General features: G+C 35.9%; 1 protein-coding gene across 4 annotated transcripts; it reads left to right on the plus strand.

The window, feature by feature from the left end:
- The first annotated feature begins 3,461 nt into the window (after window positions 1-3,461).
- LOC131050698 (uncharacterized) lies at window positions 3,462-47,027 on the plus strand. 4 transcript variants are annotated; one of them, XM_057984908.2, is made up of 4 exons: window positions 3,504-4,173; window positions 10,832-10,926; window positions 35,393-36,104; window positions 46,643-47,027. In XM_057984908.2, exons 1-3 carry the CDS (start codon window positions 3,632-3,634, stop codon window positions 36,079-36,081), a joined length of 1,326 nt encoding a protein of 441 aa, XP_057840891.2. In that variant the 5' UTR covers window positions 3,504-3,631; the 3' UTR covers window positions 36,082-36,104; window positions 46,643-47,027. The 4 variants fall into 4 exon arrangements, with proteins under 4 accessions (XP_059067070.1, XP_057840891.2, XP_057840892.2 ...); XM_057984909.2 differs by lacking the exon at window positions 46,643-47,027 and adding an exon at window positions 36,993-37,431; XM_057984910.2 differs by lacking the exon at window positions 46,643-47,027 and adding an exon at window positions 37,370-37,431.
- The last annotated feature ends 25,062 nt before the right edge of the window (window positions 47,028-72,089 follow it).

The raw sequence follows: 72,089 nt of genomic DNA on the forward strand, positions 1-72,089 counted from the left end.
CTCGCTGCTCCTCGAGCGGGAGAGATGATGCTTGGAGGAGCCGCTCGACTTCTCCTTTGCATCGTGCCTCTGCCTCAGGGTGGTCCTCTGCTACTCCCATGACTTTTGCTCCTCCCGTTGGTGATGGTTTTGGGTGGCCCTCTTCCACCACTTCCAAGTTTCCTCGCCTGGCTCTGGTGATTTCGCTTCCCAGGCAGGAGGAAGGAGAAATTGACAAAGATCCCGAAGATGGGTGGTCTGTGTCGAACCCGACTCTTGATCCCGCTGATGTATGGGGCAAGAAAGATGATCTTGATCCTCCTCCCTCGACTGCCTCTGCTTTGGCTGCTTGAGGAAGTTTTTTGATGAATAGCTTGTTTTTTTGCTTGTGGCCGCTGGCCGTGTGACTTTCGCGGGGTGATCTTGTATCCCCCAACCTTTTTTTGTGAATATGCACTTTAATATTTTTAAATTAATAGAGAAGGCCTATTCCTCAAAAAAAAAAGAAAGAGAGATGCATCTTGAATATTGTAATTGAAGTTTGTGCTCTAATATGTGGATTGCTCCCTTAGAGTGACACCATGAACTTAATATACTAGCATTCTCTTGTTCTTATTTTTTATGCATACTTCTATATTGACTTTATTTTCTTTACAAGTATCTTGTAGACAACATATGTTAAGTGTGTGTTGAATGTATTTATATACAATGTAGACTTAAAGTTTAAATAACAACATGATTTGTTTATTGATTTAATGCACAACCAAATTTATATAAGCACAATGACGAGGTTGAACTTAAACTAATATAGGTATATCAATAAATTAAAGATAAATAGACAAACGCACAGAAAACTTGAATATAGAGAAGAAATACATATAATGATAACATGGTACACAAGAAACTATTGACTTCTAAATGTGTGAGAAATATGACATGATCTTGGAATGTAAATAAGAATGGAGATGAAAAAGAAGTTATATGAGAGAAGGGATGTGTTGTTTAACTTTTGGTTAAATTAAAATCACAAATGGCATTTAATTAAGAAGTATTACCCCAATCTACACAATTGCTTGACATTTAATTATAGATGGAGATATATACATTGAATTGCCACATTGGACACCATTATTGACATTTCTTAAATTCAAAAACTAGAAATCATCTTTTTACTAAAATATATAAATATTAAAGTTTTGATGGTGTGAATAGAAACCATTTTTTATTCTATTTGGCAGGGGTTATTATGGGGGGCTAAAGTTTATGACTTCATGTAAGGATTGATAAGTGTGTGGTATCAAATCTAGAAACGTTTGGTCATCATTCAATTTGGATCAAGGAGGGGCAGGGAATGAAAACTTGCTTGCTGATCGATCTATTCTTCTGTTGTCAGGTGAAACTCTTATCCGGGGGTGAAATTAAATTCCCCCCTTGTTATATCTCCCATCCACCCCAATGGGTGAATTGATAGGAAAGGGGTTTTGGTAACGATATGACAATTCATTCCCCAATGAAGTTGTCAGAGTGGGTAAGGGGATGAAGGCCCCCCTCCCTACTCGGGCCCCATAGGGGTGGGTGGGAGGAAGGGCCCCCCCGTAACTATCATAGTTATGATAACTATAATTAGCCCTCTCCTCCCTGATTTTATATGTAACATGTCATAGGGGAAAGGACCAAATAGTCATATGTGTACAAATAACTACTATGTTCTTGCCCACCTAACTCCCCAATTACTATCTTTAAAAATAACCAATACATGATAATTAAAATCCCACTAAAATAATCCACATATACTAATAGTCACCCACTTGTACACTCAATAACTAATATTTAAATATTTAATTAGATGAGTTGTACAATTTATTGGTAACCATAGCACAAGGTTACTGGGGCACTTGTGCATAGGTATTGGTAAAATCATTTATTAAATAAATATGTATTAGATTAGTTGTGCAGTTTTTATTTATTTATTTTTTTGAAGTTGTAGCGCACAATTATCGTAGCAATTGTGAGTAAGTATTGAATGCCACTTCTAAATGATCACTTTTTGACCTTTGTGTACATACTGAATCCTTTTGGGTTTGTCATAGCTACCAAAAAACTAAAACAACACCTTTAAGCTCTCAATTCACATACAAGAAACCCCAAAAAATCATCGAAATCCAACTTATCATTTAAGAGCTTAGGATGGGTGGCTATTGGGTCCTTTCCCCTAATTGTAATACCTTTTTAATAAATACTTTGACATGCCATGTATATTTTGACAAAATTAAATTCACAAAATAAACCTTATTAAAGATGTATGCCCCAAGCACAACTTTTTTTCCCAACTTATTTATGTAGAGGATCCCTCCTCCACATCATAAAGTACGAGAGACTCTAAATTATATGAAGAATGTACAATAAATGAATAGATAAATATTATTGTAGAGCTTCTGGATTTGATGTGTTAGCGAGTTTTTTACCATCAACGTTTCGGATCACACTTTGTGATCCATCATCAGGATGTACGAGAGCCCATTTTCATATCATTGAGCTCTCATACATCCTGATGATGGATCACAGAGTGTGATCCGAAACGTTGATGGTAAAAAACTAGGTAACACATGAGCTCTTGTACATTTTGATGATGGATCCCAAAGTGTGATCCGAAACGTTGATGGTAAAAAACTCGCTAACACAATTGAATCCAGAAACTCTACAATAATTTACTATGGACTATGGAAACTGTGGAAATTTGATATCTTTAATAGATAAATATTTTCAATAACATCCATGAGACTGGATACTCTTTATAAATAAACAACAAAATTATTTTGTGTAGAAACTCTTATAAAAATATAATGGAAAATTTCAATGTCTTTTTTCTTTTTATTCTCAAATCTTCTTCTCTTAAACTTAACTCACGTGTAACTGTTTACATGCATTTTTGCTTAAATTTAAACAATTAGAGTGTTCCAATACATATTTAAAATTGTGAGAAAAAGCTAATCTGCAAATTTTCTTTATTTTAGTGAAGCAACTACTATTTAGGAACTCAAAATAGATTATAGAAAAAAAGAGGTATTGGAAATAAGCAACAACTATATATTGAGAAAAATGCTATGAAAAAAAAAAAACAACATTGAAAATGAGCAACAACTATATATTGAGAAAAATGCTATAAGAAAAAAAAGACATTAGAAATAAAAACAATTGTATATTAAGAAAAATGTCAAAATTTATTTATTTTTAAAATTTTCTTCCAAATTTTATCCACAATAAAAATGATTATACTATTCATTCATACACAAAATAACAATAGCAACAAAAATAGACATTAAGTTTTCACAATCTATGAGATAAAATTCAGCCACTTGATTGAATATAAAAATAGTTAGAAAACATAAAAAAATGAAAATAGCAACAAAATTAAATATTCATGAATTTCAGACCACCAACCCTTTAATAAAAAAACCTGCAGGAAAAGAAAGAGAAGGGAGGAAAAAACGTGTTGGTCTCTTACTCTTTTTCACTTATTCCCGGGAACTTCCATTATTCCCCACGGCTAAAACCCTATTCCGCACTGCATAAATACGAAACAAAATCACTGAAAAAAAAGGAACAAAAAAGAGAACAAATTTCGAGACAAGCAAAGCGAATTAAAGGCAATATGAATTCCAATGCGTATTGGCCAGAACCAGAATATGAGCCAGTTTCACCACAGCTCACGGGTTCGAACCCCCTCCAAGGCAATTCACCCAAGGTCCATGAATTCCTATGGCCGGAGACCCCGCAGAAGAGAATGAAATTCATGGACCAGACCCCCACCCAGACACCTTCTATTCTGCCCTCTGATCCATTCACCCTCGGTGCCACTGGCGCCCAAGCGCCCACGGGCCCCGCCAGGCCCGGCAGTGGTTTCCTGCAGAAGACCAGGCTGTGCACCAGGTTCCAGGCCGGGACATGCACGTTTAACGCCAATTGTAACTTTGCCCACGGCTTGGAGGAGCTGCGGCAGCCACCCCCGCGGGGTTTGAACCCGGGAGGATCCTTCTCGTTGGCCGGGGCGAGGCCTGGGCCGAGACCTGTGAAGGTGAAGCAGTGTAAGTTTTTGACGGAGGCGAATTGTCCTTATAAGGAGCGGTGTACTTTCTTGCACCAAGGGGAACAGGGGCAGGGTCCACCTGCAAATGGAGGCGCTCCGTTGCCGAGGTAGGGTGTCTTGAAGGAATTTAGCATAATTGTTTTTGAAAATTCAGAATTTTTGTCAAGCATTTTCTCAGATGTTGTGTTTGTTTTTTTGGTAGTACGATAAACTATGTGAATTAAATCTTAAGTATTTTTTAGGATGTTTCTTTTTTGTAATACGATAATATGTGTGGAATTTTTCTTCTTGTTTCTTAAGAGATTATGAAAGTTTCGTTTGAGAAAATTTCTGTTATCGGATTGTGCAAGTTATTTCAAGATATCCTCCTTCATATGGTGTGAATCTGTGTGTGATATTCTAAGTGTGGGGTAGCTCCCGTCAACTATATAAAATTAGAAAAAAAGTTCAGGAGATTTGAGATTTTGTAGTTATTGCACACATTTGCTACTTATTGTTATGTAGGATGAAAAGCATCCCGTCTTTCAGCTCTGTGAGACGCTCTGATTGCTGAGGGGTAATCGGCGAAGGGTAGTGTGACATAAAGCTCTTGTACTCCTTGAGATTACTTTCATTAGGTCCTTTATAAACAACTGAAAACATTCTTGCATTGCAGAATTCTCTTTCAATAGTTTTTTGTTTAAGATACCTCCCAGATTGCCAATAGCCTGAATTGTCCTCAATGTACATGGCTGCTCTTTAACTTCTTTAGCCCCCCATGAGAACGATGAGGACATTCTCTGTCGGAAGGATAACTACATTGAATAGTCCATTGATTTGTACAGATATATTTTCATCGACGCGCCCACACAGCCTACCACTAATAGTTAGTCTTCGGGCCATCATTGGTGCAAGGAACTAGTGACCGTGCATTAATAGACAGTTCTTCCACACTTATTCGGCATTCCTATTAGATTGTATCTAATTTTTCTTGGATTTTGAGATCTTACAGGCATGGCAACGGTCATGAATGCACCATGGTGATCTCCACTGGACTACATTGCCTATCCCTTCCCATTCAATGGTTTCTTGTAGGCAATCTCAAGCATCTCACTTGGTAGACATGTCCGTCTCAGCAATTTGTTTCATGGCTCAGTTGGCTAGAAAATTTGTGGCCTTGATGGCCTCTTTAAAGATAGGCTTTGCAATATTGAAGGCCATTGAGGAGAGGGCTAAAAACTATTTTTTAAATTTTATGTTAGTGGAGTTCCTTCTTATGATGGCGCTGATGCAAATAAAAAAATTGCCTTCAATTTCAATCTCCTTGATGTTTTTCTAAATACTTAACTTTAATCCACAATGTAGTGCTTTCATTTCAACCACGCTATTTGTTCCAGGCGGTATCGTCTTTGACTTTTCCTAGATGAAGATCCTTTTCTTGTTCTTGATGATGCAGCTCGCACAGTTTGCACCCGAGACCTCGGGATTACTTCACTAGGCCCCCTCAAAATTTAGCTTCAGTCTACCTCTTGGAGGGGCTAGCCGTTTGGCTTTCCTTCTTTTATCTTTGAGTTTTCAGTACCATTTTAAAGAAATTGATCAGCTGAAACTTTCAGCGTTTCATACCTTCATCTTTCAGCGTGTTCATACCTTCATGATCTTATCTCACTTTTGCATTTAAGAATTCATAAATACCAATCTCAATCTTCTTAGTTACTACATCTACACTTATTTGTTTCTTAATTAAGATTCTAGGTTTATTTCTTTCCACAAGTGTCATATAACCATGGACAGGTTAACAGACTATATTCCTGCCCAAAAAGACTTACCACAAAGCCTTGGCCAACTCTAAAAATGCTCCTTTATATCCTTTTGCATCTTGCATTCCCAATTTAGCTTCCATAATAACCTACCAACATTTTCTCGTGTATGAGCAACTCAGTAATAAATGATCAGCATTCTCTTCTTTACTTAAACATAATGGGCATCGCAATGGCATTCTATACCAATAGGACATAGATTGTCCCTAGTCAAAATGCATTTGTACATACCATTTATCTTAATGCCCCAACTTTTATGAGACAATGCAACATAGATCCATCGACAATATGTTGGGATGACTACGCTAAATCCTATATTCTGATTTTGCATTTAACAGCCAAATCTTGCCCCAATTTTTATGATTTTGTCCTTCTTCCGTGTGATAATGATTCTTCTATTCCCCAACTTCTCTATGAATTTGATTTGCAATTGGGGGTATTGGTGCATTGCCGAAATCTTTCCATTCTCACTCTTTGCCGAATATACTTGTAAAGGGGGAAAATTTGATTTAGCGATTTGCAACAAAGAAGGGAGATACCACTAAATCAATTTTCACTTAGGACCTTTACATTCAAAAGAGGGAAGGGAATCCACTAGAATCAGTCACAAATCAGATAAGGACTGAATACTGAATGGATTGGATTAATTTTGGTTTCCTCTTTTGTAAGTTGAAATGCTGAAATAGGTAAAGTGCTGAGAAATGAAGGTAAAACTGAGAAAACAGTGAGCTATAGATGCGAGATTTTTGCGTGCACCTGGATATGAGCAATATAAGCCGAGTCGGAATTGACCCTTGAAAAAGCTCCTAAAAAGTCGGGACCATGGCGCGTCACAACGGTCCTCCGAACTTTTCGCACTCCAAAAAGGGTTGATTCGTCTCTGTGAATAAAACTTATTCTGAAGAGTACAACTCTGCACCCGTTTCCTGCACATAGAAAGAAGGGGAAATAGGTTGGGAATAGGGGTTTGCCTAAGTCAAACCTCGGTTTAGGAATTAACCTTGAATGAAATATTGCAAATACTGAAATAAAGTGACGAAAGGGTATACCTCAGATCTGCAATGAATGATGATGCTTTGCTTCTTGAATGTAATCACATGTGTTAAAATAATATTAATATCTATTCTATAATGGTCATCTTCTATTCTTGGTGGTCATCTTAGTTGTCGACTTATTTAGCTATTTAGCTTTTTTAGTGCATTAAGTGAAAATATTGCTTCTTTATTAAAGACGCATAGTTAGCTTTTTATTATTTAACTTTTTAAGCTTTAGTTATTATTTTAAGCTTTTTAGCTTATTTGATTTCACTTTAACGACTTGTTCTTAATTTAGAATGTTGTCTTGTAATCTCTATATATACGGTTGTATATCGTTGAACAGATAATCTGATTATTTTGAGCAATAATTTTTCATGGTATCAGAGCGGGTCGATGGGCTTTTTCAAAGTTTGGTGAATTTTTTAATAAAAAATTCGTAGCCTTCTTCTTGGAATATTATTTCCAGAAATTTTTGTATGAAAAAAATTCGTGGGTTTGAAATATTTTTCACAGACCTTTTCTGAGGGTTTGAGTCTGCAAATCGTGTTTTATTATGCAGGTGTTCTGTGATCGTGATTTGTTTTTAAGGGCAGGATTTTGTGAAGATTAGTGGGTTTTTGGTGCTGTTTTCTGAGTCCTTCATGGGCACGATTTTGGAAATTTTGCATGTCTTCACTGCGTGTTTTTTTTGGCAGCAATTTGTTTCGCATCTATTTTTTCCCGCGATTTCTGTGCCTGAGGAATAAAAAATCGCAACTCCGTTCTTTTATTTTTCTGCAGTTTTCAGCCTAGTTTTCCTATTGCGCATCGTGATTTACGCGATTTTCGCGTTCCTTCTGCAGCCTTTTGGTGTGTTTTTTGCAGATTTTGGGCACGATTTTAGTTTGCGCGACAAAGGTCTTAATTTTTGACACACGGCGACGCGTTTTCAGCGGATCACCTTTTCCGTGTAGGGTTCGCAATTTTCGTCAGGATTTTTTATCCCCTCTGTGCATGCTTTTACTTGCGACTGCGATACCTAGGGCTCGAAAATTCCTGTTTTCCATCCACAATTTTCAGACTGCAGCTACCCATGGCTAGGGTTTGTTGGAACTTGTTTTTTTTACGGTTTTTTTGAGGAAAAAAGTCGTTTGGTATTTCTGCAAACTTTCTAAGGACGTTGCTAGGGTTTTCATGCCTGTAAATAATTTTTCTGATTTTTTTCAGAAAAATTACCTTTTTTGTTTGCAGAAATGTCTCGGAATTTGAGCCAGTCAAGTTTTTTTGACTGATTTTTTTAAAAACAATTTTTTTTTTTCAGAAAATTTTCAAGGTTCCATTTGCAGGAAATTTTAATTTCTTGCTTTTTCAACAAACCTAAAAATTTGCGCATTGGGATTCATGCCTCAAATTCCACTCTAGGGTTTCATATTCTTTGTGCAGTTGCTTCTATACTGATTTTAATCAACTTCTTCTATCTCGTGCCTTCACTAGGTTGACCTCGTTCAAGCTCGATTTTCATGATGGCAATCTTTGAGCAACATCATGTTGGAACACAGTCTGAAATTCAACAGCTGCAACAACACCTGGAAATAGAGCTTGATGACGATATTTGAATATCGTTGCCTTGATCAGATTGATTTAGGCCAGACCTCTTGTTCTACAGGGCCCAAGGTTTTCACGATTTTTTCTTGAAAAATTGTTTGTAGGGTTTTTACGATTTTTTCCTCAAAAATCATCTGTAATATGCAAAGTTTGCATGCGATTTTGTGATTCACAAAGTTCTCAGGGTTTGACGATTTTTTTCCTCAAAAATCGTGCTTTGTTGCAGTCAGTTTTGGTTTGCACTGCTAGGGCGAACATTTGCAACATTGGAGTTGCTGGAGCAAATAGTGCTCCGTACTCTTTTGCAAAAGGGTTTGCTGATTTTTCCTCAAAATCATGGTTTTAGGCTTCAGTAATCCACATGTGCCAGATCTCTAATTCGCATGTGAGGGCTACATTAGCTTGGATGGCTTTTGGTACTCTTGGTCGTTTACATTCTGCAGATCCTGGGAGGGTCTCCGTAGCAGCAGAGTGTTCTTTGCATTTGTGATCAAAACACCTACAGTGTCTTTTGTAGGGTATTGAGTACGATGACCATTAGGGAGGGTGTTAAAATAATATTAATATCTATTCTATAATGGTCATCTTCTATTCTTAGTGGTCATCTTAGTTGTCGACTTATTTAGCTTTTTTAGTGCATTAAGTGAAACTATTGCTTCTTTATTTAAGACACATAGTTAGCTTTTTATTATTTAGCTTTTTAAGATTTAGTTTTTAATTATAAGCTTTTTAGCTTATTTGATTTCACTTTAATGACTTGTTCTTAATTTAGAACGTCGTCTTGTAATCTCTATATATACGATTGTATATGGTTGAATAGATAATCTGATTATTTTGAGCAATAATTTTTCAATATGTTGTATGAAAATGGCATGAACATGACAAAACCCTAATCACACACAAATGATTTAATGTTGCTCCACAGTGGATAGATGAAGAATATGCAGCCTAGAAATGCTTGATGATGAATGCCTCAATGCTTGAACGCTTGAATGCTTAAATGTATGCTTTCTTATTATCCACCTATCTGCAAAATAGGGGGGGGGGCAAGACTTCCTTATATACTTGCCCATCGTCAAACATATTAATTTTCCAACATAGGCCGACACGGGGAGGGGATTCCCACCCAAATTTGAGATGGGGAAAAGGGTTTTGATTGGGCCCATGAGGACCAAGGTACCACGCTCTGGTCCCCCATATTTGGGCTATGGTTAAAGTGCAATGCAAGGCGAAATGTGAAAATATGACATTTATTGCATGGTAGGGGCATAAATAGGTCCAGATCAAGCATAGGGATGAAAACACTAAGGTGAGGACCCCAAATGCGGTCAAAATTGCAAGGGGTGCAATTTTAGGAGGCTACCATACCGTATCTTTCTCTACTAAATATAATCTGCTACCATTTCCCCTATTCATCTTCCATTATTTATTAAATTATTTGTATTCATTGAGGTTAGGGTAATTAGACAGGGGCTGAAAACTGTTCCACAAATTAGCCCAGATATGTATATATACCACAAAATAGTTTTTGATGAAAATAAGGATCTAGGAAAAGTGACAATATTATGATTCATATGCATAATTTAATAAATCACATGCTTCAGGAAGTTTAAAATTTTTGGCAAATATTTTTCTAATATTAAATTCTTAGATTTTTGGTGAAAGTTCTTAGAATTGTTTTTGCCAAGAGTTTTCTTTTTAATGCTTTTGACATTTATGATACACTTTGTGACTCATCAAATATGAAGAAGGATTACAGACTAATCCCCTTATGTAGATAACTTAGAATAAAATCTTTATTGGGATTACGAATAAAAGTTCTCTGTATGGATAACTGTACATTAGAGCATGAGATTGAAATAATGTAAGGAGCTCTTATTTGTGATTCTTAATTAAGGAATCTTACAATTTTAAAAGTTCCAAAATGTTGGTGAAGTTATTTCAATATTATGTTCAAAGATTTCTAATGATAATGTATAGAGTTTGTTTTCATTGTGAAAGATGTTGATGAAAATTGCATAAAAGATGTAGGAAATTGATGCATTAGGCCACACTAATATGGATGGATCACAAATGAACAGTTCATCATATGGTACACAAGGTTGGTCATATAAATGAGGAGCTCTTATTTATAATCCTAATTCATCATTCTTGTTCCAACAAAATCTCAATTTTCTAAATGTTTTAACAATCTTTTGCAACAAACTGTGGAGAATTGAATTCTTCTATGAAAGCTTTTTATTGGTTTCTGAAGACTTTATAAACTGTGGAAAATTCCTTTGAAAAAACTATACAGAAATAATCTATAGGTAGATATTAGCCACTAAAATTTTCTCTACTACCAGGACTCCCTTCTGGAAGACTAAGCTATGCACTATGTTCAAGGCTGGGCAGACCTGTAATTTTGGAGATAAGTGCCGTTACGCTCATGGACTAGCAGGTGTGCATGATGTCTTTGTTTTTTTAAACAATTATAGCATTTGGTTGAAATATCTAGTAAATTCAGCTATATCAGTAGTTTTGGCATTGTTCTTGGTTTATGTTATCATGGGTGGTTTTATTTTTTGTTTTGAAAGTCTTGGGTGAGGTTATATGTTAACTTTCACGTGATGTTGGAGTATGCTTGAAACATGGTTTACTCTTGAATATTCCCCCCTAATTGTTACACTGCAATCTTTCCACATGCCTGGTGCAGTTATGGGTTGTCTCTGACTCTCTACAGTAGTAATGGGTTGAACTTGGCTCATGCTTATACATCACAACTCCGTTGATAGGAACGTATGGTGATTTTGCATATATTTGTAGATTTAGCCATTTAAAAAAAATATATACATTTTATAATAGTTAACAAAAACAGGTTACATGACATAAGCCAATAAGGCCTGGAAACTGCCTACTGGTACCAGCTAAGACAAAATAAACCATAAAGAAGTAGCGGACAGATCCTAAATAACAAAACCACACCCGGGACAGATTAAAAACCATAATTTATCATCTAAGACAGTTATCATTACAGTTTACACCTCATGAGAATTTTATTATAGGACAATCAAAAAATTTATAAAAGAATATTGGTGCAATTCTCAATTAACAAAGCCTTTCTCTGAATCATCAACAGTTTCAAGGTCTGTTAGAATGGGAGTGTTAAGTAGAGGATTAACTGCATTATGTGGTTGGGGAGTATCTTGAGCGCTGGTGTAGAGATTCCCATACAGGTCAGCAATAAAACAGTTCTGCCATAGCTGTGCAGATGCTCATTCGATAGGATCCTTATCATTTTCACCTTTTTCATCTGGCTTCCACTATTTTTCTCTATATCAGGCCACCACTTAGCATGAAATATATCAGAATTTTGTAGCATAATTCTGCCACCTTCAAGTAGACTGAAGAATTTGCTTTTGGGAATCTTCATTGTTAAAGTAACTTGCAAAACAATAGAGGCAAAGGTAAATTCAATTTAAGAGTGTCCCTTTTGGAACCTTCTCTTGCCTTGAAACATTTTTTCATTTCTAGCCCTCCATTAGTGCCGCAGAATTATAGTTGAAAGGTTAAGCCATAGCTTATTACGATCTTTATCAAAACATTTGTCAACACCAAACAAAAGTTCACACCAACTAATGGTATTTACATCGTTCCGCCCATTTTTGTTGCCCAAAAACATATCCTACATGTTCCTAGCAAATTTACAATAAACAACAAATTGTTAAATAGATTAATCAGTATTATCCATTTGGCACATGTATTGTCTGACATCAACATTTTTTAGGGCAAAGCCTACAACAATGTTTTTTCTTTTCAAAATTACAAGCCAGCTAAAACAAGATTTTTTGGGCTCTGCCCAATTAGACCATATATGCCCAATAATGGATTTCCAATCTTTATCAGACAGGGAGAATTCCCACAAAAGATTTAGTGTATAAAAAATTTCACAGGTTTCAGTCAATAGCTTGTATATATGAACAAGGAGAAATTATTTTTTCCGTCTGATATTGTCAAGAATTTCTGTGTTGAAGGTGAGCTAAAAAGGGGACTTAACATCATACAGAGCCTTTTTAAGAATAGAATATGATTTCTTTTGCAATGTAGGAATTTGGAACTTGGTTTGAATTTCATTCCATGAGATCAAATTGCCATTGTCAAATATGTCATTGAAGTTCTTACATCCTTTAGCATGACAGCTTCTAGTAGAACAACTTCTAGTGAGGGCCATGTGGACTTATAGCTAACAAAAGTACCCTCAACCTTGGAAAAGGCCTCATGTTCACTAATGAAATGTTTCATTGACACCCAAACTCTCTGTATAGTGTAGAAAATTGTTGCGCCATTAGGCTTAAGAAAAATTCCTAAACAAGATATCATGGGGGCAAGGTCCTCCTCTCAATCCCTTTTTTTTTATTAGCTAAATAAACAGTCAATTTCAATAAATATTTTTCCAAGGTTCTGAACTTGGACAGGTAAAATAATGGAATTCCATAAGGGAAAATCAATAAAAACTCAGCAAAACCAGAAATCCCTCATAGGATTATATCTTTGGACCAAGGTGCAACTCTGTGAAAATCCTACATCTATTCCTCTCTGAAGACAACATAGTTGCGTGGACAGTATGTAAACTTCTGTAAATAGCCTGTATATAACAATACAGGGAAACTACAGACCCCTTTTTCATGAGACCATCAGCTGAAGGCTGGATCTCCTCCTATCTGTGATCATAAGATTAATAAAACTTGACTGCATGGGGACTTCACTCAGCCTCTTCCTTTCCTTCCTTGTCCTCTCCTCTCATATTTGTCCCTGCCATTTTGTTGGTTTTTTGCTTTAACTTAAGGAAGGATTGATGAAGTTTGATGAATGGGCACTTTCTGATGTCCATTCACCAATCTATGTTAAATCCACATGACCCATGTGACCTTCATTTCCTTCATAAGTGCATTTATCTTTGAATAGTTCTTATCCAAGATACTAGTTCTCAATATTGTCTCCCCTAGATATTGTCTCCCCTAGTCCTACAAATTGAGGCCCTACTCATGCACCCTTGGGCATGCCCTTAAAGTTAGAAGAGCAAGCAACATGGAATGAAGTGCCTTTGACATAGAAAAATCTGCAAATGGCATCATCTGTCCCATATCTCACCATACATTGAACATATCGATCACTGAGCTTAGAATTAAACATTTTAAAAAAGAAGAGTTTACCAATGACATTATGAGTCTCATGTCTAGCCTATACATTAAACTTATCTACCAATAGGTTTGGAACTTAATAAATGGCGTCGTGTTTTCCCTTAGGCCCATATTGCACTTTTTTAGAAACATGAACTTGGACATGTTGGGTATCTATAAGATTTGTCTATGAAAATAGCCACCCAAGATCTAGAGGCCTAATGGAAAGCACAAGGAAATGAGAAGATCAACATCACAAGAATAAATTGTATTCCTATAAAGAATGCAAATAAAATAGATTTACAATGTATGAGAGACTTGTTGTGACATTTTCACACATCGCCCCATTGCAAATGGGGACCCCCACTCTTTGCTCGTTAGCAAAGGTGCTTTTGCTTAGGTTAGTTAATCCTTCATAGCTCGAGAGTAGTTTCGTCTCCTAGCTCTTAAAGGAAGGTGATGTCTTGTTAGTCAGAATTGGGTAAATTAAGTCAAGAATTCCTAGGTTGAGAGGTGGAATGAGGAAATTTGCCTCTAAGTCAAGGTTTCCTTTTAATCCTTATGAAAGTTGAATTTCCCTTTTCAGGATTCGGAATTGCCATGATGATCCTTTGGAAATCCATGTTTGGAGTATGGAAATCTAGAATTGGAATGTGCAAATCCTTGTCTATATTGCAAAATGTTGTCAAAATCGTCAAGTACAAGAAATGTCGTCCATATTTTCAAAGGGGTTGTCAAGGAAGGTGAAGTTTGAAAAATGTTAAGTTTGAAAAGTGAGGAAATCCACTTTTAGATCATGGAATGTAACTTAAATTCCTCTCCATGATGAATTATCACTCAAGATTTCCTCTATTTAGTGAATTTCCATTCACAATTCCATTTCAGGACAAAGATTTCCATTTCAATGCACTTGAATTTCCACTCCCAAGTGGAAATTTGACCTAAAATCCTTGACTAAACATGGAAATGCACTTTAATTTCTTGACCTATATGGAATTACACTCCCCCATTTCGTCTCCTAGGAGAAAATCCACTCCAGTTTCCTTGAAGAACAACATTCAAAATTTCCTCCCTAGTGTGAATTTGCGCCCTTCAAAGTTGAAATTCCTTGACAAGGTCTCAAATCGCTCTAGTGTGAGAAATTCCTTGACAATGTCTCAAATGCGCTCCAATGTGAGAAATTCCTTGACAGCGTCTCAAAAGCTCTCTGAAATTCCTTAACAAGGTCTCGAATGCGCTTTAGTGTGGAAATTCCTTGACAGGGTCTTAAATGTGCTCCAGTGTGGAAATTTCTTGACAATGTAGGAAATGTACTCAAGGTAAGAAAGAAGAGCACAAAGAGGTGGGCGCTATTTCACCTCCCTATTGCAATTCTGCCCAAGGAAGGAATTTCTTCCTAATGTCTAAGGTGCTCTCAAGAAAGATGAAGAAATCGACTAAGTCAAGAAGGACGGTGCAATTTCTTCTCACTATCGAAATCCTGCCCAGCTACCATTTCATTGCAAGAACATATAGAAATTGCGCTCACCATGTTAAGAATTCCTTCACAAGTATGAAAATGCGCTCCCCTTATTAATAGGCAATTCAAAGGAAAAACCATTCAATTGATGCCAGCCGACTTCAAAATTTCAAGAGGAATGTGAATTTTAAGAGAGAAATGCAAGTTCACAAGTGCAAGTTCAAGGAGAGAATTTTAAATTCAAGGACAAAGGATTTTATGGATTATTAGCTTATTTTACAGATTTCTCATTGAATTATGATTTTATGCAAATATTAACTTCTTACATATCATTTTCATTCACAAGTATGATTTTGTCTCTCTTTTTAGGTCTGGGTGATTGAATGAATGATGAAGAATAACATTACAAGGCAAAGGAAGACAAGTTCAATAATTTCACGGTCCCTTGCTCATGTTGATTTGCGGTGTGCTCGATTAACCACAGGCAATGACACAACATTGCCCTCCCAACCATAGACGATAAACTCTATCGTCACTCCCAAGCACATCTTTCCTAAATTCAGTCTGCTATGTGTTATCACACTGCTGTATGTTCTACTTCAAATAATTGTAGAGAGGGAACTGATCTTGTTTATACCCATATGTGGTGTTAATGTTTGTGTACGCCTCAAGAGATTTTATTTATTTCTCCGATGGTTGTCTTTCCGTTTTGCTGTTCCTTATTTCTTGTTCGACAATTAGCTGAGAGTATTACCGTCTCCGTCTCGTGTATGTGCTGGCAGCAGTTATTTCATCGTGGATTTCATCCGTTGAAGTTCTTTGGCTCTTTATGTATGTCGGTTGTGTAACTGACATCTTCTTTTGGTGTTTGGCCTTCCCTCTTTCTTCTTCGTGAGCCATATCGGGTCATGTTATGTCTTATATATATGCCGAGGGATGTGAAGTTTAAGGTGATCGATATTTTGATGTATTTGATGATTATCGGTGAAAAGCTCAGGATTTTGCTGCTGCAACCTTGCATCATCTTCAGTCTTCTAAAATAATTATTTATGTTCAGTTGTGATCATCTGTGTGTGAAGATTTGATCTCTTATCATCTTCTTCAACTTTATTTGTAAGCAGTATTCTGGTAGTCTTCTTCTAATTTTAAGTATTATCAATCATTGTTAGATGATTGACTATTAAGTGTGAGTTATGTACTCAATTTGAGCATTCAATAAAATTCAACTTTGTGTGGCTAGGTTTTTCATCCTCAGGTGGAGGGTTTTTCTAGGATAAATTTTGTGTATCTTGTTCTTGTGAGATTTTCTAAGTTTCAGATTTCTGTGTCTTATGTTTTTGGTTCTAACATTAACATGTGGGTGACTCTTCACCAATGGGTCGGCTCTATTCAAACCCACATGTCTTTCCTCAAGGGTGGCAGACTTTCCAAGTCGACCCACTTAATAATAATATACTTTATTAACAAAACAATTATATTAAACCGCCCATACAAATATGTAAAGCCGAAAGGCTAATTACATATTTGATTGTAGTTGGCTAAGGATTACTACCGAAGCTACAATAATATCAACACTCCCTCTTAGCTAGGGAGGAATCCTTCTCAATATCTTAGTCACGTAGTGACATCCACCATGGCTACTCCCATGAATGGAAATACAAATGAACACAACCACCATGGCTACTCCTAGAGGGTGGGTCCATCATGGCTACTTCCATAAATGGAAATGCAAATGAACACAAGTGCCCATCACGGAATCCTCAATGTGATGTCATCTCATCATGACGTTCCCCATGGCTACTCCTAGAGGGTGAATAAACACAAGTGCTAAGTCATGGAGTCTTTCACATGACATCCACCATAGCTACTCCTAGAGGGTGGAACAAGGGCTTTCACCTCAAACTTCTCTCGCAGAGAAGAATGCACTAACAAGGGCTTGCACTTCAAACTTCTCTCGCAGAGAAGAATGCATTAACAAGGGCTTGCACCTCAAACTTCTCTCGTAGAGAAGAATGCATTAACAAGGGCTTTCATTCTCCGCAATTCCAAGCTTACCAAATATCCATCTATTCAGGAATATCTAACCTAGGTGTCAGCATAAAGGCCTTCCAACCGACATGCATGAGACTCCATTCCATGAATCATAGGCTATCTCAACCATTACACCTCAGACAGGGAGCCAATATAACGACGTAGAGCCTGCGTTTGGAGATCACAGGACACAACTTGTTCACACAGTCTGGGTCTGCAGATATTATCTCCAGGAGAGCCATTCAATTCATATTCACTCCACATACATCGATTCACTATCCTCAGTTCCCCTTCCAATCTTTTGACACTTGTCGTGGCTCACACTAGTCTTCGATAGTTCCTGAATGGTGTGTATTCAATTATATGAAGAAACTACAAAAGACTTGAGTGTGTTGAACACTCGGAAGAAAATAGCCGTGTTTTAGGAGCCAAACAATGGAAATATTAAACACCCAACTTTAGCCTTCGATTTGTTAATCTTCTTGCATCGAGAATCTCTCGAATAATATGTATCGCTTGATACAAGAGAAGAAGAGGTCAAAACATTAATCGGAAATTCAGCCCTCAATTAAATTGCCAACATTACAAGTTGCCCAAATATGAATCTGCCCACACAAATATTATTCAAAACCATGAAAGGAAATACAAGAGCAAGGAAATAAAAACAAAATCCAAGTAAGTTTATTGATGAAGTAAATGTTACCAAGAAAAATGCAGAAACTTTGGAGCAATCACCCAAATGTGAAGGAGGAGGCACAAGAACTCTTGAAAGGGGAAAAGCAAGAAGCTCTTTACAATGTTGTCATTAAGAAGAAATGAAAGAGGAGACATCTCTTAAATAGAGATGAGGAGAGGAGTTACAAAGTAACTCTCAAATCTACGAATGCCGCCATTCATAAAATGTGTGTGCCATGTGTCCACATCCTCTTAAGGAGGAAATCTAATATTCATTAATAAAGGAAAATAAAAGAAATGACTTGTCCTCACGCATGTACTAGAGGACAAATTACATGTAGGGATTCCAAAAGAATATCCCAAACTAAATACAAATAACTTTAAGCCAAGTAAAGATTAAATATTCTAACACCCCACCCTTAAGCTTTACTTGGGTAGTTTACATCAAACCCTTCAATGGGTTGCAAACCAAGATTTTTACAATGAAATTGGAACTTCTCTTTGCAAAGAGGCTTGGTCAAAATATCTGCATCTTGGTCTTCCCCCTTGCAATAGAGGAGTGAAGCTCGTTTGTCTTCAATATGCTCTCTAATAAAGTGGTGTTGGAGAGCAATGTGTTTTATCCTTGCATGGAAAACTGGATTTTTAGCCAAGGCAATGGCACTTTGGTTGTCACAATACAATGGAGTTGGTTCGTGTTGAGGTAGATCCAAATCTTCAAGTAGTCTTCTAAGCCACAAGGCTTCTTTGGAAGCATTAGTGCATCCTTTGTACTCAGCTTCAGTGGATCCAAGAGAGGTAAATTACTATTCCAAGAAATTGCTTTGAACCAACCAAAAAACAATAACCACAAGTAGATTTCCCATCATTGGGATCTCCACCTAGATCGGAATCAGTAATACCTTTTAAAGTAAAATCAGAATTTGCATCATAAAACAAACCTACATTAATAGTTCCTTTAATATATCTTAAAATTCTTTTAGCAACTTTAAAGTGTGTTTGTTGAAGTTTAGACATGAATCTTGAAACCATACCAACACCATAAACAATATCTGGCCTAGTAAGAGTTAAATAATTCAAACTTCCAACTAATTGTCTATACAAAGTAGGATCAACAAGTGGAGTTTGCATATCAAGCATTAACTTAGTGCCTAATTCAATAGGAATTGAAACATGGTTAGCATCATTCATTTTAAAATTGTCTAAAAGATCTTGAGCATATTTACTTTGAGATAGAAAAATACCATTATTTGTTTGCCAAATTTGCATTCCCAAAAAATAATGTAAAAGTCCTAAATCAGTCATTTGAAATTTTTGATTGAGTTGAAACTTAATTTCAGAAATAAAATAATTGGAACTTGAAGTTAGAATTAAATCATCTACATATAAAATAATAATCACAATGTCATCTTCACTATGTTTAATATACAAATTTGGATCATTTTTACTTCTAATGAAACCTTGAGAAAGAAAGAATGCATTAATTTTAGAATACCATTCCCTAGGAGATTGCTTCAAACCATAAATTGATTTCTTTAACTTGCAAACTAAATGTTCATTACCTTCTTTAACAAAACCAGGAGGTTGAGACATATAAATTTCCTCATTATTTGCATTCAATTTAGTTTTATATAACAACTTACAAGAAACAAGATTTTTACCATGAGGCAAGGGAACTAAATACCAAGTTTGGTTAGAAATTAAAGTATCATATTCTTCCTTCATTGCTTTTTGCCAATGTGGTTGATTTTTAGCTTGATCAAATGTTTTAGGATCATTAGAATTCATAATAGTAGACATTAAAGCATAATTACAATAATTATTAATTAACTCTTCTAGCTTGAAGTCGATCCATTCTAGCTAAGTATTCATCACTATCTTCAATTAAAGATTTAAACCATTTAGGTCTTCTTTTAGAAGTAATGGATTCATCACTAGAAGAAGAGTTATGAGGAGTATAGTTATTATTATCATCATCACTATCACTAGAAGGAATAGAAAGAGATGCATTAGGAGTAGGGTTAAGAGAAGGAGGTTGGTCCTCCACAAGCACAACTTTGCTTTGAGCAAGTTCATCATCCTCCACTTTAGAACAAAATCATTAATGCCTTTTTTTTGCAATACAAACATCTCTTGCAATTTTTACCTTTTTAGTAATAGGATTGTAAACTCTATAACCTTTAGTATTTTCATCATAACCAACAAAAATAAAAGGAGAAGATTTAGCATCTAGTTTTTGTCTTTTCAACCAAAAATTCTTAAATTCTGCAAATTGGGCTTTTTACCAGACCAAGCTTCTTCAGGATTTTTATCCTTTAAGGCTTTGGTAGGTGTTCTATTAATTAAATAAGTTGCACAAGCCATAGCTTCAGCCCAAAACTTGTAATCCATATTTTGTGTGTGCAATAAATATCTTGCCATTTCCATAATGGTCCTATGCTTCCGTTCCGCAACACCATTCTGTTGTGGTGTATAAGCAATGGTAAGCTCATGTTTAATTCCAAAAGATTTCAAGTAAGCATTAAATGCATTATTTGTTAAATTTAAGCAATCAGATGTTAATCTAACTAATTAAATTAGAATCAGACTGTGAATGAGCAGTAATAACAATAAAGCACAAGACACAAGACAAATACCCTGGGAAAACCTCTCTCTTGGAGGAAAAAACCCAACATCAAAGATTCAGATCAAATCCTTTATTTATAAGCAGATTACATGAACAATATATATCATATTACTTATCTTGATTGTAGTGTCAATCTAGGGCAGATTCAAACCAAGTATATGCAGCTGCAGTATATCAATCTTTAGAGGGGGCAGAATATTGACATCACTTGGAGAAGAAGATCGCTAAAGTATGAGGACACCAATTTGCCCAGCAAGCTGCCCAATAGATTTGCTCAATGATCAGATAAGCTCGCAACAGTATGAAGACTTAGATCGCTTACTATCTTTCCAAGTTCGCTGATTAAATTCGCATAAGGCTTATAGTATACTTGCTTGATGATGATCATTGTGCTTGAAGTGTGAAATGAATCTTGTTTATATACAAGATTCATGTTTTCCCCCAAGTCGGCTTTAACAAGTTTGCCGCCATTTTACATAATTTTGGAGTTTGCCTTTTAGCGCCCAATTTGGGGCCTACATAATTTACAAGTTACACCACGTTTCATTTTGGGCTCAGCCCCAATAGACATGTAATCGCTTAAACTATTACAATATGATTAATATTTTAATTGCCACTAGGCAACATTAAAATATAATCCGAACTTAGCTATCCATTTCAACACTCCCTCTTAGCTAGGGAGGATTATAACAAGCAATCACATATTGTAATAATACATCATGAACCTCTTCATCTTACATTGCCCGCAGAGGATGAAGGGTGACCTGCAAGAAACCAACAAAACTTCCCATCTTGCATTGCCCGCAGAGGATGGATCCACCTTGCATTGCTCGCAGAGGGTGGAAGAGGTCTTTCACTTCAACCTTCTCCTAGAGAAGGAAATACTGTCACCTTGTATTGCCCGCAGAGGGTGACTCCATCTTGTATCGCCCGCAGAGGGTGGAGGATGCAAGCTAAATTGCATTACTGAGATTGAGACTCTCTCTCAATCAGTGTTGTGTTCTCCACAATTCCAAGCTTCTGAGTACTCAAACTTCACTCGAGCTAGAGGCTTGGTGAGAACATCTGAAACCTGTTCATCAGTGCTGATATATTTCCGCTGGATGGCACCTCTTTGTGCCATATCACGAACATAGTGATAATGAGTTCCCACATGTTTTGACCTGTCATGAAACACGAGATTGTTAGACTTTTTAATACAACTCTAATTATCGCAGAAAATAAAAGTGGATTCCCAAGTTTGTCCAAACAACCCAACAAGGAGCTTGCGAAGCCAAACTGCTTCTCTAGTTGCTACACTTGAAGCAATGTATTCAACTTCTGCAGTACTCAGTGCAACTGAGGACTATTTTCTACTGGCCCAAGAGATCATAGCAGAACCCAAGCTGAAACAGATTCCTGAAGTGCTTTTCCTGTTAGTAACACTTCCAGCACAATCAGAATCAGAGTAGCCTTCCAAATTGATTACTGTGTTGATTGGATACTTCAGCCCATAGCCAATTGTTCCACGCAAGTATCTCAAGATGTGCTTGGCTGCCACCAAGTGAACATGCTTTGGCTGGTTCATGAATTGGCTAAGAGCACTCACTGCGTAGCAAATATCTTGTCTAGTGTTGACTAGATACATCAAGGATCCAATCAACTGCCTATACTCTGAAGGATCTGCAAAATCAGAGTTAGCTGCAGAAATACTCAACTTCTTCAAGTTAGTTTCCATAGGAGTAGACATAGATTTACAATCCATCATACCAAATATTTTCAATATATCAATAGTATATTTACCTTGACTTAGAATAATTTCATTAGGTCTTTGCCACACTTCTAGCCCTAGAAAGTAATGCATTAGACCTAGATCCTTCATTTCAAATTCAGTAGCTAATTCTTTCTAACACCTAATGATGAGACTATATTCACCAGTTAGAAATAAATCATCAACATATAAAACCAGTATTAGCATTTGACCATTAAATACTTAAAGTAAATGTTAGGGTTAGCGTCATTCTTATAAAATCTTAAACTAACTAGGTAGTTATCAATTCTTTCATACCAAGTTCTAGGGGCTTGCTTGAGACCATAGAGAGCTTTCTTCAATCTACACACGAGTCTCTCTATTATGAATCTCATAACCTTCAGGTTGTTCAATATAGACTTCTTCCTTAATAACACCATTAAGGAAGACTGTCTTTACATCCATTTGATGTAATTTCCAACCTTTGGCTGCAACAATAGCTATAATAGTTCTAATAGAAGTATATCTAGCAACGAGCAAATGTTTCTTCATAATTTATGCCTTCCTTTTGAGAAAAAACACGAGCTACAAATCTAGCTTTATATTTCTCTATACTACTACCATCAACAACATGTTTAATTTTAAACAACCATTTGGAAGAAACAATAGATTTACCTTTAGGTCTAGGCACAACATCCCAGACATCATTCTTGATGATGGATTGATACTCTTCGTCCATAGCTAACTTCCAAGCTTGCTGGTTCATAGCTTCTTCTATGCTGGATGGTTTAGTCTGCACATCATTGAGACATAGTTAGAGAGCTTCTGAGGTCTCTTACTTTCTCTGAAAGTGCCACTAGGAGCTGCAAACTTTTCTGCATCTTGAATTGTGCTTCTAACCCAAAGTGGTCTTTTCTTGTCTTTTCTTGCTAACTACAATATCTCTAGGTCCATCAGTTGGAACCAGAGGCTCAAGAGGATCATCATGCTCAATAGGCTCCCTCTGAATTTCAGGGTTAGAATCAATATCCATATCTTGATTATCATTAACTTCTTTATCATCATCAATAAAAGGACCTTTAGATTTCTTGAAAGCAATATTTTCTTCAAAGGTGACATCCCTACTTATCTCAATGTACCTTTGACCAAGAATGTAGATGCGAAATGCCTTGGAAGATTCACTATACCCAACAAGGATACCCTTCTTCTCAGAAGGCTCTAACTCAGTCCTCTTTTCCTTTGGCACATGAACATAGACATGACTCCCAAAGATCCTTAGGTGGCTGATATCTGGTTTGACTCCCGTGAAAGCTTCCTCGGGAGTTATGTTCTTCAAGGCACATTGAGGACATCTATTCTGAATGTACACAATAGTCTTGGATGCTTAAGCCCATAAGAAGGTCTGCAGGTCCTGATTGTGAATCATAGCTTTGACAACTTCAACGATGGTTCTATTCTTTCGTTCAACTACACCATTTTGTTGAGGATTGTAGGGAACGTATAACTCCCTCTTAATTCATGTTTCTACACAAAAGTCATTGAAGCTACTTGAGGTGTATTCACCTCCATTGTCAGATCTTAACACGTTAATCTTTTTACCAGACATATTTTCAGCTAGAGCTTTAAATTCTTTAAACCTACTTAACACTTCATCAGATTCTTTAGATTTTAGAAAGTAAATCCAAGTCTTTCTAGAAAAATTATCTATAAATGTAACATAGTATAGAAATCCGCTAGGTGAAGGAACAAACATAGGTCCACATAGATCAAAATGAACAAGTGCTAATTTTTCTTTAGCTCTACTTTCACTTTTATGAAATGGACTTTTAGTGTTCTTACCTAATGCACAACCTTTGCAAGCATCATCATGAGATTGATTAAGTTTAGGCATACCTTTAACCATCTTTTCAAGTGAAGGAAGTGCCTGATAGTGAAGATGACCAAGCCTTCTATGCTATAGCTCGCTAGATTCAGGGGCTTCATGAATGAGTGCTCGAATGGGGTTAGCTGAAAGCTTATACAAACTATCATATCTATTTCCAATAACACGAGCATATTTAATGCTAGATTTCTTAGACCATGCAAGTACTTTACCCTTAGAAAATGCTATTTGATAACCTTTATCTTCTAGAGCAGAAATATAAATTAAATTCCTCTTAATTCTAGGTACAAATAAGATATCACTAAGATGCAAAGACATACCAGATTCTAAATTTAAAGAAGTGCTACCAAAACCTCTTACCGAATACTGAGCATCATCACCAATTACCACGTGAAGGTTGGACTCTTTCTCCATCAAGTTTGAGAGATGCTCTCGATATCCCGTGATGTGGCTAGATGCACCACTGTCGATTAACCAAGTGTTGCTATCAGTTGGCACATTGCTGGACAAGGCAAAAATGAAGAGGTAGTCTTCATTGTCTTCTGAGTTTGCAACTTCATTCAGGTTGGCCTACCCTTGCATAGGCGGATTCTGACATTCTTTGGCATAATGTCCAAACTTGTCGCATTTGAAGCAACGGACACGTGAAAGATCCCTTGGCTTCTTCCTTGAATCAAAAGTAGGAGGTCTGAATTCTCTATCTCTTTTGAAGTTGTTCTTTTTCCAATGGCCTCCCTTTATTCTAACATGTTGAGATGCAAGCACATGTTGATCTCCTCCATGGGAGCCTTTATGCATTTCTTTGGCAACAAGGTGTGACTCCTCTTGAATGCAATCTGACCGGAGGCGATCAAAGGAAGGGAATTCAGCTCTTCCACTTATGCTTTGAATGAAAGGATCCCAAGAGTCAAGAAGACCATTCAAGGCAATCATGACAATATCCTTGTCCAAAACCTCGCTTCCAATGGCGTGAGTTGGTCCTTCAATTCTGAAATCTTCATGAAGAAGGACATGATTGAATCTCCTTTGCACATTTTGACTTGGAGAAGTTGCTGCCTCAATGTGAGTGTCCGGCTGATGTTGTTGATCTCATATATCCCTTCTAGATGTTTGAACATCTCTCGGGCTGTCTTCAATTTGGAGATGACTGGAACAAGATGATCCTTCACAGAATCAATAAGGAACTTCTTTGCTTTAAGAGCATTTTTCTTTAATTGCTTTAGCTCTTGCGGATCCGAAGGTTTGATCAGATCCATATCTTCCACAAATTGTAACAGCTCTAATTCTTCAAGTGCAAGGAGGACACGAACCTTCCATGATGTAAAGTTTAGGGCACGTTCAAGTCTATCCTCTACTTTCAGACCTGTAACCATCTTGCAAAACTAAAACAATAAACTGCAAGTGAAGCGCAACTAATAATCCGATTATTTGAATGAACCTAAAGCTCTGATACCATGTTAAATTTAAGCAATCAGATGTTAATCTAACTAATTAAATTATAATCAGACTGTGAATGAGCAGTAATAACAATAAAGCACAAGACACAAGACACAAATACCCTGGGAAAACCTCCCTCTTGGAGGAAAAAACCCAGCATCAAAAATTCAGATCAGATCCTTTATTTATAAGCAGATTACATGAACAGTATATATCAGATTACTTATCTGATTGTAGTGTCAATCTAGGGCAGATTCAAACCAAGTATATGTAGCTGCAGTATATCAATCTTTAGAGGGGGCAGAATATCGACATCACTTGGAGAAGAAGATCGCTAAAGTATGAGGACACCAATTTGCCCAGCAAGCTGCCCAATAGATTCGCTCAATGATCAGATAAGCTTGCAGTAGTATGAAGACTTAGATCGCTTACTATCTTTCCAAGTTCGCTGATTAAATTCGCAGAAGGCTTATAGTATACTTGCTTGATGATGATCATTGTGCTTGAAGTGTGAAATGAATCTTGTTTATATACAAGATTCATGTTCATGTTTTCCCCCAAGTCGGCTTTAACAAGATTGCTGCCATTTTACATAATTTTGGAGTTCGCCTTTTAGCACCCAATTTGGGGCCTACATAATTTACAAGTTACACCACGTTTCATTTTGGGCCCAGCCCCAATAGACATGTAATCGCTTAAACTATTACAATATGATTAATATTTTAATTGCCACTAGGCAACATTAAAATATAATCCGAACTTAGCTATCCATTTCAACATTATTGACATATTCTCTTCCACTGTCAGTATGAAGAATCTTAATTTTAGATCCAGATTGCCTTTCTACAAACATATGAAATTCAATAAACACATCAAGCACTTGATCCTTACTATGAAGGAAATATATCTATGTTTTCCTTGAAAAATTATAAGAGCATCCATTGAACCTTGGATGGAGGGATTCTCCATGGGACCCAAGAGATCACTATGAACTAGATGCAATTTAGTATATGCCCTCCAAGATAGACCATGAGGAAAGGGTTCCCTATGCATCTTACCACTCATGCAACCATTGCAAACAATTTGAGAAGGAACAATAGTAGGCAATCCATCAACCATATTTTCTTTTTGCATCAATGAAATATAATCAGAATTGAGATGGCCAAGTCTTTCATGCCATATAGTAAAATCAATAGTAGTAAGCAAGGAATACTTTGTAGGAGCAAATTCATAGAACTTGAATAAGTTATCAATATCCATTTTAGCAGTAGCAATAACATGATTAGTTTTTGGATCAATGATATAACACATGCCCCTATAAAAGTTAATCTTATAATCTTGACAAAGTCTAGGAACTGAAAGCAAATTTGATTTTAATTCAGAACATAAAGAACATCATGTAATTTCTCATTAGGGACATTCACATCACCAATAGCTTCAACCTTGCAACTATGACTATTAGCTAATTGAGCAGGAATATTGGAAGTATCAGGATGCAAAGATTCAAAACACTCTTTATGAGAAGTAACATGCTAAGATGCACCAAAATCAATAATCCACTCAAGTGGTTGAGAAACATTATAAGTACATGTAAATGCATGACGAGATGAATTACCATTATTATTACCTTTCTTATAATGAGGTTTATGTTGTTGATTATTTTGATTATTTTGGTTTATGGGCCTTTTTACCATTTTGTTTCTTAAAACAATTATTAGTCACATGACCATCCTTACCACAATACGTACAATGGGGCCTCTTAGAATGATTATTCTTTTGATTATTATTAGAGTTGTTATTATAGGATTTGGAATGAAATTTATTATTAAAATAATGATTATTATGATTATTATTATTGGATTTAAAATGATTATTATGATTTTGATTTTTAGACATAAAAGCATGTTCAGTACTTTTAATAGTACCAAATTGAATTAATTTAGCTTCCTTTTGACGTAATAAATTATGAAAAATATCATGTTAATTGAGTAGCTAAACTAGGAATAGCAAGCTAAGCCTAAATATTAGTAATAAATTGCTGAAATTGACGAGGAAGACATTTTTTAAGGATAAGATGAATTAAACATATATCAGCTAGAGTAACTCCTAAACCAGTAAATTGACTATTAATAGAATCAAACTTTAAATTCATCCATGGCTTTAAAATCTGTATACATGAGATTTTCGAGTTGATCTTGAAGTTGAATTTTTCGTGATTCATTTGAACTATCATAAGTTGTTTTTAAAATTTCCCATACTTTTGTACAATTTCCAATAAGAACATACAATTCAGGAACCATCGAAATACCAATTAAACCAAGTGCTTCCTCATTTTAAGACTTCCACCTGTCTTGGTCGGCTTGAGGAGTAGTTGAAGTAGGCTCAAAGGTTTTATCAGTAGCAACATCCAAAATGTGCTTGAAACGAAAAATAAAAGAAATATGCATTTTCCATGAATGATAATTAGAATTATTTAATTTAATTTCCGGAATTAATGTAGACATAGTTGCAAAACAAAATATTAGAAAAAAAAATACCTCCTTTTTAAATTGAATAATAATTTACTATAAAATAAAGTGACCAAAAAAAGTTAAAAAACTTTTTATTAAAAAAACTTTATTTTCAATTCTTTTAATAATAAATTTAAATTAAAAAAAACTTTAAGTGTAATTAAATAAACTTTATCTTAAAAACTTTAAACCTTTAATAAAATGGAAAACAAGTTATATTAAAAAATTTTATTTAAAAATTACATATATATTAAAAGCTTTATTATTAAAAAATTATTAAATTCTAAGATACGTATGTATAAGAAAATAATCTTTTAAAAAAAAACTTTATAAAAAAACTTTTTTATTAAAAAAAAATAAGTTTTAATTTTTTTAAATATATATATATAGGTAATAGGCCGTAGCCGCAATATTTTGAATTATTATTATTATGTTTGATTAGATTGACCCAAGACCTTCCCCATTATGGAAGGCCAAGAGTCACAGCTTAGAGTTCCACTTTTAGATTTCTCTATTGGGAGTTGAACTTGGGTCTCCACAATGAGAACCCAGTGTTAACCAGTTAAGCTCAACCCCTTGGACAATTTTTTTAAATATTCTTAATATCTATAAGAAAATGTTATTTAGGAAAGTTTCAAAAAAACTTTATTAAAAGCTTTAAAAAGATTTTATATGAGAAACTTTGAATGGATAAAATTAAAGAAACTTTTTAGATTATCTCATTTAAAGCTTCAAATCTTGCAAAATTAAAAACTTGTCTTGTTATTAAAACTTACATATCTATGAAAAATCTTTTATACTGAAAACTTTGCAGAGCTGTTACAAATTACAGGGTTAAAAGAAAACTTTGCAGAGATGTTACAAATTACAGAGGCAAAATCCAATAGTGTAGATACGTTACAAATTATAGAGGCAAAATTATTTTAAACAATATTGAACCAGAAATAAGTTTCATTTAGATTTAAAATTTAATAAAGGATTGAAACAATATTGAAAAATAAAATGATTAGAACAAAGAGAAACTAAAATAGTTCTTGAATCTGCAAACATAAATAGTTAGAAAAAAAAAATCAATAATCTTCAAGTGAAATAAAATGTTAAAACCTGTACAAAACAGAAAGATTTAAAACTTAATAAAAAATTGAAACAAGTATTGTAAAATAAAATGTTAGAACCTGCAAATAAACAGAGAATGTCTTGGCGGCAAGCCTTCCAAAACCAAAACTTAAACTAAAAGAAAAAAAAATCTTTGGCGGCAAGCCTTCCAAAGCAGATAAATTAAAGAATGCAGGAAAATAAAGAGGTTAGAACAGAGATTTGGTGGTAAGCCTTCCAAAACTAAAAAATAAACTTTAAACTAGAATCTAATTGGATTAATCCTTAAAAAAAAATTTAAACTTAAATCAAAACCTGCATAGCAAAACATTAAAGAACAAACTTCTTCTCTTCTCTCAAAAAAAAGTGCCTCCAAGAAAGGTGAGCTCCACAAAATGGTAACCTTCATCAATCTCAACTTGAAACAAGGATTAGAACTTGCTATGATACCATGAAAGGAAATACAAAAAAAAGGAAAGAAAAAAAAAATCCAAATAAGTTTATTGATGAAGTAAATGTTACCAAGAGAAATGTAAAAACTTTGGAGCAATCACCCAAATGTGAAGGAGGCACAAGAACTTTTGAAAGGGGAAAAACAAAGAAAACCCCGTGTTATTATGAATGAGGCAATGCCTAAAATGAAAGAGAGAGAGCAAGAAGCTCTTAACAATATTGTCATTAAGAATGTTGATGATTTATAGCTTCAGTCGGATAAAATTAAATGTTAAATTGGCCCAAGGCCTTCAACATTTAATTATATATATCATTATGTTATTTATTATTATTATTGTTAAATTGATTAGATAATAATAATTATTACTATATTTAATTAATAACATTATTATGTAACTTCGTGTTTAGTTAGTGTTTCGATTCTTTAATGAGTCGGTATAGGTTTATCTAGCCACCTCTTCATGTTAAAGGGACACGACCCTTAAGGAAGTCCGGAGATATATTAGTGTGTAGATAATTGCGATACACAAAAAAAATTACATCTGTGCGAATTCTAGACTGTTGTGCATGAAGACCTTTGCACTTATATGCTATGTGAAGACCTCTGGGGTTATATGCTGCGATCAAGGTGATTAGCCTGCCAGGTGTGATCGGGTAAAGGCTGCGAGAGAATTATATATGATGTGTGCAATATATATATCCTACGATACATATATATATACTAAGTGCAATATATATATTGCAATATACATATTGTGAGAGCAAGAATAAATAATCAATTTATTTATTGAAGTTATCTAGCACATAAGAAATTAATTGATAACTTAAAGATATTGATATATATATTCAAATATTGCTCTGTATCTCTGTAGTTTTAATTCTGATCCATAAATTTAACAAAGAATAAATGAAAGAGGAGACATCTCTTAAATAGAGATGAGGAGAGGAGTTACAAAGTAACTCCCAAATCTATGAATGCCACCATTCATAAAATGTGTGTGCCGTGTGTCCACATCCTCTTAAGGAGGAAATCTAATATTCCTTAATAAAGGAAAATAAAAGAAATGACTTGTCCTCACACATGTACTAGAGGACGAATTACATGTAGGGATTCCAAAGGAATATCCCAAACTAAATACAAATAAGCCTAAGCCAAGTAAAGATTAAATATTCTAACACCAAGGTCTATAATAATATCTACCAATACTTGAAAGCTGTGATTATCATTTATATCAAATCCAAGGCAAAGACTCCTTCCAGCTAACAATCTCCAGTGATTTCTCCTTCTAATAACTCTCACACAACTTCTATTCGTGACCTGGACTTTGGCAGATGAGAAGACTCTTACGCAGCTTCTAATCTTTTGTGGCTTCCTTGATTTGGAGGGCGATTCTTTTTCTAAACTTGCGACCTCTATTTGAGTTGGAGCAACAACAAGCACTTTACTGAAACGTCTAACTTCAGGTCTCCATGTATTTTACAGCTCTGATACCATGTTGATTTGCGGTGTGCTCGATTAACCACGAGCAATGACACAACGTTGCCCTCCCAACCATAGACGATAAACTCTATCATCACCCCCAAGCACATCTTTCCTAAACTCAGTCTGGTATGTGTTATCACACTATTGTATGCTCTACTTTGAATAATTGTAGAGAGGGAACCAATCTTGTTTATACCCATATGTGGGTGACTCTTCACCAATGGGTTGACTCTATTCAAACCCACATGTCTTTCCTCAAGGGTGGCGGACTTTCCAAGTCGGCCCACTTAATAATAATATACTTTATTAACAAAGTGATTATATTAAACGACCCATACAAATATGTAAAGCCGAAAGGCGAATTACATATTTGATCGTAGTCGGCTAAGGATTACTACCGAAGCTACAATACCATCAACAACTCAAACTATGTACATTTTATGGATAAACAAGCTCAAGAATTTCATGGATACATAATTAACATAAAGCGTCCATCTAAGTGAATGGCCCCTTGGCATACATTGTCAACAACTTGGAAGAATATCAAAATATAGGGAAATCCTAGCTAAATTACCAGTTTGAGTGCTCTCTTTGATTGCCCTTCTCTTCCACTTCAACCCCTAATTTTTTTAGGTACCTCAATATGTTAAACTATTATTCATTGTTACTTAGGCTAAAGGATCTCACACTAGCACTTCAAAAAGAGATAAAACTTACTATTTACTCTAAGAGTGATGCATTTTGGTTATATGCCAAATACAAAATGTCTATATATGCTCAATTTTCACCGTGGTCAAGTAGGACTCTAGTAATCCCAACCTCGAGAAGATATATGAGTGCATTGCTAGCATGATTGGTGAAACAAAGGATACCATCCAATAGAGAGGCCCCACCTTGCAATGTTACAATTAACATGTCTAGTCTATCATTTAGTAGAGGCTGGAGAAGTCATCAATGCTCTATACCCAAGTGGTAGGCAAAAAAGCCTAGTAGAATTCTCCCCATGGGCGACAAGGAAGTGGAGATGGGAGGGTCTTCATGAACATCATTTCAAAAATTTACACTATAGAGGATTCCACATTGATCCAACACAAGCAGATTAGATTTTCTATAACCTGGGTTACATGGGTTCAACAAAGATAGATAGGGAAACTTTGGTGTAGGAGAATCTAATGAGTTAGTTGTAGTTGTATGGACTCTCATAATTGATATGCATAACGGGTATTCACCTCTTATCATGGGTTTGTAGTTCCTTTACTATCAAGAAACTAGGCTACATATAGTTTAATCCACTCTATCAAGGACAGCAAACTTATCTCTAGGAGAGTGGAGACGTGGTTGTACACAAGACAATCAAGGTTAAAGACACTTGGTCAACATGGTGGGATGTAGAGCTAGATGAGTCCAATACGTCCATTGATAAGGAATATGCCATGACATTTGCATAACACAGTGGGTTAGATTGTAGTTGTTGTTTGTGTGTGTTGATGTGTTCTAATGCACTATGCAACACAAAATAAAATACCAAAGGCACTCTATCCTCTCTTGATCAAAATCTCCTTAGATGCTAAATTATGTGATCAACTGAGATGACTCCAAGGTTTCTATTGTCAGGTCTTGATGCGTAGATAGCTCAATGGTTGATGTGATATTGCTGGAATCACAAGGGGGACTTACGTTGATACTTGAATGTTTGAATGCTGTAGAAAAGTGGAAATTTACTTGATTTGAAAAAGAGCAAAAGGAATAAAGGGTTTAGGAAGCTAGTCTAATCCTAGGAATGCAAGAGCAATGGACAATCTTTAGTGAAACTCAACTAGACTTTTCTTTGCCATGCAAAGCAACGAGTCCACAAAATTTAGTGCGATCTTCTAAGGTAAGCATAATATGTTCAAATCACTACCAACAACACGAATACCATCAAGATGATGCATATCAATAAACAAAATAGCAATTGAAGTTGAGCTCGAATAAGAAGGGTCTAGTTGACTACGCATGGCACTTTACAATCAACAAAATGCTAGTGGTATGGATATATGAATTTCACCATTGATCATGCACAACGTTCTTCCATTCATTTAAACAACATGAAAACATAATTAGAAGTAGAGACCATGCAAATGTTGAATCAACACTTAAAGTTCACCATATCTTCCATGAAATTAACATGCTTCTTGCAACAAAGTTTTGGCAGCAATCTCCTTTTCTCCTACTCTACTCTAGTCCTAATGATCTAATGGTTGTCTACATTCTATCACTCTACTGTTAACCTTTACAAATGAGAAAACTGAGCCTTATATAGATAGCTCTTTACAATGAGTGGCTCAGATTGATTCACAAATCAATGGTCAAAATCTTACAATAAAACCCTAATTAGGGTTTGTTACAACAACTCCCTTTCGGCCAATGAGAAAATTACATTTAATTTGACATATGTTTCATATTGAATGTGAACCAATAGAAAATGAGGTTAGGTATCTTGAATTTTGTGCCTCCACTGAGTGAGTCAAGTGCATTGCATCCGGACATCTTGACTTGGAATCCTTTGATTGGTGGAATGATGATTGCGGTGCCACCTCAGCTTGCACTTGTAGACTTGATACGTCATCAGGGAGTGTTGATACCTTGGGTAGTATCTTTTGATACTCGACATCTCCAAATTTCTCAATGTGATGATGATGGGACATATTCCCAAATTGTATCATCTAAGCATGGCCAAGTGAACTTTCTAACTTTGCTTAGCTCTTCCATCGCCTTAGGAATTAAAATTGTTTCCTCTTAATTATCTTCCTTGCCTCAATATTTCTTTCTTTCATATTTCATCATCATCCTTTTTATACCTTGGATGTACTTGACCTTGACCTTTGGATTTGGAAATCCAAGGTCGTTGTAATTGTAGCTTTCATTTGCACTATCTTCCTTTGTCATCACCTTGAACATGCTGATCTATGCACTTGCATTGTTGAGTTCTTTCACTAAATTCTTTGCTTTACACATGCCGTTGAGTCTTTGTCTTGAATTCCTTCTAATTGCATTGTTTGGAACTTGACCTTTTGTTGTTGTTGAAACGCGCTTCCATCATTCTCCATCTTTGATGCAATCATCTCTGTCCAAAAGGAGGAAAACACCTTGAATTAAAATAGTGTATGAAACCCTGAGTGAAATGTAAGAAAACTAGAGTTTAAAATCATTCTTTCCTGATTCATATTGAGCACTTTCATAATAATCAGAACTCAAAAGGTCGCAAACGAATTTTATTCATCAAGAGTTCTCAAGAAAAGAGCTTTATAAACCTGTCCAAAACCCTAGCAATAAACTGAAAATTAAATCTCAGACCTGGAAATGCCTTAAAAAGTTCTGGAAATGAGGTTTTCATTTCTGGTAAATACTCAGTTTGATGAGGAAAAGCTTGAATTTGGATGTGAATTACTGATTTTTTTTCCTCACAAATTCATTTCTTCTTAGGTCTGATCTGAATGCAGATGACTAATTTAGTATTTGTCCTTACAAAAATTTCTTTTTTGATTTTGGTTCTCCTTTCTTTCTGCTGAGATTTGTTCCTTAATTTTGCAATTTATTTGCTAACTCCTGCTCCCCTTTTCATTCTGCGACCTGAATGTGAACAGACTTGATTCACATTCAATCCTTCTTGGAAATCTGATTTGCCTGGTCAAATTCGAACACCTGATGTGACTGATCTGCTGACTTTATCTCTGTTCTGCAATTAATTTCACTTGGATCTGCACCTCCTGAATTTGCCTTTGGAGTTAAAAAAAACTGAAAAGGAATCTTTTTCTTTTCCCAATTTCCCACAAACAAATTCAGATTAATTCATTAATCTGAGAGAAGCATGTTTCTTACTTGATATAAGCAGAAGCATTTTAGAATTTCCACAAGCATAAAAATCAATAATTCTTGATTCAAATGTTCAGCAATGGAGAACATAAGGAGAGCACTTCACTTTAAGGTCAAACTGAAAAACATGTTAAAAGTTTGATACACACATGCTGATGTAGAACTGTCAGTTTCCCACGATGTTGATTTTCCTTGCAATAGAGGAATGGCTCCCAAAGCAATGAACTAAAACCTGGTGATTTAGCTAATTAAGCAGGAAAGCTTTTCTAATCCAGGAGTTTGAGACTGTTTTAATTGTTGATGACGGTTTGGCTATGCAAGTGGTTGATTGTGTCATCTCATCTTTTGTCATTGTCACAATAAAATATTTCAATCCTTTTTGAAATCTCTACGTGATACAAATGATTTAATTCTTGTCAGCATTATTTGTCATTTGTGCACTTTACTCTGTGTGGATACATCTTTACTCAAATGTTGACCATATATAATATTTTTATTTATGACATGTACAGAACTGCAACAGTATGGTGGAACTTTCCATGGTGACAGTGAATTTGGAGTTATGAGTGACACAAAACCTAGCAGCAACAACTTTACTGCATCTTATTCAGAGCCAGCAGGATTTGGTTACGTGAATGATTCTTCTGCTGCATATGTCCCAGATGGAAATGTATCAGTATCTGGTTTTATATCTACTGAAGCAAGCGTGCCCCCAAATAACACCTATCAAGAAATAAAGGCACACACATATCAAAATCCTCAAGAGGTTGGTACTATGATTTCTGCATACAATAGATACACTTCACCACCAAGCGAATGGGAAAAGTCTGGCTCAAGTGTTAGGTCAGAGGTTAATAACAGTGAGATGTATGGTCAAGCAACACGGCAAGGGTCTTGGGTGTCTCATTATCATATGAATGATTTAAATTCTCAAAGGGAGGAGGATCCTAGTAGTTCTATTTACTCAAAGAGTCAATTGCATCAAAAGGATACTGTGCCATTCTTCAGAGGTGCCACAAGGAATGATTATCAGGCAGAAGTGAGCGTGGGAAAGAGACATCATGAGGAGTTGGATTCTGTACCTTTAAGAAATGCAGAAGACAATTTACATGGCATGCAGGGAAAGATTGATTATTATTCTCAGGGCTATGGATATGATGATCAGCAAACTGAGCCTTACAGTTGGAGTGGGGGTTTGTAACAGCTATAACATTTGCCTGCATGGTATTCATTCTATACTCCCTTTTGACTCTGTTATGATGTAAATGTTTTTTGAGATCTTTATGTCCATTTATCTTGCATTAATTCTCATCTTCTTGGAGGAGAACATGGCATTTGAACTGATACTGAGATTGGATACCTGGTCTGCCTATGCAATATCCGTCATACTCATTGCTCTCCTATTTTGCAAACTATAAAATTTAGGTCATCATAGATTAGGTTGTCAGATAAGATATCAAGGTTTTAATGTTCTGTAAGTGCAATAATACATCAAATAAGTGCAAGTATCTTCATGTTAACCAAATGTTAAATTGGAGCATTTTAGAGGTGCACTATATGCCTTGCCCAGCCAGGTATGGGTGGGAAATGAATACTTCAGCGGGCATGATGTGTAAATTGAGACAGATATTAAGTTGAAGTTTGCCTCAATTAATGGCTATTTGAAGATGGCCCATAAAGTTGTGTTGTATACACAGCCAATTGTGGATACCTTTGACTTGAGTTGACACCCATTTTTACATCCATGAGGGTGCTAGCTGGCACATTTTGATCTAGATATAATTTGGTTTTCAGATGTGGTTTACCTATACCATCTTTGTGAAATTTGTGTCATTCTCACAAGTTGCATGGAATATTTCACTTAAATTTCTGCTAGATTCAATTTAATTTTGTTTGTTGCTGTCACTTTTAAACCACTTAGCATATTAATCAATAGTGATTTATACTTTGTAGAAGCGCATTTGCATCTCTCTTTTTGCATTTTGAGCGTGGTGCTTGCAATTGGCTTAAGCTAAACACTATAAATGAGGGATTTTACTTATATACCTTACAAGGTAGTAGCTTTTCTGAGAAAAGTTTTATTCAATGTTAATTAGTTTGTAATCTTCTTAGGCATGGCAATGTATCACAAGGAGAGGAATGCCTGAGAAGGCATACCAATGAAGACAAGATACTTTCCAAATGCTTTTACTGAGATAGAGGATTCCAAACCTTTGAAAGATGAGCATTTCTGTTTTGGTCAATTTCCAGACACCTGTGATGGCAATTGTCGTTCATGCATTCTTGAATCTTTTTCATTTTTCTCTGTGATGTGAGAGTGCTTGATTTCTTGCTAAATTGCTGCTATCTGTCACGCCCTTATCTATTTCTGTTACATGAGATTATACTTGTTTCTTCCCATTATTTGGCAAATATTATCTTTTATGGTCAAGATGATTTGTGCCTATTTACATGTTTTCATTCTGGTCTGATATACTGATGGTATGCAGCTCTTGGATATTATGTTCTGTATGATCTTTTAAGAAAAATTTGAAGACAGATACCTTTTTAAGGTGCTTCTCACATTTTCCACATCTCGTCTTTAATAATGTTTTTTATTTTCTCCCAATTCTTTTTATCAGGAGAAATTCCAGCTTTTTATCGAAAGATATACAGCTGGATGCTGTGAATGCCCATATTCAAGCTATATGGCTATTTAGGCTTTTCTTGTTGTTTGAATTTTCATAGGTAACAGCTGATTACAATTGTATGTTGATGACCCATGGGCTGCTTGGTAACTAGCGTTCATTGTGGTAATGAGTTAAATTTATTATCTTAGATTGCTATATTTTTTTTCCTTAATGTTGAATTTTAGGGAATGTTTCATGTATTTGATGCAGGAGCACCTAGAGTTTAGTTGTTATGTCAGTTAGAGGTTTGAGTCTTACAAGTTAGGGGTCGTGTCATTCTGATTCAATAAGGTCTATGGAGACCATTTGTAATGTCATTTCATGTTTTCAGGTCTGTATGTCAGATTTGGAGTCATATTTTGCAAATCTGTAAAAGTTGTCCAATGTTGTCATTGGGATGAGTTATACCGATAACGTGTCATTGCTGTAAAAAGTTGTCATAGTGGTCATCGGGATAGTTATCCCGATCAAATGTCATTGTTGTTAAAAAAAGTTGTCAAAGGGGTCATCAGGATAGTTATCCCGATAAAAGTGTCATCAGGATAGTTATTACTATCGGGATTGCTAAAACCAGTTTAGCCGACTTTGCAGGGCTATTGCGATAGGCCTTCAACTGTCTCAATCGGTATAGCTATACTGAAATCAGTGACATCAGGATAGGTTGTTCTATCGGGATTACTAGAAATTGTCACTCCGTCTTTATGTCTTATTCCGATGGGTGGTCAAGAGGTCTTGTTCGGAATTGCTATTCATTCCGATATCGGTTCTCCAGCGTTGATTTAGCGGTTCAGAATTGTTATTCTGATGTTTGTGTTAAATTTTGATTTTTCAAATCTGATAGTCGAACAGTCATGCAGTCCAACGGTCATGGCGGGAAAGTGCAAACTTGGTATAAATTGTATAGCAACATTGGAAAACGGATTCGGAAGGAGTAATATGAGGATTTGAATTTCTGAAATCTAATTCGGTAACATAGTTTGAAAATTTTGAAATCATTGGCATCGTATTGGAAGTTCATTTCATTTTTTTGTAATTAATCTGTTTCCTGTACTTACATGTCGTCGTATGAATTCAAATTGGTTGGTCAGTTATATGTATGGTTAAACATTGAATTACCTTCCAGTTGCCGCTGATCTGAGTTTCGAATTCGTTGCGAAGAAGAAGTTTAGCCGTTTGCACACGGTGATCTGGTTAGCAGGGTAATTAGGATTTTTAACCACATTTTGACAATTCTCCCTCTCTGTATTGCATCAGTATTGGTGCACACTGACAAATGTACGGTTTCTTTAGGTGCTAATACAACTATAAGCATGCACAGGAAAATGTAGAGATCCTTCCGATTATTTTAATTGTAATGTCCCCTACTAGGTTATGCCTTCTTTAACCATAATTAATCTATTTCCATATACTTATGACTTAAACTAGATTGAGTAAGAATCAAGTCTATCTTAACATGAAACGAATCTGTGATATTTTATTTTTCTTTAGTCTATCAAGTACTTGCTAATTAGTCTTGTTCAGATTCATTTATAAATCATTTACATATTAATTAATTACTTGTTATATGAATTATCAGTTCCAAAAGATATTAATTATAATTATTATATTAATATCTATTGTCATATCAATATCTATATTTATAACCCAAATATTATTCCTAATTCTGATATGAGTATATGTATTATGTATACATAATAGTAAATGAATTAAATAATGTTACCAATAATTTATATATTTATTAATTACCAATTCTATAAATTATTAATTACTACCCCTGCTTGAAAATATTAGTTATTAATATATCTAGGGGCTGGTAAGAGGACAGACAGATCTGACGCATAACAGATCTGGTCTGCCACTGTTATGGAATTAAATAATAGTATTCTACAGTATTGCAGTTTATGTTAATATTGTTATTAAATTCTATATACAAACATTATCGGGCCTCATATATGAAGCATACTTAATGAATAAAATTTCAATGAATTAGAATTAATCTTTATCTATATTCTGATTAATTGTTCTCAATGTTTAGAGTGTGCTCAGTCCCATATCTTACCATGTTTTATTTATATTAATTTGCTGTGATTCTGTAAATCTGATTAAAGTTATTATTTTAGTTCTGGGAACATACAGTGATTAAAATTATCATTATCATGCTGTGAACATATAGTAATACTATGAGTTTAATTAAAGCTATTATCTTTATACTGTGAACTTATAGTATAGTGGTTCATACCTGCTGTCTCCCTTACGGGTAGGGAGTTACCTCTCATGCCTGTGTGAATGCCTTCCCAAGGCCATTGAACTCCCTCTTGTGTTTCTCCTTTCCTGTCGTGGCATTCCTTTTTCTTCCTATTTCCCCCAAACGTATGCCCCCTTCAAATGATTATTGATGCCATTTAATTATAATATCAATGCTGAGATTGGAGGAGTGGTGACTCTACATCGCACCCTTACTATAAAACTCTTCTTCGCACTCCTTATGGTTAACTATTCAATAATTTTTTAGACGTTAATCTTAGACCTCTCTTTGGCGGCGATATTGGTATTTGCTTAGTTGAGTTGATCGACTAAGACTTAACTAATGATTTTATCATTCTTTATAACATGATATGTAATCTGCTTACTTGCTGATCGTCGTAACATTTACTTGTAGCAATTATGATTGTTTGTTGCTGATTGGTAAGTATATCACTGTAGACATTGAATCCACATCATGATATCGATAATGTCATATTTGTCACTAAGGATTACTAGTTGTAATCTTTGACCATGAATTGCTGACAATAAATTTAAACAAATCGCCGCATAAGTCACATGGGGGTGTCGCTGTTCTGGTATGGGCCTCATAATATGATTGTTATTCCAGAATTGATTATTTAGAAAACATAATCCCTAAATTTTCTTTGATTACTGACTTTGATAATTACATAGCTTGTTTATAGAATCAGTCCTACTTAGTAGACATCGACTTCTTCCAAATTAGTGCCACAGTGGTCATGGTTTAGTCATGAATATGTATCTTCAGAATATTATCATTAATGAATATTAAATAATAATATTAATAAATAAACAAGTATTCAATAATTTCAATTAATCTTTCATTAATAAATATTATATTAATTACTAATTAGTAATAACTATTTTATTTAGGTTTTATATATACAATGATTAGGGAGGGGACATGACAGTCCGCCCTACCCGAAATTGCTTGTCCTCAAGCAATTGACAAATTCCTCAAACTGAGTCACCTCCTAATACAAGGTATGTGTATGCATATATGAAGATACAAAGCATACATGAAATATACACACAATACACGTAAGGTCACGAGGCATGAAATCTGAATACATGCAAGGAATGAAGCTTGAGGCATTCAAAAGTATGTAAGACAGGGAAGGTATGAAGTAATACACACGAAGTCATGTAAATACATGCACGACTTGAAGTATACATGGAAGACTTAGAGCATGGACATAAGTAATGCATGTAGCAATAATACACGTAAAATATGAAGCGTACACGTCACATGGAGGTGCAAAACATGTATATGAAACACACACAGAGTAAACACTCTATGCACAGACCCAATATTTCAAGCATACACATGAATACATAAGACATGAGTCATACATATGAATACACATAAGGTGTAAATCCAAAGCATATAAGGTAAGAAGCATCTACATAAATCATGGAGTATACACATGCATATACACAAGGTGTGAAGCATATGTGTAATATAAGTGAATATAATTAAGGCATGCAACATACAAGTGAAATACATGTAACACGTGGATCATATAGTGCATAAGCATGAGTCTATTTGCATGCTAACAAATTCTCTTAAGTCATGAAGCATATATGTGAGTGTATGTGGTTATGAGAGAGGCACTTATGTAGAACAAGCATACACTAGATCGGATGTAAAGCATACATGATACATACACTTAGAGGATGCACATGGGGTCGGCATTCTGAAAACACATCAGCATGCTTCTTTAGGTGCTAATACAACTATGAAGCATGCACAGGAAAATGTAGAGATCTTTCAGATTACTTTATTTCATGAGCATGGTTCTTTTGTGAAAGTGAAAGAGGGAGGAGGGATGGAAGATATGGATTTCATTGTCTTCCTTGCTAGTCACATTTACTTTTGGAAGTTGTTTATAAAGATAAAATGTATATACCTTTACCTTCATACACATGTAGGGAAAAGCAGGATTTAGTTTTTGAACAAATATATAGGTACCAACCGATTAAACTAGGGTCATTGCTATGATTAACTTAAGCTATTATTTATCAAGAGTGCTGGCTATACATAAATTGCCAAATCAAACAATAGAATACAAGATTTAAAGTACTTAAGCAATTGGTTTGCACAAGTTTTTTCAAGAATGGGCTTGTAGTCCAATGCAAAGACTAACTAAACACAGTTACCAAAGAGAGTATCTTAGTGTTACAAGTGCGGTTGCCGTTGCACCAAAAGATTGACCTGTTAATGCTCGATACAACCACTAGACTTATAGAATCCACAAGGGGTGGTTAAGCCTTGCCAAATACCCAAGCACTGCACTGCACAGTACAAGGAGACCAAGGGCGCACACCTTGCAACAATCCCCCCCCCCACCACAAGCGAGGGGTTTGAACTTGTGACTAAGCTCTGGTACCACTTGTTACAAGTGTGGTTGCTGTTGCACCAAAAGATCGATCTGTTAATGCCCTATACAACCACTAAACTCATAGAATCCACAGGAGGCGGCTAAACCATGTCACAAACCCGAGCGCTGCACTGCACAGCACAAGGAGACCAAGGGCTCACACCTTGCAACACTTAGCTGATTCTTTATCATAGTATTCTTCACCAGATTACAAGATTCTGATAAAGTTGACGCTTCTGATTTTAGCTGACTGGTGAAATCCACCAAATAGAAAACCTGAAGTTTAAGTTTTCCTTTGTTTGCCTGCTCTGATGGATCACCTTCTTGATGGAGAACCCAATCTTTTGGCCAGATTTTGTAGATCTTGTATAGCTTTTACTTACTGTGCTTTGCTTTTCAATAGTTGTTTTTTGGTACTGAAACGAACCAACTGAATCTAATAATTTCAAGATCAAATATTGTCTGAAATGTCTGATTTCCATTTTTTTGCAAACAAGAAAAAGCTGGTTGATAAATGAACTTTATTGATAAGTAGCACAAAACTTTGCTCTAATGCTCCTATATAAAGTACAGGGAATGCTCTCCTGTGAGCCACTCCCTTTTGTGAAGATATATCACATAAATTTGCATAAGAATCATTTCTAACAACAATTTTTGCCATGCTTAAAGAAAAGTAATCCCTCTCCTATGATGAGACATGCTCCTAGAGAGATGTTTCTGTCAAAAGATAACTAACCTATTATTCCTTAATTATTCCAATTGAATTTTTGGCATTGCATAGCTTCATTCGCATTTCATTTATCAGTCTTTGGCTGTTGCAGGGCTTTATTCTGATTTACTTGAATGGATTTATGATTTATTCTCATTCTATTTTCTTAGAATAATGTCATCTGTTGTTCTAACTTATCTTTTCAGGATAACTTATAAGTTATGCTCTGTTGATATGTAGCATACTTCGTGTCAAAAGTCCTAGTGAAACATGTTGGGTTTGTTACAAGCCTGCACCTCTGGATTTGGTTGGTACTCTGTCAAGTTATAGAATGAAGGGTACTAGGGTTGGTCAGGTCCCTTTTTAAACACAACTTGAATAGAGGCATTTTTCTTATGGACTAGTTAATACATAAGATGCATATTCCTAGCTTTTTCTCTTTCACAGGGCCATTTATCTGCAAGACAAAAATTGGGTGCTTTACAACTGAAATGATGCATCCTTCATCTACTTGTCCAATTGCAAGACAGAATGATGCGAGGGACTTGGATTGACAATGTACATCATTAAAAATCAACACTTCGCTAGTTATAAACTTACAAGCAGATGGATGATAACATTTGCCATATACATCGCATTATCATTACAGTTGCATTAAATCCTTGTAACCTAAACTTCTAAGTGCATTAGATGTGCTGTGTTTATCCAGCTAATCTCTTACAAACCAATTTGCTAGGGTAAGAGTGTTGGATATTTGGCCGTTTGTTCTTCTTTAATTCATTACTGCTGGATCTCTATCAGTGACAACTACATGATGGGAGATTTAACTGCAAGCATGGAGTATATTCTTGTAGAACCACAACGTAACTTGAGAACAACTTCATCTGAAATAATATATATTGGTATCAAAGATGATTTATTACAGACAAAGCCTGGATTTGAATCTATGTCGATGCTCCTTTAATAAACCGTCATGCTATTTTGATCCATTTTTTAAGGATAGCTTATGCTTTGTTTGTATATAGCATTCTTCCGTGTCAAGAGTCCTAGTGAAGCATAGTGGGGTCATTACAAGTTTGCTTCTCTTGGTATAGTTGGGCCTGTGTCAATTAAAAGAATGAAGGATACTCGGGTATGCCAGGTTCCTTTTTAAGAGATGGCTTCAATGAAGAGACTTTTCCATTGCGTCAGATATTGTATAACATTTATATTTCCTAGCTACATGTCATTTATCTTCAAGACAAAAATGAAATGTTGACAATTGAAATGATGTATTCTTCATCTACTTGTCAAATTATAATGTAAACAATGTTGAGGGTCTTGGATTTCCAACTATCACCATTGAACTCAACACTCTGTAGTTTTGAGCAAAGAAATGACAGCATTTGCTGCACACATCACTTTCTATTATGATCACATCGAATCTTTGTGCACGTAGACTCATAAGTGCATTAGATGTTCCTTGTTTATACAGTTAACTTCTCAAAAACTATTTGTTCTAGGGCCAGAGTGTTTTTTATTTGCCTTTCTGTTTTTGTTTAATAAATTTATCGCTATTGGATTACCTTCAGTAATAATTAGAAGGCTAAACTTCTAGCTGCAAGGATGGAGCATGTTCTCAGTAGAACCATAACCTAACTTGAGGACAATTTTATCTGCATCAAACAGCTGGATTTTCTGCTAACAACAGAGGCAACTTAAAATATGATTACTAATGGTATAAAATTTGTTTGGTTTGAATGCATGTTGATACTCCTCTAATAAACTAGTGTTTATTTTGGCCCAGTTTTATGGGATAACTTGCGCTTTTTTCAACAATGACAACTTCAAAGATGATTTTAAATGTATGTTGATATTCATTGAGTAAACTTAAATTTATTAATTCAAACCATCCTTTTGGAATAACTTTTGCCTTGTTTATACGTTATAATTCTCCCATGTCAAGAGTCTTAGCAAAACATACCCAGCTTATTACAACTTTGTCCCTCTTGATTTGGTTGGGCCTCTAAATTTAAGAGACAACTTTGACAGATACATCTTTCCATTGCATGAGATATTGTATGAAAACCATATTTCCTAGCATTCTATCCACTATCTACAAGGATTTATCTTCAAGACAAAATTTAGATTCTTTACCATTTGAAATGATTCAAATTAAATTACTGTATCCAGTTACTGTGCAAATGTAATGTCCCCTACTAGGAGGCTGCCAATTCCCAATGATTAACATACATCACTACTCATTATTTTTGCCTTTACAATAATTACACAAACTAGGTAACTATGTTTGCTCTCAACCGTGGATGGGGATTTACTTGTCTAGGGCACGATGACACCACCTCCATAATGCAGCCCAGATTTCAGGAATATCATTCCATTCACCCTTGGGGCTCATAATGCAGCCCAGCTTTCAGGATCATCAGTCCATTCACCCTTGGGGCTCATCTATTTTTGGGATGGATTTACTCTGCCTCTCCCTAACAACACCACGCCTCTCCTTGGGGAAGAATTAGAAATGATTAAGCAATTAGGCTATGAGTATACTAACTTCTCATGTATTAAGTATGACTGTCATACATATTGCAGTCTATATTAATATTACTACTAAATTCTGCATAAGAACATTATCAGGCTTCATATGTTAAGCATACATATTAAGCACATCCCCGTGCATACCACCAAGTACAGAGATGTTACTGCTTGTAACTTAATAAGCAGTTCTGATCTGATCTGATCGATGGTAATGTCACTGGATGCTTTGATTCCTTTCTTTTATCTCTCAATGCGAGGGAGAGGTCATACCTTTTCATCATTTATGCCCTTTGGCAAGAGACACACCCTTTCCACCACTATAACATTTTGAAAGAGTGCAATTCTTCATCATATCTGCCCTTTGAAAGGGACACAACGTTTCATGATCAGATCTGCACTTCTGATTCCCAAATTATCCCCTCTCAAATGAGGTTCTCTTCTCCCCTTTCTATCTCATGTTCGAGGGAGTCACAACTTTTCATTGCATGTCTTTTGATCATTCATTAACTTAATTAAATTTTAATTACATTTAATTATATTCTTTTATATTTATATTTATATTTTATTTTTATTCTTCTGAATTTAAATATTATTATTATTCTTTACCATTAAATTCTATTTCAAAAGGGGGGACATTACAGCAAACAATAATGGGAGTGTCGTGTATTGTCAATTTGTACTGTCCATATATTTCATTGTTATTATTACAATTACGTCATTCCTTGCACACCTAGACTTCCAACTGCTCTAGGTGTTTTTTGTTTATACATTTAATCTCTTTCAAATTTATTTGCTATGACTGTATTGGGTGTTTGCCTCATGTTTTTCTTTAGTAATTTCTTCACTCTTGGATTACAATTAACAACAACTACAAGGTGAGACATTTAGCCACAAGAATGGAGCATTAACTAGAGAACGCTTTTATTTGCAGTAATATATGTGTTTGCTTGGACTATATACATGATTTCCAATGTATAAGATATGCAGATTTGATAGTATCTTAATACTCAATCTAAATTCCAATGAAATGTTTGATCTTCAAAAGAAAAATTGATTAAATTCATAAGCTCATAAATACCTAAGGCCAATGCTTCGACAAAGCTCACTCCCAACTTAATAAATTTTCTATAATGTAAGGATTTACATATATCAGATTTTTTTGATTGTGGGTTTTATGCACTTTTTCAGGAATCCTAGCTTCCAATGCATGAGTTACTAAGTTACTTTCACAAAGTTTGAAAAGCAACTTACAAAATAAAAAATGCATTTACAACAGTATCATATGCTTCTACATTGATTTCTTGAAGAAGCAAAGAAGGAGAAAGGGTAAGAAGAAAGAAAGACTTGATCAATAGAAACCATTCTTAATAATTGGAACTACTTTCAGGTTTTATAAGCCATTATTCGCATACATGCTAGAATTTGAATATAACAGAAATAATGGTGAGCCCCAATTTGACGTATGATTTAATACCATCAAATGGATTAAGCCTAAAATGGCAGTAGTGAAAATTCCCTATGATAAAATTTCATAAACATTCTTTGCTCTTTTTTTTTCAAACAATTAGTTCCTCTCAATTTTTTGAATTTCTGTGCCCTCGTATTTGCTCCCGATCTTCTTTGACTGGGTTGCTAGGCCAAATATCATAGTGATTCTTTCAACATGTCGAGGAAAGATAACTTTGAAGCTCTTCAACATTGCACAATCCCTCTGTTGGAGCTTGTTAACCTATGCTACAGAAGGCACCATAAAATATAAAGCTAAGGTGTTAAACCCTAATTGTGAGAGATGTACTTTTATAATGTATTTCTAAATAGACTGTAGGTGTTTGTTCAATGAACGTTTTGCTGCTCAAGATTTGTTTTCACGCCTATAATAGCTTCTACCAGTACATCAGATTGCACAGTGAAAGTAAACTGAAAGGAGGAGTTCACCTTAAATTCTGCAATTGCACAGTTTTGAAGAGAGAAATTTTAAGTCGTTTTAATATTTACAACTTCATTCTTCAAGTTGTGCATGGTCACTAGAACCAGAACATCTTTTGCAATTCCATTTAGACATCACTAATTAAGTAATCTGGAAACGTGAGTAGCTGGTGTGGTGCCTTGGTCAATTTAGTGTGAAGAACTTGTACCTGTTACTTCAGTGCGTAATCTTTTCCATTTCTTCATCAAAAGTCTCCCTGCATTACTTATGCAGGGACTTTAGCTCTGACCTTGGTTCAATTGGTCCATCTTTCTTTTCCAAGACTCAATTCAGTATGCTCCTTTGTGGTAGTCATGAACATATGACCTTGTTTAATCCCTCATATGTAGTTACGCTTTCGCATTTATTCAAGTAGGTTTCTTAGGGGTTTGTGCAATATTTGAGGCGAAAACATCTTGCACAGAGACTTGACATCCTTGGAAAGTTGCATGACAAAACCCCAAGAAAATTTAGTATGCAAATAAAGCAACTACGTTTTTTCACCTCTACCGTTGTTGTGAAGGTTCCCCTTCCTCTTCAGATTGATTTGGAATATGAGGAATCCCAATTTTGCCCAAATACATTACTTACTCTCCTTCATTCAATGCCTATTCTTTAAAGTGCTCAGAATGATTTGGGATATACCGTAGCACTTGCCAAGAGGCAATATCCTTTTCCCTTTATCTTAGCTATCACCTCCTGGTCATCTTTCGTTTGTCCATATGCCACACTAGTTTTAGAAGTTTGAGATGATCACGAGGTCTAATACTGTCTCACTGAATCAAAAGGCCATGATATCTCCTAATTTCACTTGGATAGTTTGGTATCTAAGGTATTCATGTTTGAGAATTATTGACAAATTGGGAAAAACCCCTAATCTTGGCTCAGATTTCCTGAAACTCCATGATAATATCGATAACATGCTTTCATTATTATAAGGTGCTTAGGAACATGTCGCAGAATTGAATGGGGTTTTGACAATGTCATCTTAAGCTTAGTTAATGAAAAGGTATCCCACGGAAACCAACTTTCGATCCTTTTATGTCTTCTTTTAATGCTGTAGGAATTTTGGGCATTTGAGAACTTGTGACTGCTCTGCGTTAAGGTGGAAATTGGTTAGATACCAAAGTGTAATCAGAGTGATATCTATGAGCATACTAGGGACTATATGCTATAAACATAACTTCTATACCAAAGTGTAACGAGGGTGATATTTATGACCATTTTAGGGACCATATACTATAAACACAACATCCATACCAAAGTGTAACCAGGGTGATATTTATGACCATATGGGGACCATATACTATATAGAATGTCCATAGTGGGATTTCAACTCAAAGTATATTATGTCAAATGACAAAGCACTACACAATGCATCTGTTAGACGTGAACACAAAATGTACGCCTTTGGCAACACTATTCAACTATTTCTCTTAATTGAATAAAATAATATCTACAAAAATTGAGGATTACATTCTATAGCAAAATAATATCGAGTAGTTGGAATGTTCCCTTGTCAAGCCTAGTTAGTTTGTGCTCCTCTAGGCTAATAGGTAATTGTAAAGGGGCTCCAAAGATCATGGAGAGTGTGGGGTCAGTTTTTCTTGGCATCGAGCTCAGTTGGCATTATAGACCACACTGAAGCTTTCAAAAGTGTTTTCTACTATCATTATCACACTGCTTCAATTATATCATGGGGTGATTTTGGATTTTGAAGTTTCGGCAAATTTTTTTGCAACTTGGGTGGATTATTTAAAATATACACTTAAGTTTCTTATGTTTAATGTTAAATTATTTACGTAAGTAATATATTTTATAAAGTTGCTTTATGTCCCCTCAAAGGGAAAAGTGAAGGAAGAATTGCACATCAAAGTCGTTTTAATAACTCAAAAAGGTTTTATTTATTTTTTGGTGGGAAATGAATTATTTTATAATTTTAAATTGGTTTTTTTCCTGCAAAGCTATAAAATGAGGTTGGGCGTTTCACTTGCATATATGTTATCGGATTGAACATGCGTGTTGTTCCTTGATCTTTTGAGGATAAAAACTCTCTTTAGATTTTTAGTTTTGGGTTTGAAAGATAAGCTCTTATCAGCTTGAAGTGGTTTTATGCAGGAATCATCGCTATTCTTTACATAGTTTTTAGAGTGAGCTTTTAGTATGAAGATTTTTTTGCAGTATTCTAAGTTTTAAGAATATATGATATGATTTGCTAATCTTTTTTGAGATTTTGGTGTGTTGTTGAGTGGTACTTGTTGGTCTTTTTATTGGCCATACAATTCTCATTTGTAGGTTATACAACCCATTTAGATGGTCGACTTGGTTGTTAGCAATTTGAAATTGACTTGGGGTTTGTGTAAGGTATTTTTAACAACATTTTGTCTTTGCTTGAGGAAATTTGAAGGTTGTTGGAATTCATATCTATTGGGTCACGCCTCTTACACAATGCACCTATAGGGTTGGCAATTTGTAGGTTGAAACACTCAGGTTTTGGAAACTTCTTCATCACCTTTGATTGTGCCTAGTCCAATTCTATCATTTTTAGGGATTTGTATGTAGGATAAATGCAGTTTGTTGTTGATGGGTTTGATAAAAAAGTGGTTCAAACCTATAAATTGCTATTCATTTGGTCATCTTGAGGCTAATTGTTAGTGCTTGGAATGTGTGAAGTTGTTGGGACTTCTTTGGGGGTGATCTATTCAAGATTGGTAGGAGTTTTGATGAATTCACATTGTCGTTTGACTTGCAACAAGTGTATTTTCAAATCGTCTACCTTAAGTCATTTTTAGATATGTGATACCTTATGCAACAACGTATATTATGATTACCAGACTTATTATGAACTTTTAGCTATATTTCGTAAGGTACAATTGTTATTATTGATCGAGTAAAACATATGGCCTTTTGTACATTTCTTGATGTGTAATTCAATTGATACAATGTTGCATCCTATATGTTATTTTGTATCAACAATTTCCAGAAATGTTACATCTTTGTTAATGTGTTTATGTCAATGCTTCATATTTGGCAAAATAAAATAAAATTGAGGGTGGTTATTATAGTGGTATTAGAGTTGGATATTTTGCTAGCTCATGCCTTTAATCCTATTATGTATCGGTAAAATTTCTTATAAGTGATTGAGAACTTTGTTACTACACTAGAGCAGAAAAAACTTGTTCCTCAAAACCCACATACCCTAGTTGAAGATCCTCTTTTCAGTAGTTCAAAAAGTACAAGAGGGTTTGACTACGAACAATGATAGTTCTTCACAATTCACAAACCATAGCTCACCTAGAAATATGACAAAAACAAAAAATGGAGGAGTTAGTTCAATTAGTCCAAATATTAGAGCAAAGAGGAAATTTGATGCTATGCTGGATATGATGTCAAAGATGTTAGTTAAGTTGAATCAAGGTACGTCTTAGGTTACTGCAGTGTAGAATAGTGAAACAATTTCATCAAATCAGCAAAACGCTAATGGAAAAATAATTGCAATAGTATTGGGTCTATTCCCAATCTACTTCAACCTACTTTCAAACATTAGGAGTATAGGGTGATAGTATAAATTAGTGTCACTTTTTATAAAATAATTGACCAATATAAATAAACATTTCCAACTTCAACCGCATAAAATGGCATTTATGTTTTGTATTTCAAAATGATGTAAATTTACACAGTGTAGAACTCTTGATGAGGTTTATACTTGTAATTAAAAAAATGATTGTGTTTTATTATAAATTTAAGGGCATAATTTGAATTGTTGAAATTTTTTGACAATTGAGGTTCAGTAATGTCACAAAAGAAGATCAAATAATATTATTTTTCCTTGATTTTTTATTTCTCAAATAAATAACTTCAATATCTAGTGCATGGAAAAAAAATAAAAATTTAATGAATATTTTTCTCATAATAACATTTTCGAGTCAAACATACTAGACAATCATAGTTTTCATATAACATCAATTTTATCTAACTTTTTAATGTCATTTTTAGATAAATTATACTCTTTTGGAGAGGATTCTCCTCTATGGTGAACCATATATTAATTAAAAAATTTGAATATGTTTTTTTTTTAAAATTTCAAATGAGCCTCATCTTTTATTTTAACATTCTAATGAATGCTAGTCTTTGTGGTTTTTTCACCTCAACACAAGGTATTCATCATCTCCATTCCTCTTCATCTTGTTGGTTGAGGCCTTGAGTAAATCCATCAAAGCAACTCATTCCTCTTCTTTGTGGCAAGGTGTGAGGATTTCCTCATTTCCAGAATCTTTTACCCATTGCCTTGTTGAAAACAACAACCTCTTTTTCAGCCAAGCTTCAATGGTAAAATCAAAGTCAATTAAAAATTTTCTTGATGATTATTTTGTTGCTACAAGATAGTTCATAAATAGAGAAATCTATTATCTTTTTCATGAACACCCCTTTTTTTATGAAATCTGTTAAAATCTTTGATCCAAGAGCATCTTCTCAGATTGTTGGGCTTCTTTGTTGAAATTCTTCCTTGTAAATATCTCGATTTACTCTTTTTTACAGGTAAAGAGAAGCATCTTTTTTGGGATAAAAGTGATTTCTACCATTTCTAGCAGAATTCTTACTTGGAAATTTAAATGGCTTCCTTTGGCAAGCAAATTGACTATGATAAAATTAGTCTTAGAGTGTAATTCCCATTTACCTCATGACGATCCTCAAGATGCCCAAGGGCCCACTACTGATTTGCAAAAAACTTTGAGGTCTTTCCTTTGGGTTGATAACTTGCGAACTAAGGATAAAATTTCATTGGTGCTTGGGACAAGATTTGTACTACTAAAGAGCTAGGTTGTGCAAGAATTAGAAACATGTTCATCCAAAATAGAGCGTTGGGAGCCAAAATGATTTGGTGCAAACTTTTAAGACATAAGTATTTAGATGGTTTGGAAAGGGAAAGGACCTTTACTTTGAAAAATCTGCCTGCTGGATCCAAAATGTGGAACTTAATGTTCTCCTACACAGATGTTCTTCTTCCACGCATCTCTTGGGACATTCATAATAGGAAAAGGGCTTTATTTGAGAAGACTTGGGTATGGTCACAAACCTCTAAATTTTTAAGGAACTTGGGTAATCATTGAGATGTTGTTGAAACAAGTTTGGGTCACAAGGATATAAACCATTTTGTAGTGGATTCCTCTTTCTTTCCTTCTCAAGTATTATGATTTTCACTTGATTTCGATTCAGAGGAAAATTTCTTTGAAACGAGTGCTTGCCTTAAGAATTATCCTTCTTTCCCAAAAGGATGATGAAGTTATATGCTCGAAATCTCCTTCTGGTTCTTACAATGTGAAGAATGGTTATAAATCTCTAACTGGTGAAGAGAAAGGGAATAGTTGGCCTTCAAGGCTATTTTGGGGAACTTCTATCTTTCCTAAAGTGGGTGGTTTTGCTTGGTTGACCATTCAAGATAGGATTTTAATTGCCATGAGGTTTGACAAATTGGGGATCACCCCTCTTTTCCTTTGTTTTTTGTGTCGACAATGTTATGAGAGCACTAGTCACTTGCTTCTTCATTGCACCTTTGCTCACATTGTTGGTCTTGGCTTAAATCAAGGCTAGATTGGTTTCCCCTCGTGCATTGTTCTCTTTTTTATCAATTTCAATGTTGGCCATTTCTCTATAGTACTACTTTTTCTTGCATTTGGGAATTAAGTCTATCCATACTTATTTGGACTATTTGGCCGGAAAGAAATAATAGAATATTTAAGAAGCGTGCTCCTTTGGTTGAGGTGGTTTTGCAAAGGATTGAGAAATCCATTTCAGACGTCACTATGAACCATGTTTTAAAGAATTGTAGCAAAACATTTGTATTCTCCTCTTGAGATGAGACCATTTTGAATAAATGTCACTTGTTAATTTCCCATCCACAGCAGGGATCAATGCCTCAACAAGACACAAATCTTGCCATTGGAAGCAAGATGGATTCCACCAACTGTTGAACTTTTTAAGCTAAATTTTGATGTTGCCGCTAGGGGCAACCCGTGCATTTCAGGTGCTGACGTAATGTTTAGGAATCATGAAGGTACAATTTTTGAAGCAGCATGTAAGGCATTGCCTTTGGGTAGTAATAATGTGGCAGATTTCTCAATGCTTGATTTTTTTTTTCCTTGGTTGTAAGTTCACTCTTTAAACGTATTTAGATTGGAGGGGATTCCTTGATTATAGTGTGCAGTATCATGTAAAACAATGGTTGCTTGGAACTTGTGCTACATTTTGAAACAAATTATGACTCTTCTAAAGAATTTTAACTTTTATGAAATTTCACATTGCTATAGGGAAGCTAACCATTTTGATAATGTTTTTAGCTAATAAGGACATTGATGAGAAAATTTTGATGAAAATCTTTTCAAAACAAGAGCTTATTGTTGATGAATTGTGTCAAAATGTTGTGTCTCATGATTGACCTATTCCCATACAATCCACTTAAAAAGGCACTTTTGTATTAATTTGGTTCCTGCACTTCTCCCTTGGTGTTGTTCAACATTTTTTGTCCATCCTTACTTATTGTTGATGAATTGTGTCAAAATGTTGTGTCTCATGATTGACCTATTCCCATACAATCCACTTAAAAAGGCACTTTTGTATTAATTTGGTTCCTGCACTTCTCCCTTGGTGTTGTTCAACATTTTTTGTCCATCCTTACTTATTGTTGATGAATTGTGTCAAAGTGCTTTGTCTCATGATTGACCTATTCCCATACAATCCACTTAAAAAGGCACTTTTGTATTAATTTGGTTCCTGCACTTCTCCCTTGGTGTTGTTCAACATTTTTTGTCCATCCTTACTTATTGTTGATGAATTGTGTCAAAGTGCTTTGTCTCATGATTGACCTATTCCCATACAATCCACTTAAAAAGGCACTTTTGTATTAATTTGGTTCCTGCACTTCTCCCTTGGTGTTGTTCAACATTTTTTGTCCATCCTTACTTATTGTTGATGAATTGTGTCAAAATGCTTTGTCTCATGATTGACCTATTCCCATACAATCCACTTAAAAAGGCACTTTTGTATTAATTTGGTTCCTGCACTTCTCCCTTGGTGTTGTTCAACATTTTTTGTCCATCCTTATGTTGTTACTAGCTCTCATTGGATAAAGTGGATAGTTTGTGTCTTGTTTTTTTTGCAATTCAAAATTTACTATTAAATCCTATGTGCCATGTGCCATGTGTAATAGAAAAAGTTGGATGATGTGTAATTTGTGGTTGCTGAGTCAATGTAGACATGATTTCTTCTGGTTGAGTTGGATTGTGCTTCTATGTCACATTTATTGATGATTACATCATATTTGTCTAGTTTGGGATTGCATATTATAATAATTGTCTTTGAGCTTCTTGTCGTCCTTCAGCTCACACCATTATATTTTTTCTCGTGTTTGGATTACCACATCATGCCTTTCACCTTTGCTAAAGATTGCAAGGACTATTACAGATTAATATTAATCCTTTTTTTTCGTCTTTTTTTTAGGGCTCAACTATGATGTTTCATATGGTTAAATGTGAATGACAACTTTTCTTTCATATCTTTTTTTTTGCACCAACTAAACTTATTTGTACCTCAGCTCATGCTCTCTCATTTGGATTTTGATGTGTTAATAATGAAGAGCCAATGCTTGTGTGTTGAATGAATGAGCTCCATATTAATTGATCGACGACCTATCCATTTTCACATGTGATGGTGGAAAATTAGGGGCCCTCCTTGTACCATATTGTACTATGTTTTTGCATGTCTTAAACGGGGTGTTCATTCTTGAAACCAAAGAAAATGCGCTCTACACAAGATGCTTCATGCCCGAAACCAAACGTAGCATTTATATGTCTTATACGGGATGCACATATTTGAAACCAGAGCAAACAAACTTACACAAGATGTCCTTGAAACTAGGCATATATTTGTCTTACACAAGGTTACACATTTTTCAAACCATAGCAAACAAACTCTTACACTAGATGTTCCTGATACCAAACACACATTTGCATTTTCATTTCATGTATTACACATGTTGCATGCTCGAAACCAGAGAAAACAAACTCTTATACAGGATGCTTAACACCTGAAACCATATAGTTGCATAGACACAATAGGATGAGTGGAACTAGCAGAACACAACTAATATTCCTACTCTCCTCTCCAACATGGATCACCTAGAAAAACATAACTAGAAACACAACTAGAATGTGCTATCCATGTCTTCTCTCAATCTTCTTCTCATGGATCACCTAGAAAAACACAACTAGAGTGTGATATCCATGCCTCTCTTTTCTTCTCCTCATGAGCTCATAGCTTTTCTATTTGTAGTTCATGGTTTGGTGCATGCTCTTGCTCTTTTCATGTGATTGCTTGTGTCCTTGTGATGGCATTTTACGAAAGATATTAGTGGTTGAGACATTTTGATTATTGAGGTCTCTTCGGCTAGTTGACTTGAGGTCTGGTTTTGGTTTTTTAGCTTTTGTGTTGTGTCTTTTGCCTTTTGTCATTCTTTCTTTTTTGTCGTTGTCTTGTTTTGTGTGCCCTTGCATGCGATTGTGTGAATTATGATCTTAAGATTGGGGGCTTAGTTCCTTGAAATTAGTTGTCTTATATTGTTTGTGATTTCGCTCCTATTTGCTCCTCTCTCTCATCTTTCATCTACTTTACCACAAATATTTGCATAGGCTCATACTCTTAATAAAGTGAGGGCTAAATGTAGCCTCGTAAATTGTCACCAGGCCCATGTACTTCTCATGTTTGTGCCCTCTACTTTAGCGTGTCCTATCCTCATCTCCTTTCTGGGTCTGTTTGTGCCTATTCTCCAACTTTGAGGATATGAACAACCTTTTGTGGGTCTTACCATGGGATACCCACCCCATTTTAGCATACTTTTGGCCCTAATTGTGGTGGGACCAGGGCATGGAACGCCCTGGTCTAGACCATGACACCTAAAAATGCTATGATCTCGCTCAATTAGGCCCTAATTTGAAATGGGGTCGGGGCTATATATTGCCGGTAAGATTTGATCCTCGTGGCTCCGCATGATTGTTGGAGGTCGATCTAATCAGTAATGTACCTAGAAGCCCCTACATAAAGACACTTTATCAACCTAATTTCACCTAACAATTTAAGCATTCTAAGTCCTACATCTCTAACATCCATGAAACATTCATAATCAAGTAAATTTAGAGATCTTCAAGGTTGCATATTCATCATCAAGCATTGTGGAGCAAAATTACATCAATCTTATGTAAGCATGTATGTGTGATCGGGGTTTTGTGTTTGTCATTCCATCTATACAACACTTGTGATTTCATTTAAAGAGCAAATCATCATCATCAAGTGCAGATCTAAGGTATATCTATTCAGCATTTATTTCAATATTTGCATTATTTCATTCAATGTTAATTCCTAAACCGTAAGTCAAACCCCTATTCCCAACTATTTCCCCCTTCTTTCTGCGTGCAAGAAATAGGTACATAGTTGTGTTCGGGAGGATCGACATAATTCGCAAAGATGAACATATAGAACTTTCGATCGAGAGAAATTCAAAGGACCATGGCAAATTGATACTACCTAGTCCCAAAAATTTAGGTCGAACTTCTAGGAATAGATCCGTGACATCTTATTTTGCCTAGATCCAGGTTGGTGTCTCCATACGACACCAATAGTAGCTCGTTAATTAGATATTCTAGAATAATGACATGACTACCAAAGGTGTTAGGAACTAAAACAAAGCAACGCAACATAACATTTCATTATTTGACAAAAGAACCATCAGTAAACTAGAACAAAAAGAACTTTTTTTTGCATTATGAAAAAAATTGATTACAAAGATTCACCTACATCCTATATGCTATCTTACAATCAAAATCCAAAACATCCCTACTCTCTTGTGCCCCGATAACAAACTTTCCACAAACCACATATCAGACTTAGAGTACAACTTTTTTGTACTATTTTGCATTTCTCTCTCCCAACCCGAGAAACCTCTCTCTCTCTCTCTCTCTCTCTCTCTCTCTCTCTGATTTCTCTTCTCCTCAGTGCTTCTTGTCTTTTCCCAAGCCTGTCATCTCTCTCCACTCTCTTATTGAATCGATGTCCCTCTTTATTCAGTCTTGTTCTTTGTTTCTAACCAAGCCCCACTTTTTGTTTGCTCTAGATCCTTCCCTTGTGTTCCTGGCCTGGATGAATCCATATTCCAACAAATTCGTTCTTGCTATCTCCTTCCTTTTCAATCAATATTCGATTGGTTTCCTTAGCCTCTCCTTTCCAACCGTTCCACACTATTTCCATAACTACCCCACAAAATTGAATCCAAGCCAAATTTGAGCAAATAGTACAAAATCAAAATAGGTAACACAAGAAAATAAAAAATACTTTGATGCTCCTGCATGAAGCCCCTCTAGAGACAAAGAAATCATGAGATCCTATATGTGATGTCATCAAAGGAATGATGCCACAATATCAATCCCCCTATGTATGCATAATCAATTGCCTTGGTTTAGGAAACCTTTGTGCAACACAAAATCAATCTATGGTCCTCTATTTTTGATGTGAGGACTGTTGTAACCTTCATATTTCTCCTTGAAATCAAGAGCAACCACATTGAGATCTTTCAAGCTCTCAAACCTAACACTAGTTGCCTAAATGACAACAGTCAGTGTTCTACCAGCTATTAAATTTCTCGATTTAACCTTAAACCGCTAGAAGCATAAGCAAGAAACTGAAATGCAGAAACTTAAAATAATCAACCACAAAATCATAACATTGGGAATTTTACGTGGAAACGCAAATGGAAAAAACCACAGTAGGATTTGAACCCACAATATTATTCCACTATGGCCAATAGCAAAACAATATTACAAAATGGGGAATGCACATGCATTCAGGCACACTGTCTAGAGCTCACTGCTCAATTACAATAAGGGCTACAACCCTAGAAGGCTCACTACCTTACTGATCAATTACAGTGATGAAATACAACGAAAGAACTCTAAAATAGCATCTAACAATACCTAGATGAGTTCCGGTTAAGTGCCAAATCTCTGACTGTATCTTCTCTGCAACAATGCTTTGTTTCCTATCTCAGTCAGCTACCGAGTCAAGAATGTGCATGTGAAACTATGCTACAGAGGATTCTCGATCTCTACTCACTCATATTACTACATATCATACCTCAAAATATCTTCTGCACTGGTCTTATATATCTGCAATCACAAAATAATCATTTATCAAGTCGGTTTGTTGATGTAACGTGTAATCATGAGTCGGCTTGACCGGATCACCAAAAACAAAAGAAGATAACCAAATAGATGATAAAATGATGTCTCTATGTCATCCCAATCATCCCATGCACAATTCATAACATCGTAATCACCGGAAAGCTTCTAGACCAAAACTGCTTTGCCCAACCTGAAATACCAATTAACTGGTTGCCAATTCACATCCACTTCTAGTTATCAAGATCCGTGATTACTGGATAGGAATCTCAAGAAGAGTTGCCATCAATGACAACCCTAAACCACTAATCAAGCATTGATATCCACCGGATGAGTGTCAATTGCCAACAGTCACAGGTCTCCTCTTGCCTACAATTTCTTTTTCTAGGACTCAAATCCTTTGTAGTTACCCTCTGCTACAACAAACTCCTAGTGTTTTCTTGAGACACCTTCAAGATTCTCTAATGGTATATCATCTCATCCCTCGAGATCTTGTAGCTCTAATACCAAATGATGAGTAATGACTTCCACAACCAAAACAAATGCAAACTAACTCGACCTTTAAAGGCGACAAACTCATTAAAGTGATAGGAATTTAGAATGATGGCATTACTACCAAAGGTGTTAGGAACAAAAATAGAGAAACACGACATAACATTTCATTGTCTAACCAAGGAACCATCAATAAACTAGAACAACAGATTCGACAACTTTTTTCTACATTATGAAAAAATATTGATTACAAAAATTCACCTACATCCTATATGTTGTCTTACAAACAAAAACAAAAACATCCTTAGTCTCTCGTATCTAATCTGCTTGATGGCAAACTTAGCACAAATCACTTATCAACCTTACAGTACAATGTTTCTGTATTGTTTTGTATCGTTTTCTCCAAACCCAAGTAGCTTCTTTCTCTCTGTGATTTCTCTTCTCCTCAGCACTTCTTGTCTTTTCCCAAGCCTGCCATCCCTCTCCAATCTTTTTGAACCAATTTGTCACTCTTTGTTCGACCTTATTGTTTGTTTTTGATCTAGCGTCACTTTTTGAATGCAGCGGATTCTTCTCTTATGTTCCCGGTCTAGGTGAATCCCTCTTTCAACGCATTCATTCTCCCTCCCTCCCTTTTCAATCAAAATCAAATTGGTTTCCTTAGCCCGTCCTTTCCAATTGTTCCACACCATTTCCATAATTGCCTCCCAAAGATGAATCCAAGTCAAATTTGAACAAATAGTGCAAAATCGAAATAGGTAAACAAGAAAATAAAAAATAGTATGATGCTCTTGCATCACTTGTTGTGGTTGCAGTGTATAGTGAGCCCTGCAAAGTCTTTGATTAGAATATGGATGTTCTTTTGCAATAGGTGTTGGTGCCATGGGTAATTTGGAGAAGTGAAGTGAAGTGTATTATTTTTATAGTCTTTCTTTTGAAGATCAATAATATACTTGCCCTCATTCTTTGGTGGAGTTTTTTTAATAGAGTTTCTCCATGTAAATTTGGTGTGAATTTTGGTATGATTGATTTTATATTTATGTTGAATGGTGCAATCACATGTTCATTTAAGATTTAGTATCAAATTTGATAATATTTTCAGATTTGTAATCACATAAGAAAGTTAATATTGCAATCTTTCTTCACCTTGTTTCTCAACATTCTCTTAGTGCAGGAAGGCCACGTTCCTTGATTAATGTACTTAATTTGTATTCTGTATCTCTATGGGGTAATTTATAATGTATAATGTCAAGTTGGAGAATGTTAGGATTTAGGTGCCATCAACCTTGTAAATCCTTTATTTAATCTAATGTGATTTGTAATTTACCCATAAGAGGTTAAACCGTTTTACCAACGGTGGTGAAAGAGACCATGCATAGACAAATTTACTTTTATTGTTTGTCCTCTAGGAAAAGGACAAATTAGCTAAGCGTCCCTTCTATGAATCTCTAATTTTGAGGTGTTTGGACACTTGTTAAGAGTTGTAAGAAATTATATGATGTTTATGACAATCATTGTGGGTCTCTATGGCAAGCATTTATGATAGAGACTGCTATATTGGTCCAAGGGTGCCCAAATTAGCTAGATGCCTTATGGCAGTTGTAAGAAGCATCTGTAAGAGGCTATTTTGGGAGGTACGCATGAGTTTTTATAGGTGGTTTTTCTGCATGTTGTTTGGTGATACCACAATGGTATTCATCCTCTCAAGTTTCTATAAATTGGGACCATGAGCTAGAGTTCTTCATTCAATCTTTTTTAGTGTACAAGGTAATAGATTGTTGCCAAATTTAACAAGGGTTTTACAAAGAAGTGTATTGTTGTTGTATTCTTCATTGGATTAGTATTATACCTATATCTACATTTGTGGTGGAGATTTTTCCTGAAAGCGTTTCTCCACGTAAATCTAATGTTTCATGTGCAATAGTTTCCTTCTGCTTGTTTTGATTTTACAATCACATTATCAAAAGTTAATATTTAGTTTTGAATTTGCAATAATATTTATTTTAAGTCCACATTGCAAGTTTTCTTCACCTTGTGTTACAACATCCTTGACATGAAGCATCTAGATGATCAAATTAGTTTTATGGCAATTCTAGTCTACATATTGTCTTGTTTCTGGATGATTAGTAAAACAAATGTTAGTTTGGAAGGCTACTTGAAGAAGTTTACATGTGAAGGATCCAAGGAAGTAAAAAATACCATGTTAATACATTGGGAAGAAGCTTGCCTTCCAATGGAATTTGGAGGGCAAGTCTTGGGTGAAGAATGGAAATGCAAAAGTTGGCCCTAGGGGTGAAATTGGCATGGAAAGTGCATAGGGATCTAGAAAAACTTTGGTGTAGGATACTACAAAATAAATATCTTGGTGAAAAACATGAGTAGAATAGTAACTCTAGCCAAATCTCAAAGTGGCTATGCCATCTAAATGGTCTTGTGGGAGAGTAGACGAATAATTATAGAACAATTAACATGAAAAGTGAATAATGTTAAGCATGCATATTTATGGACTAACTTGTGGAATGGCAATATACCATTAAAAGATATGTTGGGCCCCAAGGATTAGATTGATACAATGAAAAGGTTGTTTGGACAATGTTTGTCTGACTATGTGAGGAAAGATGTTTTGGGTATTGGGGAGTGCTTTCAGTGGATGAATGTCTCCTTGCTCTCGATTCCAAAAGAAGCTAAAAATATCTTATCAAAAATATTATACCAACACGGGATTTTTTTTGTTGATCGGTAATGTCTTTTTAATACTGGAGTTTCTAACCAGTGAGGGCCACATTGGGGGACCCCCTCCTAGTGGTAACATTTGCAAGGTATTAACACCTCCAATTTTAGCTGCATTGTTCCTTTAATCTACTTATCCCTCGTCTATCTCTCCTTATCGCTCCACTTAGTCTCCTTATCACTCCACTTTTGTCTCCTTATCACTTCATATCATCTCCTTATCGCTCCGCTACATCTCCTTATCAGTCCATATCAATGTCGACCTCTACCCCTTATCTCTCCACATATGATTCGACCCATCCAACATTGCCAGTAAGTGTCTTGCACGACCAATCCTCTTATCGGTCTGCAAGGTCAAAGTGTCGACTTGTGCTCCTACGTGGGCAGTCAGGCTTTGTTTTCCAATCATGTTGGAATCACCACTGCCGTTACGCCAAAAGCTCGAGTTGCTAATGAACGAGAGAGCGTCTAGAGACAAGGATCCACGGGAGGCAAGAGGAAGCACATGTCATGAATCCTGAGGTCAACGTTGAATGCTTCACTGAATAGGGGGCAACTCATTGCCAACAATCCCCCCTCAACATGACCCACGCGATTTGAACTCGTGACCTAGCTCTCTGATACCAATTGTTGGAATCACCACTGTCGTTACGCCAAAAGCTCGAGTTGTCAATGAATAGGAGAGCGGCCAGAGACAAGGATCCACGATAGGCGGGAGGAAGAACATCTCATGAATCCCAAGGTCAACGTTAAACGCCTCACTAACTAGGGGGCAACTCATTGCCAACAAATCAGCCATCGAGCATTACTTTGGCATTAACACTGTACAATTCTTCCAGTAGAAATCAACACGAGTAATACGCACATCCTACAAGGGATGAGATATGAACAAAAAAACTACCCTATCTTAGGGCTCGTGACAAACCGTCATGCTGTGGGGTGAACCCCCACCAACACATGATTTTTCTCACAAAGAAGAAGGATGAGATAATATGGTGCGACATAAAATTTAGAGAATATTTTGTTAAAACTTGCTACAAAATTCACAGGGTCGAGAGGGATGTTGTCGGATGGCCAACAAAATTATTTTGGCAATAAGGGATTCTTTCAAAGGTAGACACTTTCCTTTGGATGACATTGTACAAGCATATATTGACTAGTGACATTGATTAGAATGGGCTTCCATGGGCCGAATATATGTCATCTTTGCTGGGTTGATGGTGAATCCTCTAATCACCTTTTACGAACATGTTCTTCTGCATCAAAGTGTTGGGATTGGCTTCAACTCTCTCTAGGGTGGGAATCTCTGAGGCAAGGTGATCTTTTCGAATTTTTGCTCAATTGGTCAAATAAAAGAAAAAATTAGAAGTTATTTGGGGAAATATTTTGCTTGTGGCTCCTTCCATACTTGTGTAGTAAGTATGAAAGGAGAGAGATAAAATAATATTCTATGAACAAATTGTTAGTGCTAAGGAGGTGATTAAGAAGATAGAAGAAGGCATTTGCGAGGTTGTCAATGTCAATCAATATGCAAGGCCCAAAACTCATTTCACAAATTGGAAATTGAGATTCAAAAAAAATGGAGAAAGTTAAAATTGTTGTCAAGAAACATAATTTGAAAAAAAATTAAAAGAAGATAGGTCAGATGGGTTCTCTTAGGAAAGGAAGGATTAAACTTCACATTAAACAAATGAAAAAAGGAAATCTTGGGTTGGCAAGGGTAGGTTGAATTATTAGGAACAAGAAAGGAGAATGCATATGAGCATTTTCACGAAGATTGGGTGTTACAACCAATAATGAGGTATAAATGGAAGCTTTGACTCACAGGATTTAGCTATGCATGGAAAAAGGGCTAGTGGGAGTTTACATTGAAGGAGATTCTCATATATGCATAAATCTAGTATGCAAGAACGAAATCCAAAATTAGAAACTGAAACTGTGATTGATAAAGATATGGGAAAGTCTAGATAGACTACCTAAGATTTTACAATTTCTCATATATATCAAGAAGCTAATAGACCAACTGACCATCTCGCTAACCAAGATGTGACATAGGAAATGATGGAGATAGTGGGCGATTCTTTGTGATATTTGTCAAAAGTGAAGGTGATGGTGTCAAAAGAGGAGGAGGCAACATACACTTGACTTGTCATTTAAATCTCCTAGGCTTAAGTAGGATGTCGATTACTAACAATTGAGTTGGCCAAATCCGATGCTATGGCTAGACTAGATGGTGTATGATTCGTATAATTAAGGGCCTTTCATGACCATTTTTTAAAACTTTGGTCAAAGGTTTGACTGTAAAGTACTTTGGTTGTATAATGATGGAACATTGTATAGATGATTTGTCAAGTTGTATATGCAATAAATTCCCTAACAAGTGGTCACAAGTTGTCATCTCTTGATCCTGTCAAATGTGGTTGGATATAGGATGCAACTAGGCTTATCTATAGAAGTTGATGCTTATTTGCATTTTTGGTTTCTCTGCTATGACTTGGTTATAGAAGCCTTTGATAGAATTTGTGAGATCGACTAGTTGGCTCAAATAGAGTTGATGATCTATAGGGAGTTGTTGGCATGACAAAAAATGACCATGATTGATTGGACTTTTCGACAAAGGTTTTCTTTAGTGAGGAGTTTAGGTTCAAACTATTTCTATGTCTTTGGAGTTTAAATAAATAGAGGAGGGATAGACTTAGATGAAATTTCACAATGGGGAATCACATCGGTTTCTAGTGCTGCTACGTGGAGGAATCAGGTGAACACCAAATTCCAAGATTATTTAGATACTGTGAGGATATGACAAAAAAGACGATTACGAATGTGGTTAGTGTCAATGTGGGTGTATGACCATGTGCATGATGGTTAGATATATGATGTATTGTTCACCTCAGCTGTGCGAACTCTTAGAGACCATTTATGGGGCATCCAATTTGACAAGTTTTTTATTGTTCCTAAAAATTACAATTTGGTTTTAGAGGCTATTGACTACATTCTAGCACAACCGATATCAAGGTTGTTGGTTGGACCACTCAACAAGGAGGTTGCAGGAAAGAAAGAAATTATGAAAAAGGTATGGAGCATGTACAAGAAAGAAATATACAAGAACAATACAAACATCTTCTGGCCATTCCTTAGAGACAACTAGGATTTGTTTTCTCCATTACAAATAGCTAGGATGTTTGAAGTCAGTGCATGTATTAGTTTCATCCTACACAAATATCTGTAATGGATGTATCTATAATTATTTTATTTTTAATAGAGGGAGCTAGCCCCTTTGGTGACACTTACCAATAAAAAAATGTATATATTTACAATTTGCAAAACTTATAAACCTAGTTTCAAGAGATGCATTGTGATGAAAGGGGATTGTAGTGTCCTAAATTGCACTTAGTGCATTTATGACACTTATGCATGGCACTTGGTGCATTAATGATGAGATCATGATCAAAATCCCATTATTTTATCATCATGAGCCCCGAAGACAAAGTACCATGTTTGCCCTAAAACCCCATTTCGACCTATCTTTGGTAAGATTAAAGCATGTCACCCAGATGTCTATGCATCATGCTAACGTCTTGATAGATCTATAGAATCTAATCAGACACCTTTCGACACATGTCCCTAAGCTCACTTTTGACTGTAATGACTCTTTGCGCCTCTTCCCAGCCTTAAAAACTCTTCTTTGCCCATTTTGAAGGGTTCAACTCTTTTGGTTCTCGCTCTTGGCTCTATTCTTTGATTCTCTTTGATCTCTCTCATCAATGCTCTCTTGAAGACTCTACCAACACTATCAAGCTATCTCTCTCTACAATGTTCTTGCAACTATCTTGCAACCAAAAAACACACATATCGAGCTTCATCATGCTCATATCTCGAAAAGGAGGGTTAGGCTACACACCTTGTCTTCTCTTTATCGTAAGTCCTTACATTCATGTAACTGCAGCAAGTCCTTCTCCGAAGAAAGTTAAAACCATTAATGGAAAACCTTTTAGAGGAGAAACTTCTGAGTTATATATTAGGTTTATGCAATCTAAACAATCATCTTATAATACCATTGCTCATATGTATAACACTCAGAAGAATAAACAAACTCTTGATCAACCACATATTTCTTTACCACCTTCTCAACCTAGTCTTCCTAAAGCACCTTCATTGGCAGATAAGCGAATTAGTGATTATAATCTTATCGAGCAACTTAAGTTTACTCCTACTAAGATTTCACTATGGGATTTTCTTCAAACTGCTCTGATGTATCAAGGTATGCTACATGAAGCTTTGCAAAAGATTTTGCTGCCCTCTTCCGCAAGACCAACGGATGTGAATACATTGATGGATCATATTCATGCGGATTTGCTGAATAGTACTTTCTATCCCCATGAACTTCCGCCTCCAGAAGTGAGAAATTTGATGGATCCTTTAATGATAATTATTCATGTAAACAATGTTTCTATTGGGCGAACACTTGTTGACATAGGCTCTGCACTCAATGTTTGTGGCCTCGATTTATTACAAAAAACCATGGTAGACCCAAACTCTTTGGCAACCTCTTCTTTGTTTATCCAAGGAATTGACAACAATGGTAAAACCATTGTAGGGACCGTCATATTGTCCTTGAAAGTTGTGCCTATTACTATCCCAACCCTTGTACATGTGATGCCAGGTTCTTTATCTTATAAGCTCTTTTTGGGTAGATCATGGCTTCATGCTTTGGGAGCTATATCATTTACACTTCATGAATATGTGAAGTTTGCAACTAATAATCAAGTTGTCACAATCAAGGCTGACACTGAGTCTATGCGCCTTTGTCAAATAGCAGTAGTGGTTCAAGCCTCGGTTGCACCTTCTTTTCAAAATTATGTACCTACTTTGTCTTCTTTAGTGACGACTTCTACCTCTTTTTCATCCCCTAAAAAGGAAGAGTGGGAGGAGGAAGTCCCTAGAAAGAAAGATGTCGTGAAGGAGAAATTATTTGGGGAGCAAGAGTCTCTAAAGGAAGACTTTCCAAAAGCAGATCTCCCCGAGGTACAAGCCTTGGGGTCTACTCCTACTAGGTCTTCTCTAGCTAAATCATCTTCTCCATCTAAGATGAATGCATGCTTGGGTGATGAGTGGGGTTCTTTAGATTTCATTGACTCTCATGTTGGTGAATACAAATTTGACCTCGTTCAACTAAAGTTTCCTAAAATTTTGTTGACTTCGGCTAGAAAAGATGATTATGCGTCAATAAATCCAGGTGACGCTTATCATGTTGATCATCTTTTCTACACAAAGCCTCCTTCCTTTAAGGAGTTGCATGATATTTATGGTCTCGGATGTAAACTTGTATCACAACTCAGTTATGATGGAAAAGGTTGTGGACCTAATGAACGAGGCATTTAAATTCCTTTGGAAGCCTAACCTCGTCACCACAATACCAGACTAGGCTATCGCCATATAGGTCAAAGAACGAAACCATGGTTAACTGTTAACATGATTTTTGTTGATCCTCTTCCTCTTAAGATTTTTCATTTAGAACTTATCGCTAGCATAGCACCACTTAATGAAATTCCCCTGGACCTCTTTCCTTCGGAAGAATCCTTGAAAGAATTTCTAGGCGTGTATGATGATTTTCCCTCTTATCACCATAAACGTTGATTCCCTTATTGTTTAAAAACCCAAGTGTACTTTGGGGAATCTGTTGAGAAGGGGGCATCCTTGTCTTGCAACGAAGAGCATATACCCACATCTCATCCAGAAGGTCGTAGTGCACTCCTTAGTGGAGAAACTACTGATGTCATCATGAGTGATAAAACTCCTGATAAAGTCATCAAGGTTAGGAAGTGTTTATCTTCTGAGGAGTTTAAGGAATATTTCGATCTTCTACATCAATTCCCTAACATCTTTGTTTGGACTCATGAATAAATGCCAGGCATCGATGAGTCAATTGTGGTACACAATATTGTACTTAGTCCAAATGCTAAGTCGGTGAAAAAAAAGATTCAAAAGATGAATCCTAAGGTGGCCTTGTTAGTCATGACAAAGATAGAAAAGATTTTACAAGTTGGTTTTATCTGTCCCATCGACTATTCACCTTGGATCTTGAACATTGTTCCAGTAAGCAACCCTGATGGTCGAACCTTCAACTGTATTGACTTGTGACGTGTGAATAAAGCTTCCCTCAAATATGACTTTCCACTCTCAAACATTGACATAATCATAGATTCAATCGCAGGTTATGCTTTGCTCTCTTTCATGGATGATTTCTTGAGGTATAATCATATTCGTATTAATCGAGAAGATCAGTATAAAATTGCTTTCACGACTCCTTGGGGAACCTTTTTCTATGTCGTCATGTCATTTGGGTTGAAAAACGTAGGAGCAACCTACCAAAGAGCTATGACCTTGATATTCCACGATTTCATCTATAAGATCTTGGAAGATTATGTCAATGATATCTTGGTAAAATCTATCGCTCGTCAAATGCATATTAAAAATCTTTGGCTAGTCTTCGAAAGGCTTCAATTATAGAAGATGAGACCGAATCCCCTCAAATGTGTCTTCGGTGTGGATGCCAAGAAATTTTAGGGATTCATTGTCTCTCGTCGAGGAATCGAAATAGATACTGATAAAATCGATGCAATTGTAAACATGCCTCCACCTAGAAACATCTCTGAGCTTCGTAGTTTGAAAGGGAAGATCTAGGACATTCGCAGGGTTGTGGAGCAATTCGCTAGTCATACCCTTCCCTTCATGCGACTGTTGAAGAAGGACGTTCATTTCAAATGGAATGAGGAATGCCAAGAAGCTTTCAATTCTATTAAGAATTACTTGGCTAATTCTCCTATTCTAATGTTGGCTATGTCTGATAGACCCTTCGTTTTTGTTCATCTCTGCCTTGTCTCACGCTCTAGCAGCCCTATTAGCCCAACGCAATGATGAAGGCCCAGAGAGAGAAGTCTATTATATTAGCCACACTTTGATAGAATATGAGACTTGATATTTTGTTGTGGAAAAGCAATGTCTAGCTCTCGTCTTTGCAATACAGAAGTTAAGGCATTACATCCTCCATGCAGAAACATGAGTTATAGCTAAGAATGATATCCTTAAGTATATCTTTTCAAAGTTTGATCTTTCAAGAAGGTTTTCTAAATGGGTGATGTTGCTTTCTGAGTTTGACCTGAAGTTCATAACTCAGAAGCCAATCAAAGGGCAGGTGATCGCTGATCAGTTGGCTGATGCCCCATCGGAAAAATATTTTCCTACCTTAGATCTTTTTCCTGATGAAGATGTGTTAACCACTGATCATGAATCTGTATGGGACATGTATTTTAATGGATCTAGTGTGAGACTGGTTCAAGAGTGGGTGTGGTCTTGATCTCACCTGAAGGAAAACCAATCCCTCTCTCATTCCGTCTAGAATTTCATTGCACTAACAACATCGTTGAGTACGAAGCCTTAATTTTTGGGTTACATGTCACGATTGCCATGGGTGTGAAGAACATTTGTATCCATGGGGACTCTAAGCTTATCGTAAATCAAGTTACAAGCACATATCGTGTTAAGTAGCTAAAGTTATCTCAGTATAAGGATTTGGTCACATTCGTACTAAAATATTTCACTACTTATACGATCAATAGTATTTCACGAAGACAAAACTGTCATGCGGATGCAATGGCAAGTGTTTCTTCCCTTGTAAGCCCAGACTTTGGTCAGGACGAATATCATTTCAAGTCCTTCGCTCTCCAGTTGTGATTGATCAAACCCAACTCCATAGTTTCATGTGTGCTCATAATGATTCAGGAGAATGGTTTACACACATCTACAATTACCTCAAAACTGGAAGCTTTCCTGATGACACCAACAAGAGCTTGTGTGTGCGAATTCGGAAGCTGGCCGCTTGCTATATCCTTTTATCTAATGTCCGTTATTGAAGATCATATAATGTCCTTCTTTTATGTTGTTTCACAAAAGTTGAGATACCCCTTGCCCTCCAAGAGGCCCATTCAGGCTCTGGGGGTGGACACTTTGGGGCCAAATATTTGATCCACAAGTTGATTCACATGGGGTACTATTGGCAAACAATGGAACAAGATTCCTTTGCTTTTGTCAAGAAATGCCCCCAGTGTCAACAACATAGTAACTTGATTCAAGCCCCCGCACAGGAGCTCCGAACTCAAGCTTCTTCGTGGCCTTTTTGGACATGGGGGTTGGATATCACTGGCAAGATATCTCCCCCTTCATCTAAGGGTCATGTTTTTACATCACTACTATAGATTATTTCACAAAGTGGATCAAAGCTATTCCACCAAGATCCACCACTGCTAACATAATTTGTGGCTTCATCATGGATAACATGTACATCATTTAATAACAAAGAGATTCAACACTTCCTTGAGAAGTTTCACATCCAACAACATTTTTTTACACCTTATTATCCTCAATCTAACGATCACATGGAAGCATCTAACAAGACTATTGAACAGATCTTACGTAAGACCATTACCAAACATGGCAAATATTGGCATATTTAACTAGTATATGCGTTATGGGCCTATCACACGAGTGTTAGTATGGCTCCGGGGACAACACCTTACAACCTCGTGTATGACGTTGATGCTATCATGTCCCTTGAGTTGGAGATTCCATCATTGCACGTCTCCCTGAAAGGGGTTATCGATGATGATTCTTATCGTACTCTTTGTCTCAATCAGCTTGAGTTGTTGGATGAGCGTCGTTTGAAGGCCCTTCAACACCTCCAAGTTTATCAAAAGTCTTCATCTAAGAAATATAACCAAAGTATGCTACCTTGAGCCTTCAAGATAGGTGACCTGATTCTTTGTGAGAATCAGAGAAATGTCAATGCGCCACTTAGTCAAATTCAGGAAATTTAACCCGAATTGGTTGGGTCCATACATCATCACCTCTATTTATGGTTCAGGTGCCTATGGTTTATCTTATATGGATTGTACGCCTCTCAAGGTACCTGTCAACGCTTCCCACCTATGTAGATATTATGCATAGAAGAAAAACTGTGTATTGTGTCATGGTGCTTAGATTTCTACGCTAGTCATGTCATGTTGTATCTTCATTAACACGAGATCTAATTGTCCTTATGTTATGAGGTGACTGTGCATATATGTGTCTATGTGTGTGTGTGTGTGTGTGTGTTCACATGTTCTATTTGTATCTCAGAAACATCTATACAATGATTATCATTGAATTTAATCATGCATATATACAACATGTAAATTAAATCATGACGTACATCTAACTAAACCATCCATCACATAAGCATATATAATGAGCATGTAAATTAAAAAGTACATCCATAATAACACAAGGTGAGATCGGATTGATAAATCTCATATGTGTGTGTGTATAATGTCAATGTCAATGTCAATGTCAATGTATATGTATTGCATCACTACAAAAATACATGATGTTGGAATAAGTGTCTTTGAACTACATAAGTGCATTTGTATATCAATCAAAAGAATGGTATACATATGATGAATAAAAAATGAATCAATATCTACAAAATTTCTCATGACCTCTGCGGTGGATGGGTCCTTGAAGTCGCGGGTACCAGAGGATCCTAGTCTCAGTGCGAAGGTTGTCTCACTGAGGTGGACTACGATCTCGCAACAGTGGTGCTCCGTGATCACAATCCTCTCAGCTCTCCTTGCAGCTCCACCATGATCTCCTACTACATCATGATCTCCTCGCACAACGAATCCTCTCTCTGGTGCGCCGCCTCCAAGTCTGACATCAGCTGACGCACTCAGGGGTGGTCAAGGTGACCAGTTGCGCCCTGTTGCATGACATCTACCTACCGTCGGAGGTCATCAACCTGGCTCTGTAGAACATCACATGCCCTCTCAACACTCTCAATTCACATCACTGCTTGGTCTCTCTCTCTGAGGATAGAGTGAACCTCCAGCAGAGCTTGATCCCTTTGTCGCGTCAAGATGGTCAGTTGTGTTGCTCCCTGCACTAGCTCCACCTAGCCCTTGTATGTTGTTGACAACTGTGATACAAGCTCAAACAAATGAGCATGTCTCCCTACTATCTAGAGGGGTCAGTAAGCATCCAACACTAGGTCCCAGGTTTGCACAACGGGGACGATCTCTGTGAGTGCCTGATAGACGAAGCTCGGACACTCAATGACACCCTCTGCAAACACAAAAAATTTCTCTATCAATATCCACAGTATCTAAATCTCTACATGTATATACATATATCA

The sequence above is a fragment of the Cryptomeria japonica genome, chromosome 9 (genome assembly GCF_030272615.1).
Source record: "Cryptomeria japonica chromosome 9, Sugi_1.0, whole genome shotgun sequence".
Classification (NCBI taxonomy): domain Eukaryota; kingdom Viridiplantae; phylum Streptophyta; class Pinopsida; order Cupressales; family Cupressaceae; genus Cryptomeria; species Cryptomeria japonica.

What these genes read in the sequence shown, in the direction of transcription:
- LOC131050698 (XM_059211087.1), top strand. Translation starts at nt 3,632, where the DNA reads ATGAATTCCAATGCGTATTGGCCAGAACCAGAATATGAGCCAGTTTCA. An exon ending in GGAGGCGCTCCGTTGCCGAG is followed by an intron (nt 4,174 to 10,831) that starts GTAGGGTGTCTT and finishes CTCTACTACCAG; the next exon opens with GACTCCCTTCTGGAAGACTA. An exon ending in TTACGCTCATGGACTAGCAG is followed by an intron (nt 10,927 to 35,392) that starts GTGTGCATGATG and finishes TGACATGTACAG; the next exon opens with AACTGCAACAGTATGGTGGA.